The 72,089-nt window shown below is 42.7% G+C and overlaps 2 long non-coding RNA genes across 4 annotated transcripts; one reads left to right on the top strand and one right to left on the bottom strand.

Annotated features, from left to right (window-relative positions):
* Positions 1-55,001: 55,001 nt before the first annotated feature.
* On the bottom strand, positions 55,002-59,354 carry LOC308460060. Its single transcript, XR_013978437.1, has 3 exons — positions 58,799-59,354; positions 56,548-56,681; positions 55,002-56,443 (listed from the first exon to the last, which is right to left on the bottom strand). It is a non-coding gene; the product is annotated as an uncharacterized lncRNA (long non-coding RNA).
* Positions 59,355-59,395: 41 nt separating this feature from the next.
* Positions 59,396-68,739, top strand: LOC308460050. 3 transcript variants are annotated; one of them, XR_013978422.1, is made up of 6 exons: positions 59,396-59,689; positions 61,145-61,342; positions 62,625-62,690; positions 63,193-63,781; positions 66,401-66,481; positions 67,852-68,739. It is a non-coding gene; the product is annotated as an uncharacterized lncRNA (long non-coding RNA). The 3 variants fall into 3 exon arrangements; XR_013978423.1 differs by lacking the exons at positions 66,401-66,481; positions 67,852-68,739 and having other exon boundaries at positions 59,396-59,568; positions 63,193-64,676; XR_013978424.1 differs by lacking the exons at positions 66,401-66,481; positions 67,852-68,739 and having other exon boundaries at positions 63,193-64,676.
* The last annotated feature ends 3,350 nt before the right edge of the window (positions 68,740-72,089 follow it).

Raw genomic sequence — 72,089 nt, 5'->3', positions numbered from 1 at the left:
GGATCCCCTTTCAACTCCTTGGCTCTTCTGAGTGCTCACAAATTCTTGGTGATCAGTCCAAAAAATAGGACAATAGAAGGTGTAGGAGCTGGAGGGGTGGGTAAATGAAGCAAGCTTAGAGTGAAGGCAAAAAAACAGGAAACAGACAAAGGTTCCAGGTCCAATCCTTGGCATCTCCTGGTAGGACTGGGAGTAGGGATGGAGGAGAAATTTGATTCATTGTGCATTTAAAGCAGAACCCATGAAATTGGCACTTTCTGAAACAATATGCAAACACAGCTAACCTTTGAAATGCACACTTATCCAATTTTTGCAACACTGTTCTCCAAACCATCGTTTAAAAAATGTATAGATTAGAGGCAAATGTGCATAAAAATAAATATATTAGTGAAAATAATAGACAGCAATGCATTATATTAAGGAAATTGCTTGGGAAAAAAATATGCACCTTTGTCAAAATTGCATATAAAAAGGCATTTATAGTGGTACCTTGGTTTCAGAACAGCTTAGTTTATGAACAACTTGGATTAAGAACGCTGGAAACCCAGAAGTAGGTGTTTTGGTTTGTGAACTTTGCCTTGGAAGCAGAACATGTTTTGCTTCCTGTTGAGTGTAAATTGAGTCCCCCGCTGCTATGGGAAAGCATGCCTTGGTTTAAGAACGCTTTGTTTAAGAACGGACTTCTGGGACGGATTAAGTTCGTAAACCAAGGTACCACTGTATTAGGAGACATTTGCACTAAAATGCTGGTGAATTTTTATGAGGTTTTTTAAAAAGGAAAAAAAAAAGAAAATAGCAAATGGCTGCAAAATGCGGAGAACTGAATTTAAGGCTGGGGAAATGGGAAACTGAGAAACTAAGAGAAGTTATGTTGGCAGATCCTTCCATCCCTAACTGGCAGAGCCTGAAACCTTGGAGACCTACTGCCAGTATAGACTGCCAAACCATTTGAACCTTTGAACACAGATGGACTGTCTTAGCCTCACACTGCAACAGCCACCAGAGAACAACAATCATTAACTCAGCAAGAACTCAACAACAACAACAACAACAAATTTATTAAATTTGTGAGGTCCATGCCTTTACACAAAATACCATAAAACATTATTAAAAGATAAACAAAAAGATTATAAAAGTAAGCTAAAATTCATGCCATGCTGTCCCAGCAAGGAAACTACCCAATAAACCCCACCATTCAGGGAAGAAGATACAACAACAGGTTAGGAGAGCAATGGGAGGGACCTCACCGTTTCATCCAGGAACCATACCCTAGTTTTCATAGCCTTCACCACAAAGACCGCTACCACGTGAGAAATCCGTGGATCAGCGTCCACCAGTAAAAACTTTACTTGGTCCTCAGAGTTGACTATTGATTTGGGAATAGTTTGTAACATCGCATCCCTGAAGGCCGAATAGATGGGACAATACAACATGTAATGTATGAGATCCTCTTTGGTTCTCATATAACAAGGACATATCCGCTGCTCTACTGGGATTTTTGCATATCTGCCTGACAGATAGGCCGTAGGAATGGTTTGAAAACGGGCCATAGTAAAGGCTCTCCGAAGAGTGGGATTGGTGATATTCGCCAAGTAATTGGCGCAGATTTTGACTGCTTTCAGTCGGGGAAACCAGTGGGAGGACCCTGGGATCTGTATTTTTGTGGTATCTAACAGAGCGTCTCTCTCCAGGATCCATTTCCGGAGTTTGTCCGGGCTCCACCGTTTGAGGATATTAGAGGGTGTATCTAACCAGGATCTCAGATAAGTTTTGGCGCCAAGTGGTGTTCTTTTGAAAAGATACAAAGGCTTGTTTGGCCAATAAGGTGTTTGAAGTGTTTGCAAGGTTGATGTAAAATCGTAGGAATCTTAAGTGGGCCCTGGCAGACACAGAGGGTAAACCAACCTCCACCCTCAAGAAAGCTGCTGGGGTTCCTTGAGGAAGGCCTAGAATCCTCTTGAGATAGTAGTTTCTCAGCAAGAACTCAATTATACTTAGCAACCAATTACACTTAACAAGCACATAGCTAAATTTCAGAACTCAGTGCTCCAAGAGGCATTGGTGGCCACCAGCTTCATACTAGCTGCTGGGGATTTCAGGTGGGAGTACTTCAGTGCTCAGCTCCTACTTATGAACTTTCTGTAGACATCTAGTTGGCTATGGTGAGAACAGGATGTTGGATTAGGTGGTCCTTTGGTTCTTCTTATGTTTTTAATTGACTTCAGTGTGAGAGAGCTCACCCAAAGATCTGTATGAACTTACAAAGTCCAATAACTTAGACTTTGTGTTATACTTTGGAACGCAGTGGCTAATTTAATTTAATTTCATTATCCTCACCACAGTAGAGTTCTTGGTTCTTACCTTTAACAAGAAAACGGAATGGCCAGTATGTAAACTTTAAAAATGCAAATAAAATAAAAAATCAGGAAAACATTGTGGAGCAGGTGGGGGAAGCTGACAAAAAAATGCAGACTGCAATCCTATACACACTCACCTGGGAATAAGGCCTATTGAGCTCTATGGGATTCACTTTCGAGTAGACATATGCATAGCACTGTGCTGTCAAGCCAATGTTTCTTACTGCCTTATGTTTCTTACTAACTCATCCTTGCAGACAGCTTCAGCTTCACAGAGTGTCATTACTTCAGAGCTCTCAGTAAAGGACTGAATTCTCTAGCCCCTGTAAACAAGGGCAAAATGGGCACTTTCATGCGCTCGGTGCCATGAAATTTGCTTTTCTTTTATCTGCTCTGCCACAGGAGCTGACAACTGCTGGGAACTTGAGTACTGCAAGGAGTCAGGCTAATTATAGGGTGGCTATGCAGGTGAATACAATAAAATTTTATACATCTGAAGTCTTCTAAAAGACTGCCAGCTCGTCAAGCACAGTGTGAGAAATTTTGCTAATGGGGCTGTTTAGAGGCATCCCTCCCGTGATTGATGTTGCATTTTCTAGGCTAGCTTTGATGCCTTTTCCGGCATCGGCCTCATGTGTCAGAGAACACCCTGCCTTAGAATGGCACAGGGTTTCCAGATGACCAGGAAAAAACAAAAATTGGCAGATCCAGTTTCCACAATGCAACCATTATTATTATTATTATTATTATTATTATTATTATTTTACTGTGCCCACCTAAAACCACTGGGCTTTGCCCCTCCTGGTACTACCCATTCCCCAGACCTGCTCTAGACTCCCCCCCCCCCCCGGGCTGGACCAGGTACCAGGAGGTTTTGGTGCAACGCTATGGTTGGAATGGTTCCTATTCGCCTCTCCATCCAATACAGTGGTACCTCGGGTTAAGTACTTAATTCGTTCCGGAGGTCCGAACTTAACCTGAAAATGTTCTTAACCTGAAGCACCACTTAAGCTAATGGGGCCTCCTGCTGCTGCTGCTGCTGCGCCACCGGAGCCCGATTTCTGTTCTCATCCTGAAGCAAAGTTCTTAACCTGAAGCACTATTTCTGGGTTAGCGGACTCTGTAACCTGAAGCGTATGTAACCCGAGGTACCACTGTAACTCCAAATGGAAGCAAGGGGAAAGATGCAACGCAGCGAGAATCGTGTTTAGCGGAAAATAGAGGCCCCTGAAAAGTTTTACTGACAGCAAATAAGAATCCCAATAATCAACCCCCTGTATAGCAGTAAAAATTGGCTATAGAAATAATTCCCTCTATTGTCAATGGTGCCTCCTTTATTCCCAATGTAAGTGACTTGACAAGGATTTCCAAGCAGAGCGCCAACCAAATTGAAAGCTTGAAGGGTGAGGATTAGCTGAGCCGAGACATTAATGATGTGGATGCATTGGGATGGGGCAAAGGGACAGCCATGTTGCGTGGACTAGAAATGGGTATTTCAGATTTTGGAAAGCAAGTGGCACCTGCCTGCATGCCATGATTCTGCAGAAGTACAGGCTAGCCACTGGGCACAAAATTCAGCTTCCATTTTAAAAGGAAATAAAGTGCTGTTAACTTTTGAATAATATTGAAAAGGTAGGGCCTGGGAAAAAATAGATATTTGGGGAAATAATACTTTTAGAGGTTAAGACCTACAAAGACTACAGACAGATAAACCTATATATATATTATCTTAATTCAGTTCACTATATCTCAATTTGCATTTTTTTGGGGGGGAGGAACCCTCCTCAAATCAATTTGTCAGCATTTTAGTGTACATTTATCTTAGTACAACTTTCTGCATGCAATTTTGCCTACACATTTTTGCAAGCCATTCCTCCTAATATGATGCTTCTTTCTCCTAAGATATGCACTTTTTGCATACACACTTTTGTACACATTTTTTGTTCGAGAACTACATCACAAACTTCAGAGTAGGGATGGGTGAAGCGGTCAGTTTGGGTTCTCAAAGTTTCTCATTTTTCCACTCTTAAATTCAGTTCTCTACACTTCTGCAGCAATTTGTCAACTTTGATTTTTTTTTAAAAAAAAACCTCATGAAAATCCAGCATTTCAATGTAGATTTCACCTTACACATTTTTGCAAGGAATTTTCCCTAATGTAATGCATGTTTGTATGTAGGCATGTAAATGCATTTTTAGCCTAATATATGCAATATTGCATATACTTCTGGTTCTGCTGACATCCAGCTGCATTTCTTTTTAACATCTGGATACTACGGTATACCAGTGCCCGGATTTGATCTCTCAATAAAGGTAAAGGGACCCCTGACCATTAGGTCTACTCATGACCGACTCTGGGGTTGCGGCGCTCATCTCGCTTTACTGGCCAAGGGAGCCGGCGTACAATTTCTGGGTCATGTGGGCAGCATGACTAAGCCGCTTCTGGCGAACCAGAGCAGCGCACGGAAATGCCGTTTACCTTTCCGCCAGAGTGGTACCTATTTATCTACTTGCACTTTGATGTGCTTTTGAACTGCTAGGTTAGCAGGAGCAGGGGCCGAGCAACGGGAGCTCACCCCGTCGCGGGGATTCAAACCACGGACCTTCTGATCGGCAAGTCCTAGGCTCTGTGGTTTAACCCACAGCGCCACTCAAGTCCCTTGATCTCTCAATAGTTTCATGTAAATAGCATTGGCCAGATGTATTGCAGTGAATGAATCCTAACAAGACAGAGCCCCTATAGATGGATGGTTCTCAGGTCTAGGAATGGGGTTGTGTGCCAGCAGTGAGTGGATTTGCAGGGGGTGGAGCTACCTGCCCCAGTATCCGGAGCGGCGAGGGGGCGGGGCTAGACACCCACATGGCAAATGTCCCTAACTGCCTGCCGCCCACGCAGAGAGTGTCAGGAGGGGTGCTGCTAGCAGCCCACGGCAGCATAGTTCCTAGTGGTCCACCGCCCGCGTGGTGAGTCTGAGGTGGGGTTGGGGAGTGGCACGGCAATGTCACCCACCCTCACAGCTGACATTGCCATGCACCACACCCCCTGCACCTGCCTTCCTCCGTCAGTGTTGATTTGTACTCTCTCTGAAGGAATAGGTACAACATCATTTGGGAACGCCCAGAGATCTGTCACTAGAGAGCCAGGAGACCTCAGTGACTCAGAGCACCTATTAATAATTTTATTTGGTACACCAAATATGACTGTTCCTGAACAGGGACAGCCTTCCCATGGCTGTCTGTACATTGCTAAGCTCATCATTAGAGTATGGCAATATGCTGTATATTGCAGTTGATTCAGAAATTGCACTACCAACCTTACTGTTGTACTACCAACCTGACTGTATGCTTGTGAAACATGGACCACTTATAAACGCCATCTCCAACTCCTCGAAAGATTCCATCAATGGTGTATCCGAAAATTTTTATGCATCACTTGGGAAGACAGGCAAACTAATGCCAGTGTACTAGAAGAAGCAAAGATCACCAGTGTTGAAGCAATGATTCTTCAACATCAACTTCATTGGACTGGTCACAGTGTTCAGATGCCTGATTATCGTCTTCCAAAGTAACTACTCTATTCTGAACTTAAAAATGGAAAGCGTAATGCTGGTGGTCAACAAAAGAGGTTTAAAGACTCTCTCAAGGAAAATCTTTAAAAATGTAGTATAAATACTGACAACTGGGAAACATTGGCCTGCGAGCGCTCCAATTGGAGAACAGTCTTTACCAAAGGTGTCGTGGAATTTGAAGATGCTCAAACTCAGGACGAAAGGGAGAAACGTGCTAAGAAGAAGGCAGGCTTTGCAAACCCTCATCGTGATTAACTCCCTCCCAGAAACCTATGTCCCCACTGTGGAAGGACATGTGGATCCAGAATTGGCTTCCACAGTCACTTACAGGCTCACTGTTAATATCGTGTTTATGAAAGATAATCTTACTCAGCTATGAGTGATCACAGCAGCAGCAGCAGCAGCCGAAGAAGAAGAAAAAGAAGAAGAAGGAGAAGAAGAAGAAGAAGAAGAAGAAGAAGAAGAAGAAGAAGAAGAAGAAGAAGAAGACTGCAGTTGATTCAGAAATTGCAGCTAATAGAATGTGTAGCTGCTAGGCTGCTTAGTGGAACCCCCAGATTTGAAAGTATTACACTCTAGTTGAAAGATCTGCGCGGACTACCTGTTAGCCATGTTCAAGGTTTTGTTGTTGTCATTTAAAGTCCCAAACAACTTGGTGCCAAAATACCTAGCAGACCAGCTCCCCTGTGCAGACCAATCCACCCTTTATGATCTTTCAAGGAGACCCTACTGGTCATTCCAAAACCAGTGTGTTGTCACTTGGTGACAATGTGAAACAGCCCCTTCTTGGTGACAGCACCTATCCTCTGAAATTCCCTTCCTCAGGTAATTTGTGAGGCAGAGACAGTAATGACCTTTAAATATATCTTAAAAACTTTGTTTTGTTTTTGGACCCTGCTCAGTTTTATTTGCGATATTCAGTTGCATTTTGTTTCCATCTCATTTCTATTTAGCTTCTAGGAAATGTTATAGAATATTGTGTAGCTTTATTCTTTTTATGTAAACCGCTTTGACATTTTTATTACATTAAGCAGTATTAAAACTAGCCCTCCCATTAGAGGCTAAACCAATGGTTATAACTTTTCATAAATATGCTCCATATGTTATGTATGTGTGGCACATAAACAAGTTGTCAGGATCTCTGCAGTAAGTCATTTTGTCTGGCCACGTATTCTGAAAACTTTTCTTGTTGGAAATGCCAGAAATTATCACAAGCTATTATTTTTCTTATTACCTGCTAAGCCAACGAAAAGATTATTCTTTTTATAAATGCGCAAGCTCCACTTGACCTGGCGGATGAGTGGAGATTATTCCTGAAATGAACCCCATGCCGGTACTTTATTCTGACCCAGACAGAAAATAAGGTTATCTAACGTCTGTAATGAACAATGGTTAATTGACGTCTGTCGAAAAACTATATTCTCCTGAGAACGATTATACTTTTCATTCATATTCTCAGGTAAAGTAAATGAGGGTTGAGTGGCTATTTTACATCATTTCACAAAATGTCAAACAGTTTTTAGTAAACTGCCATCAGGTCCTCTGGTTTCTGTTTTTCCCTTTCCTGATCAGCTAAATGTTGTTTATTGCTTTCCCAAGAATGAACCTCATTCTAGAGTCGAGATCTTTATTTAACCACTTTGGGGGATAAAAAAAACACCTCACTATGCACCCACCATCTCCCATCGTGGAGGAGTAACATGAATAAGGGCCTCAAATAATAATTGCAAGGTCCAGGTAGGTTCATATAGGGAGATGTGCCCCTTGACATATAGAGGATCTGAGCCATTTAACGTTTTATAGGTCAAAACCAGCGCTTTGAATCGTTCCCAGAAACGAATTGATGGCCAATGCAGTTGGGCCAGGATCGGTGTAATATGCTCAAACCATTTTGCCCCAGTGAGCAATCTGGCTGTGGAATTCTGCACTGGCTGAGGTTTCCAAACCATCTTCAGAAGCAGCTCTATGTACAATGCGTTGGAGTAAACTGACCTAGTGGTTACCACAGCAGAGACAACAGAAGTTTTTTGTTTTTTTAAAAATAATATTTATTACTTTTATAGATTACAAAAATAGAGAAAAAAAGAAAAAAAGGAAAGAAAAAACAAAGGAGAAACAATACAAAACACAACCTAAACTCAAATCTAAACACATTAAACTAAGCTAAACAAACCCCACTCCCTAACCTTAACCCTGAATAAAACAAAACAAAAACAATTTAAAAACATACATTATCTCTTTTCCATACTCTATCTTTCGTTCCCTTGTTTCCTCGACCTCCTCACACCTCCCTTTTTGTATTCCACTTCTATTAATTGTTTCAGCAAATCCTTTCCATCTTTCTCCATTTTCTGTGATATTGTAAATAACGTATTTTTTAACCTTATTTTCCATTAAAACTAAAGTACTTATATGTGCTTAACTCCTTATAACATTTCTGTTAAGCCTATAAAAAATAAAAAACCATTCCACCATTTTTCTATCACTCGTTAGTTTTACCATAAGTCTATATATAAACTTTAAATTTTCAATCTTCTTCCACCATCTCCTCTCCCAGGTTTCGGATTTTGCCAGTCCTTTCCATCAATTCCATAAAGTCCATCAACCTGGTGATCTTATGTCCGAGGCTCTTAACTCTTTTCCAAGTCCCTTCTGCAGGTCTTCTTCATTTTCTTTAATGCTAAAGAGCAAATCTTGGGGAAACTCCAACCTGTCAATCCTTTTCTTCCTTCTGAACAGATCAGCTAAATTTCCATAGTTAAAGCTACAGTCCATAAAGTATTTCTGGGCATATTTCAAAATTCCTCCAATTCCAAAGGCCCCCAAAACTTCAATCTCCTCCAGGCCCGAGTCCATGTCCCAAAAGTCAGTTAATCCCTGCATAGAGGGCTCTTTCCAACTTTCCTTCTTTAATCCAAGCCGGGATCCATTCCTCGGAGTCTGACTTTCCCTAGATTCAATCATAGAAGGCCTCAACTTATAGTCCTCAATTTGCTTCTGTAAAGCCACAGATCTCAGTTGTATTATTTTATGTTCAACAACAGCTGCATTCTCCTTCTCCTCCTTCTCCTCCACCATTTGTCCTGCCAAAATGGGTTCCTGTACCAAGTCCTGAATTATTTCTGTGTTGGTGTTCACTTTTTGACTCAAGTTGGTCACTTTCTGTTCCAAATTATCAACTTTGAGAGTCATGTCATCCATCTTCTTGTGAAGCTGTCCCAGCGAACAGCTTATCTTACATAAAACAGTCACAATGGCCTCTCCTGTCAACATTTTTAAATAGTCCAAGGTCGCTCTCTGGTTCTCAGAATCCTTATCTGCCACTGGAAATCCCCCAGTTATATCCTGTAACAGTTTCAAAAGCTCCCTCTAGAGGGAAACAGTCTCCACTTGTATCAGTTCTTTCAAGCGCAACTCAAACATTAAAGATAAATTTTCAGTTACTTTTCCTCTTTTTTAAACGCAGAAAAGGACGATGGAAACAGTATCTTACTCTTATTTAGCTAGCTGTCAAATCCGTTCTGTCAAAAGCACTCTCTCCAAACGTCATCTGGCAGCCCGTTCCCAGGTTCAGAGTAGTGGTAATTTGATTTCTTTATATATATATATATATATAAGATATTTTAAAGTATTACAATAAAAGTGAAAAAAATAACAAAAATACAAAATAAAAATGGTTAAAAACACCCAGATTTTCCATTACTTATTTTCCTTTAGCTTGTTTCCCGGACCTCCTCGTACCTCCCTTTTTTGTATTCCACTTCAATCTGTTGGTTCAGCAAATCCTTACCCTCTTTAATTATCCTAATCCTTGATCTTAAAAATAATAGCATTAGATTTTTACCTATTTATAACCCTTTTTTCATATTCCCTTAAAGCATTACAGCTGGAAACCACTTAATTTCTATCCAACATCATTCTAACATTCATTAATTTTACAATATTTCTGTAGATAATCTTTAAATTTCTTCCACTCTTCTTCCACCGACTCTTCTCCTTGGTCTTGGATTCTGCCAGTCATTTCTGCCAGTTCCATATAGTCCATCAGCTTCATCTGCCATTCTTCCAGAGTGGGTAGATCTTGTGTCTTCCAATACTTTGCAATGAGTATTCTTGCTGCTGTTGTGGCATACATAAAAAAGGTTCTATCCTTCTTTGGCACCATTTGGCCGACTATGCCCAGGAGAAAGGCCTCTGGTTTCTTCAAGAAGGTACATTTAAATACCTTTTTCAGTTCATTATATATCATTTCCCAGAAAGCCTTAATCCTTGGGCACATCCACCAAAGGTGAAAGAATGTACCTTCAGTTTCTTTACATTTCCAACATTTGTTATCGGGCAAGTGATAAATTTTTGCAAGCTTGACTGAGGTCATGTACCACCTGTATATCATTTTCATAATATTCTCTCTTAAAGCATTAAATGCCGTAAACTTCATACCTGTGGTCCACAACTGTTCCCAGTCAGCAAACATAATGTTATGTCCAAAATCTTGTGCCCATTTAATCATAACAGATTTCACCGTTTCATCCTGAGTATTCCATTTCAACAGCAAGTTATACATCTTTGACAAAATCTTAGTTTTGGGTTCTAACAGTTCTGTTTCTAATTTTGATTTTTCCACCTGGAAGCCAATTTTCTTGTCCAAATTATATGCCTCCATTATCTGATAATAATGAAGCCAGTCTCGCACTTTATTTTTTAGTTTCTCAAAACTCTGCAATTTCAGTCTATCTCCATCTTGTTCCAAAATTTCCCAATATTTCGGCCAATTGGCCTCCATATTGAGCCTTTTCAGAGCTTTCGCTTACATCGGTGACATCCACCTTGGGGTTTTGTTTTCCAATAAATCCTTGTATCTTATCCAAACATTAAACAATGCTTTCCTGACAATATGGTTTTTAAATCTTTATGCGCTTTGACCTTGCCATACCACAGATATGCATGCCATCCAAATACATTGTTAAAACCTTCTAGGTCCAAAATGTCTGTGTTTTCAAGAAGTAGCCATTCTTTCAACCAGCAAAAAGCTGCTGATTCATAGTAAAGTTTAAAGTCTGGCAGGGCAAATCCACCCCTTTCCTTTGCATCAGTTAATATCTTAAATTTTATTCTGGGCTTCTTGCCCTGCCAGACAAATCTAGAAATATCTCTCTGCCACTTCTTGAAACAATCCATCTTGTCCACAATTTGCAATGTTTGAAACAAAAACAGCATTCTAGGCAATACATTCATTTTTATCACAGCAATACGACCCAACAGTGAAAGCTTCAAATTTGACCAAGTTTCTAAATCTTTTTTCACTTCCGTCCAACATTTTTCATAATTATCTTTAAATAAGTTCCCATTTTTGGCTGTCATATTAATCCCCAGGTATTTCACTTTCTTAACCACAGTCAAACCTGTCTCATTCTGAAACCTCTCTCTTTCAATCAGTGTTAAATTTTTCTCTAAAACCTTAGTTTTTAACTTGTTCAGTTTAAATCCTGCCACTTGACCAAATTCTTGAATGAGTTCTAAAACCCTTTTAGTACTAGATTCTGGCTCCTGTAACGTCAGTACTAAGTCATCTGCAAATGCTCTCAGTTTGTACTGTTTAGCTCCGACCTGTATGCCTTTAACCAACCGGTCCCTTCTAATCATATTCAGCAGAACCTCCAGGACCGATATAAAAAGCAGTGGGGAGATTGGGCACCCCTGTCGTGTCCCTTTTTCTATCTTAAATTCTTCCGTCACCACATTATTTACAATTAATTTAGCCTTTTGTTCAGAGTATATTGCACCTATACCATTTTCAAAACCTTGGCCTACCCCCATACCCTGTAGGTTCTTCTTCATAAAACTCCAAGAGATGTTGTCAAAGGCTTTCTCCACGTCCACAAATATCAGAACTGCTTTAGTATTTATATTCACTTCTAATTTTTCCAAAATATCAATTATATTCCTCAAATTATCAGACAAGTGTCTTCCCAGGAGAAAGCCCACTTGGTCTTTATGAATCTCTTCCATCAATACTTTTTTCAATCTCTTGGCCAAAATGTCTGCAAAAATTTTGTAATCCACATTAAGTAACGATATAGGGCGGTAGTTCTTAAGCTGAGTCTTTTCAGTCTCTGTTTTCAGTATAAGTGTAATGTACGCCTCTTTCCACGACTCTGGTGCCCTTTTCCCTTCCAATATTTCATTGCAGACTTCTTTCAAAGGTTGTACTAACCACTCTTTCAAAGATTTATAGTATCTAGAAGTCAGCCCATCCGGTCCTGGAGATTTGCCCAATTGCATGTTTTGAATGGCACCTTCTACTTCCTGTTCAGATATTTTGTAGTTCAACATTAATTTGCTTTCTTGAGAGATTTTTTGTAATCCATTTGTCTTCAAAAATCGGTCTATATCCATTTCTTTCTGTGGCCCTTGTGTGTATACTTGTTTAAAGTACCTCTGGAAGCACTTTCTAATCTCAGTTGGGTTGTGTATATTCTTTCCTTCCACTTCTAGGTTTGTAATAGTATTTAATTTTTGTCTTTTTTTCATTTGCCAGGCCAGCAATTTCCCACATTTGTTAGCTGATTCAAATGTTTTTTGTCTCATTTGTTTAATTTTCCATTCTATTTCCTGATTCATCATTTCCATATATTGTACTTGATATAATTTTATCTCTCTCAAAATCTCCTGCAATTTTGGTTTTGCTCTCAATTTCTTCTCACTTTCTTTTATTTTCTCCAAAATTTTATCTTTCTTCTCATTTTGACTTCTCTTCTTTATTGCATTCTGTTGTATCAGAAACCCTCTCATAACAGCTTTGCTTACGTCTCAGATTACTCTTTTTTCTACAGTAGTGTTCATATTTATTGCAAAATGAGCTCTCAAAGTTTTTTTGGCCTTTTTGTAGACTTCTTCATCTGTAAATAAGGTGTCATTCATCCTCCATCTGAAGGAGCCAGTTGATATTTGTTTCATCTCCATCCTTACAGCGTTATGGTCGGAGCAAGTTTTTGGGCAGATTTCCACTTTCTTTATCTTTGGTACCATTCCTCTAGTTACCCATATTTGGTCAATTCTAGTCCATGTCATCTTGGCTTCAGAAAAGAAGGTCCCCTCTCTTCCCAGGGGGTTCTTTACTCTCCAAATGTCCACTAAGTCCATATTGTCTGTCATCTCAAAAAATGTTTTCGGTAGTCTACCATCCTTAGTAACTACCTGTCTTTGTGCCTTGTCCATATTTATAGATACTACTCCATTCATATACCCCATCAGAATCAAATTGTAATCCAGATAGTCCAATAAAGTCTCATGCAACTTTTTAAAGAATTCGGATTTCCCCTCATTCGGTGCATATATTCCTACAATCAAAAATTTCTCTCCTTGAACTTGAATTTCAATTGCCAAAAATCTGCCTTGTTCGTCTTTAAAAATTAATTTCGGTAATAATCTCTCCTTTGTGTATATCACAACTCCTCTTTTTTTAACTTTATCAGATGAGATAAACTCCTGTCCCAATCTTTTATTAATCAGTAGTTTCCTGTGTAGCCTTGTTATATGTGTTTCTTGTAAACAAATCAAGTCCAATTGTTCCTTTTTTAATAGATGAAAAACACTTTTTCTCTTTCGAGGAGAGTTCAAACCATTACAATTCCAACTTAACAGTTGCAGAGCCATGATGGGGTTACTTCGCTTTGCCTCCCACTGCGCCAAGTGTCTGTTCTTGTTCTGTCGATGGTGTCTTTTTCTCTGGGCCGTGCAATCCAAAGGATAAGTTTGATATGTCTAGTATTCCTTTTTCCAGTGCTTTTGGCTCTTCTCTGGATTCCGCTTCTTTCTGTAGATCTTCTTCGTGATCTTTCAAAAACCTATCTTTATCGTTGACTGATCTTATTTTTATCTTTCTTCCTTTGTATTTGAAGGATAGGCCTTGAGGAAATTCCCACCTAAAGAGAATTCTATTTCTTCTCAACAGGGCAACTAGGTCTCCGTAGTTAAACCTTAAGTCCAAAAGATGTTTTGGAATGTCCTTAAATATCTCCACACTTGAGTCGTCAATTTCCAAAGTCTTTCGATAGTGCAGATTCAAAATTTTGTCTCTCTCCTCTTTTGTTCGAAGAGTAATCAAGCAGTCCCTCACCTTGTTCCTCCTTTGTCCTCTTCCAAGTCTAAATGCACTCACTATCTTAAATTCTTCCTTCCCCAAGTCCTGCTGCCAAAAATCTGTGAATTCCTGTGTAAGAAATTCAGCCAAATTGTCTTTCTCACGTTCTGGTACAGCCCTGATTCTTAAATTTCTTTGTTTCTCTTTCAATTCAGTCATAGACAGTGTCAAACCGTGGTCTTCCAATTGCTTGTATACCGGTGGTAACTTCTCTTGAGTAGCAGTTGCTATATCTTTTGCTTCTTCAGCTATCTTTCGGGTCGAAGCAGATTCCTGTAATAATTTTTCAATAGATTCTGTATTGGTATTCACCTTCTGTCCCAAATTATTTATGCTTGTTGTATTCAGGTCAATTTTAACTGATGCTTCAGCTACTTGTTTATTTGTCTCAGCTACCTGCTTAGCTAAATTTTCCAAAGATTCATTAATTTTTCCAAGTGCATGTGCCAGAACGTCTTCGGACGACATAACTTTTGGCTTGACCTGTGAAGGAGCAGCCCCTGATGTTCCAGATGCTCCAGATGTTGAAGCCCTTCGCTGCTGCTCAATGTCTGTCCGATAGTGTCTGCCAGACCTAGTAGTTTTTTCCTGCGCCAGCTCTAACTTTCCTCTCCCATCTGCCATAACACTCTCATGAGAATTCAAGGCCAATCCCACGGTTGAAAGTTTGTTTTGGAATGGAATTTTCCTCTTGTTATTGTAGCAATGTCAAACCTCCTCTAGGGGGACACAGTAACAGCCAGAACTTGCAACTTTTAAAAACAAAAATGGTCCTTATAAGTCCCCCAATTCACCTAAAAACAACAGTTTCAATTGCGCTTAAACAGTTACTTTAGAGCTTTAGAACCAGGAGAGGTCCAGAAACACTGTATCTCTTTTGCAGTGTTAGCTGTCAATGTCTACTGCTTACCGATAGGCTTTCCACTGAACGGCATTCCTTGTCTAGGGGCAGTCCGTTCCCAGGTTTTAGGCAGCGGATTTTAGCTTCCCTCCCCCCCCCCCCTTTTTTTTTTGCAGATGAATACAGTTCAAAACTTCCCCCCTCCTCTTCTGCAACCCGGAGGGGAGACCGCTTTCCAGATGTTAAGATTTAAGTCTTTTTCCAAACGTCTTTCCAAGTTACCACTTTACAGTCTCTTTGCTTTCTTCTATTTACAAAAAAGGAAGGCAGACTTCCTGGTTATACCTTCCCGCTTCGGTGTCGAATTAACTTAAATTTTCTCCTTTTAAATCCAATTTAATCCTACTCACGGGTAGTTGCTTTCAAAGTCCAATTGTCCCAGGAAAAAGTCAGCGCTCTCCAATAACGGCTGTGCGGCTTCACTCCGCGGAAGAAGCAGTCGACTCTCAGCACCACGCCGTTCACCCCGTCCCGCTCCGTTGCCCTTAAAAGGGTCCCTTCGCAGCTTGGGGAGGCGCAAATGGTGCCCGCCGAGTCCCCACGTTCACAGGCTTCCCCCGCCTGTGATTTCTAAAGGGCCCCGCTTTGCCGCAGCGGTAAGACCCGATCCCGCGGAGCTGGTCCCTCCGAGACTCAGAGGGAATCCGCCATTAACGATGGCGCTGACCCGGAAGTGGGTAATTTGATTTCTTCACTCTCTCCTGCAGGCTCACTAGATCCAAAATTTCCCCCTCTTCTCCTGCTTCCAAGGGGGGTTTTGTATTTTAAACCGGTAGAAATTTGATCCTTTGCCAAAAGCTTTCAAAGGCTTTAACTTGTAACGTCTTTGCTTCAGTCTATTTACAAGAACGGGAGGCGGACTTCCTGTTTATAACCTTCCCGTTTCAGTGCCGAATTAAAGTATTTAAGAATCCAATTTTCCGTTTTACTCACGAGTAGTTGTTTAAAGTCCAATTGTCCACAGGAAAAAGTCAGCGCTCTCCGGCAACAGCAATGCGGCTTCACTCCGTGAAATAAGCAGTCGATTCAAAGCACCGCGCCACTCACCCCACTTCGCTCTGGATCCCCAAAACAGGGTTTCCCCGCGAGTAGGGGAGGCGCAAAGGTGCCAGCCGAATCCCACGTCCACAGGCTTCTCCCGCCTGTGGTTTTTAATGGGTCTCCGCCTCGCCGTGGCGGTTCAGACCCTGTTTTCCACGGAGCGGATTCCTCCCGATTGGAGGAAATCCGCCATTGCCAGAGGCGCCAACCCGGAAGTCTGAGACAACAGAAGTTAGGCTATCCCTGAACATAGAAGGGCACAGCTGAGCCACCAGCTGAAGCTGATAGAAGACACTCCATGCTACCAAGGCCACCTGAGCCTCAAACAACAGTGACGGATCCAGACGTACCCCTTCAGAAGAAGTCTTCTTCTTTGGAGATCACTCGTAGCCAAGAAATATTGTCTTCCATGAACACGATCTTAACAGTGAGTCCATAAGTGATTGTGGAGGCCAATTCTGGATTCACACGTCCTTCCACAGTGGGGACATAGGTTTCCGGGTGGGAGTTGATCACGGTGAGGGTTTGCCAAGCGTGCCTTCCTCTTAGCACGTTTCCCCATTTCGTCCTGAGTTCAAGTGTTTTCAATGTCCACAACGCCTTTGGTAAAGGCTGTTCTCCAATGGGAGCACTTGCAGGCCAGTGATTCCCAATTGCCGGTGTTCCATTGCTCGGTCCCAGCTCCTGCCAACCTAGCAGCTCAAAAGCACATCATAGTGCAAGTAGACAAATATGTACCACTCCGGCGGGAAGGTAAACGGCGTTTCTGTGCGCTGCTCTGGTTTTGCCAGAATTGGCTTAGTCAATGTGGCCACATGACCTGGAAAAACTGTCTGCAGACAAACATCAGCTCCCTCGGCCAGCAAAGCAAGATGAGCGCCGCAACCCCAGAGTTGTTCGCGACTGGACTTAACTGTCAGGGGTCCTTTACCTTTATACTACATTTAAAAAAAGATTTTCCTTGAGAGAGTCTTTAAACCTCTTTTGTTGACCACCAGCATTACACTTTCCATTTTTAAGTTCAGAATAGAGTAGTTTCTTTGGAAGACGATAATCAGGCATCTAAACAATGTAACCAGTCCAATGAAGTTGATGTTGAAGAATCATTGCTTCAACACTGGTGATCTTTGCTTCTTCCAGTACACTGGCATTAGTTTGCCTGTCTTCCCAAGTGATATGTAAAAATTTTCAGAGACACCGCTGATGGAATTTTTCAAGGAGTTGGAGATGGCGTTTATAAGTGGTCCATGTTTCACCAGCATACAATAAGGTTCCCTTCAGAAGGAGCAGGCAACCTCCCACCCATCCGGTCTAGGGAACCACCCACCAACAGTGCCTCAGTCTAATGTGGATTGATTTTTAGTTTGTTGGCTCTCATCCAGACCATTACTGAGGCCAGACACTGGTCCAGCACTTCCACTGCCTCACTTGCAGATGTAAAGGAGAAGTAGAGCTGTGTGTCATCAGCATATCGCTGACAACGTACTCCCAAACTCCAGACGACCCCACTCAGTGGTTTCATGTAGATGTTGAACAGCGTGAGGGATAAAACCGAACCCTGAGGAACCTCACATTGAAGGCTTCATGAGACTGAAGAATGCTCCCCGAGTATCACCCTCTGGAAATGTCCATCCAATTATATTAAATGTAAGGTAATAATTATAAGTACATTCAAAATCACAAATGTCAACTATATCGGGAAATGATGGGAAGTCTATATTTATTTTACTTCACTTTGTTGTTGTTGTTTTGTTTTCTTTTTTGTACCATTAAATGATTTTAGCTTAGCTGATATCTAAGTGGAATTAGAAGGTCAAATTAACATTCTAAGTTAAACTAATTTAAGAATATATATATATATATATATATATATATATATATATATATATATGTTGTTGTTTAGTCGTTTAGTCGTGTCCGAATCTTCGTGACCCCATGGACCAGAGCATGCCAGGCACTCCTGTCTTCCACTGCCTCCTGCAGTTTGGTCAAACTCATGCTGGTAGCTTCGAGAACACTGTCCAACCATCTCGTCCTCTGTCACCCCCTTCTCCTTGTGCCCTCAATCTTTCCCAACATCAGGGTCTTTTCCAGGGAGTCTTCTCTTCTCATGAGGTGGCCAAAGTACTGGAGCCTCAGTTTCATGATCTGTCCTTCCAGTGAGCACTCAGGGCTGATTTCCTTCAGAATGGATAGGTTTGATCTTCTTGCAGTCCATGGGACTCTCAAGAGTCTCCTCCAGCACCATAATTCAAAAGTATTAATTATTCAGCGATCAGCCTTCTTTATGGTCCAGCTTTGGTATTGAAAGCTGCCAAGAGACAGAGGTCTCATTTCACCCTGACTGTATGCTGACTGAGGTAGCCATTTCCACATTTATGAGGGAAGGGCAAAAGGGTATCTGGCATTAAGCATCAAAGTAATTAATTGAATTCATATAAATATTCTAAACTTTCATTATTGAGACTGTGTTAGAATTGCTCTCCTTTCCTATGATCCTTTCAGAATCAAATGCCCACTTGAATGGGGACTTTTCAAGGCACAGTGTCTCTTGTGAGTCCAATTCTGAAAGTAACTGGTAAGAAAGTAAAAGGCATCTGTTCCAAATATAGGCAGCCACATAATCCAGTTCTAACAAAAGACAAAATATGTGTTCTTTTCAAAGCAAAGGCAATTGGGTCACAAATTTTCCGTACCACACACTTGCCATTCTCAATCTGTGGAGGGGAGAAGGGTTGGCACAAATCTCTTTCCGTCAAAAGGTCCACAACCCTGCCTAGAATGGTTTAAATCTCATGAATGGATACTTATTGGTTTATGTTATTGTCCATTCTTCTTCAAAGCTAGGTCTGGACTCCCTTATTGGAATAGTAGCAAGCCACGCTATTTCTCTTCCTTTTTAAATGAGGAAAACAAAATTTACAACGACAAGGAAAGTGATAAAAAATTCTCACAGGCAATTCAGCACTAAATATCATTATCGTGATGCCGCTTCTCATGAATACCTACTGAGGCCTGATTTAAAAGGGGCGCCGGGAATATAACAAATATGCACATGGCAGTGCTCATGTGCAGCCTCTCTTCTGAAACAGTTTGTCTCTGCAGCTCATGGGGCGGAGATCTGTGCATGCTAACATTGCACACTGTTTGTTTTTATTTACCCTCCTCCTTAGCCAAAAAAACAACAACCAAAAGCTAACAGAGCATCTCACAAATGTCAGGCATACCCTGCCCTCAGACTTACAATCTAAAAGGCACAGCACAAAAGGAAAGGGTGTTAGGAGGGAAGAGGAAAAAGCAAGCGGTCACTAGGCTTTAATTACAGAGTTCTTGTAATCACCTGAATTGGAGCAAGTTCAAGGGGAGCGGGAAACCAAAGTTACTGGTTGATGGAAAGAGCCATCTCTCTCTCCCTTTTCAGTTTAGCAGGAAGGATTTAGCTGCTAACATGACGACAATGCAGTTGGGGTCTGGTTTAAAAGTGAAGCTGGTGCACTGGTAAGTTTTTCTTAGAGACATGGCATCAAGTTTAAATCAGGTCCCAAAGAGAAGAGAAGGCTGTTCAGTTCCTGTACTATTACAAAGCAGTGCTATTTTGTAGCACAAAAGATCCACTTACACACACATCAAACCCTCCTGCTACAGTTAGTAATTAACACAATTTTCTGACTATACCAGACAGCGTAATTGCCTGCCAGGGAAATTACTCTGATGACAAACAAACCTTTTGTTTCCCAGGGGAACAACCAGGATAGCACAAATCAAAATAAGGATTGGCTTGTCCACGAAGCCATGCAAGCAGACTGATTCGGCTGTTATGTTAGATGCAAGATAAATAAAATGCATCCTGAGCTCAGATGTCACGTTGCAAACTGTTCTCAGGGCTGTCTGCATCCCTTGATTCCAATGCGCAAGCATGCAATTTAGCATTGACAAGGAAGGCAGCATCCTGAGGAGCCTATCTTTTCAAAAAGCCAGATTCTAGCTTTGAAGGCAGTGAAGACAGGCCTAAATCTGAGTGATGCCTAGTGAAAGCCAAAGGGAGGCGAAGCCCATTTTTAAAACTTTTTTTTTTAAAAAAGAGCATTTTCTGACATAGCCAACAAGATCTAACATTATAATTTGAATATGATTCCCTGGTTTTCTTTTCAGGACATATGAGCACAGCAACTTTAAAAATGAATTAAATTAAATTTGTGCTAATAGAAAAGTTGGGCCTGAATGAAAGCTTTTTGACAGTTCTATTCCTAAGCCGTTTTTCCTTATATTTTTCATTGTGTATTAGATTATTAACAAGAGATAAATCTGAGAAACTTTTAAATTACTTTTCAATAGACTCCGGTGATACAAACAGTTTTTTTAGTGGTGCTCAATATTCTGAGATGGCTTAATAGATGATGATCTAAAAGACGTCACCTAATAATATAGATAGTAAAGGTAAAGGGACCCCTGACCATTAGGTCCAGTCGTGACCGACTCTGGGGTTGCGGCGCTCATCTCGCTTTATTGGCCGAGGGAGCCGGCGTACAGCTTCCGGGTCATGTGGCCAGCATGACTAAGCCACTTCTGGCGAACCAGAGCAGCACATGGAAACGCCGTTTACCTTCCCTATTTATCTACTTGCACTTTGATGTGCTTTTGAACTGCTAGGTTGGCAGGAACAGGGACCAAGCAACGGGAGCTCAACCCATGCGGGGATTCGAACCGCCGACCTTCTGATTGGCAAGTCCTAGGCTCTGTGGTTTAACCCACAGCGCCACCCGTGTCCCTAATAATATAGATAGCCCACTGTTATTTGTATGTGCCCATTTAAGTTTTCCAAGAAATTATAGTTTAAAATCTAATAATAAATAATAATAATAATAGCTGTTGTGTCCCTTAAAAAGCCTCATAACCAGCTCCTGTCTCTTCATAGCCTCCCTTAGCAGGGTCATACAGCAGTAGATCTTGCCAGAAGCTACTGCCACTTCCAACACTTCTCCACAGAGGCATTGGGGCGCCACCTCTTGCTGTTTTGCCACCTAAGGCGGCAGCCTCAGCCTGACTCATGGCCAGACCAGCCCTGGGGGGCAGGACTCAGGTGCAAGGACTCAGTTACACTGGCAAAGAAAAAGCACTGTATATGCATTCTTGTCAGGAACTGGGCAGAGGAGGAATGGTGGAGACCACCTCCCCATCCTGCCCCTTCCAGGGAGGAGGAAGAGGAAGACAGTATAGATTTACAACAGGGGTTTGAAGGAGGTCACAGCTCAGAGGCAGATGAGGGGGAAAGCTGGGAAATCATGGGAGAGCCAGAGCAACACCCTGCCGACACGTTGTCATTCGAAAGCATTCCAGACCCTCCATCTCCCAGAACCCAGCGAGCCTTGAAAGTAGGAGAGCAAAGAGCTCAAAGACAGAGGGCACGTAGCTGTTAGAATTCCTGCTCCATGATTGCAGTCATGGGATTGTTGTCTTCCACATGACGGTGTATGTTTTTTTTTTATGATATTTATTGAGAATTTAAAATTACAGAAAGAGAAAGGAAAAAAACAAGAAAAAAGAAAAGGAAAAAAGGTATACAAAAAGAGAGATTAAACAATATAAGTAAAAAAAAACAAAAGTCCAAAAAAAATACATCAGAATCAAAAAACCAAAAATAAACAAAAAAATTTAAAAGCAAATCCAATATTCCCAAATCTTTATCTTTCATTAACTTGTTTCATCGACCTCCTCACACCTCCCTTTTTTGTATTCTAGTTATTAATTATCTCAGCAAATCCTTTCCATCTTTCACAATATTCTGTCATTAAATTACCTTAATCTATTTTAACCTTATCTTACCATAAAAAACCCTAAAGCTTAAAACTTAAATCTTATTTATACCTAATTCTTTTTAACAAAAGATATTTATACATAATTCTTTTTAACATTTCTACTAAAGCCAAATAGTTTCATTCCAACATTTTTCTAATACTCATTAATTTTACAATGATTTTCTAAATGAATTTTTAAAACTTTCTTCCAATCTTCATCCGCCGTCTCTTCTTCCTGGTCTCGGGTTTTGTCAGTCCTTTCTGTTCCATCCATCTAGTCCATCAACCTGGTGACCTTCTATCCGAGGCTCTTAAGTCTTTTCCATGTCCCTTCTGCAGGTCTTCTTCATGTTTATACCTGCACTTTACTTTATATTCTGCTGATCTTATTCTTAATTTCCTTCCTTTCTCTCGGGGAGACTCCAACTTGACAATATCTTTATCCCTTCTTGACAAGTCAGCCCATTCTCCATAGTCGACACTGAAATCCAAAAGATATTTAAATGCATGTTTCAAAGTCCCTCCAAGATTAAGGGCCCCCACAACTCCGAACTCCCCCTGGCCCAAAGCCAGATCCGAAAAGTCGAAACATCCCTGCATAGGGGGATCTATTCAACTTCCCATCTCCAGACCAAACAGTACTCCATCTCTCCAAATCTGACTTTCTCCATACATGACGGTGTATGTTTTGACTCCACAGAGTGGGAAGTGACGGAGACAGGATGTTTGTGTTACTGTGTTTCGTGAAGTGGGACTATTGTCCTTTGTTCTTTCTCTTTGCTGTCTGATGCTAGAAAGAGAGGGAGCCATGTTGCAGTGCTCCATGTGTGTTTATATGTAAATAAAGTAGATTAGCCAAAATGCTGAGTTGATGAGGTCTGTCACGTGAACTGCACAGACTCCGCGGATCCCTAAGTGTGCCAGTGTTGGTGGCATAGGTCACTGTGATGTTCAGGCTGAAGAAAGCTTTTGAAGCTCCCGAATGATTGACCAGGAGGGAGGGAACATGCCAGTCGGGCATGCCAGGGTCCTACTCAAGAGTAGGACGAGATCCTGACAATAGCAGCACCTGTAGAGGAGACGAATGAGGAAGTGAGAGAGAAGGGTGTGAAGATTCACTCAGGACAATGCCATTATCCAAGAGTTTAAACTCATACAGGAAAATCCAGTAGGGAAAGACGGGACTCCACAGTGCCATCTGGTGTCACAGTGTTATATCGCATATACCAAGCATATAAATGTTTTTTATTTACCAATCGAGCTGAGTCCATAGCCAAGTGAATTCATTATAGCAAGATCCAAAGATATACATATGCTCATGCAAGCCCAGTGAAACTATTCATCTCTCCCCTTCTCCCTGACCCAATTTACTTCCATAATTTCAAAAGGAAAACAAGCCTTGTGGCTCATGGCCTTTGCATGCTTAATCTCCAACCCATGCCCTCCAGGTCTCTGGATCAGTCATCCCAAGATACCTTGTGAGGATAACATGAGAAGAGGTGAAGCCTGCGCAGCATCCAGATTTCCTGACCTTCAATCAATTGAATACCTCCAGAATTAATTACAAGAAGCCAAATCTTTCCCATAATATTTTTGCAGGGGAAAGATAATGAAAAGTGTTCATTAATGAGCATTACTGGCCCAAAATAAAACATACATTAGGACACTTCACTGTCTCTGTCTCGTAGCAACCAAGGCTTCCCTTCAGCAGTGACTTGTCATCTCTAATTATCATCTCAAGAGGACTCTTTAAATCTTCAATAATTTATCTATAAAAGTTAAAGTGAAATTGTGAAACAGTTCTTCCCGACTTCTTATCGAGAGGGTTTTGTTCAGGCACACTCTCTAGATTCACTGTTGATGACACCCGTTGGCAACTTCAAATGTCTCTTCAAGATAGTTTAATGAAGGAGAAGTTTCTCTTTCAAAACAGAAAAAAGAAAGGAAGGTGGTGGTCCAAATTCTGGTGAGAAATTCTCCTAAAAGACCTAAAATATTTTCATAGTGTCAAATGTGAATGTAGAATCATGCATAGAATCTTAGAGTTGGAAGAGACACCAAGGGTCATCTAGTCCAACCCCCTGCAATGCAGGAATCTCAGCTAAAGCACCCATGACAGATGGCCATCCAACCTCTGCTTAAAAGCCTCCAAGGAAGGAGAGTCCACCACCTCTCGTTCCACTGTCAAACAGCTCTTACTGCCAGAAAGTTTTTCTGAAGGCTTAGTCGGAATCTCTTTTCTTGCAACTTGAAGCCATTGGTTCGAGTCCTACCCTCCAGAGCAGGGGAAAACAAGCATGCTCCCTCCTCCATGTGGCTGTGCTGGGCCCGGGGATAACCCGAGCAACGCGGTCCAGGTCCGGTCCTGAATCCAAGGGTTCCGCGAGGAGTCAGTCCGACAGGGCCAAGGCAGAACACGAGGCAGGAAACCAGGCAAGGTCAGGCACAGGGCCCCCACAACCTGGGGCGGGGTCCAACAGCCTTTTATCTTTGTCAGGGTAACGGCTGGTCCTGATCCCCCGGGGACTTACCTCCCTGCCTCACCCAAAAGCGAGCACTCCTTCTGCGAGTACTCAGGTCTCTCCTTCTCTCAGACCTTAGTCTCTGCAGCTAGGGAGACGTCGGTGGGTTACTAGACCCAGGGGCCGCCTCAGCCTCCCCTGACCCAACCAGTAGTGGAGCAGCTGTAAGTGATGGCCCAGCTGAAGGCAACGAGGTAATCCCCGCATCTGGAGCTAGGGCAGGCTCAGGCCCCTGACTTGGCCCAGCTGGTGCTTGTTGCAGGGGAACCTGTGCAGACTGAGGCTCTTCAGAATCAGGCCCCAGACTAGGTTCAGATGCCACCTGAGGCAAAGGATCCAGTGCGGACTGAGACTCCTCTGGTTCCGAGCCCTAGCCCGAGTCCCAAGCCATCACAGTGGCAGCCTTTGAGATATTTGAAGATGGCTATCATGTCTCCTCTCAGTCTGCTCTTTTCCAGGCCAAACATAACCAGCTCCTTCAAGTACTCCTCATAAGGCTTAGTTTCCAGACCCTTGGTCATCTTGGTTGCCCTCCTCTGTACACGTTCCATCTTGTCAACATCCTTCTTAAATTTTGGTGCCCAGAATTGGGCACAGTATTCCAGGTGTGGTCTGACTAAGGCAGAATAGAATGATACTAGTACTTCCCTTGATCTGGACACTAGACTTCTGTTGATGCAGCCTAGAATAGCATTAGCTTCTTCTTCTTTTTTTAAATGATATTTATTAAGGTTTCCCAAAAAAAGGTTACATATATAAAAAAAAGAAAAATAGAGAAAAGAGAAAATACAAAATACAGAAAAAATAAAAGAGACTTAAAAAACAAATCAATCTTTCCATACCTTACATTTCATTTACTTGTTTCCCTGACCTCCTCTCGCCTCCCTTTTTTGTATTCCAGTTCAGTTGATTAATTCAGCAATTCCTTTCCCTCTTTATTTTTATCTTAATCCTTTAACTTAATATATTATAGCTTTAGATTCTCACCTGTTAACAATCCATTTTTACATACACCTTTATAACATTGCTACTAAAACCACTTAACTTCATTCTGACATCATTCTAACATTCATTAATTTTGCAGTATTTCTGTAAATAGTCTTTAAATTTCTTCCAATCTTCTTCCACCGACTCTTCTCCCTGGTCTCGGATTCTGCTAGTCATTTCCGCCAGTTCCATGTAGTCCATGACCTTCATCTGCCATTCTTCCAGAGTGGGTAGATCTTGTGTCTTCCAATACTTTGCAATAAGTATTCTTGCTGCTGTTGTGGCATACATAAAGAAAGTTCTGTCCTTCTTTGGCACCATTTGGCCAACCATGCCCAGGAGAAAGGCCTCTGGTTTCTTCAAAAAGGTATATTTAAATACCCTTTTCATTTCATTATAAATCATCTCCCAGAAAGCCTTAATCCTTGGGCACGTCCACCAAAGGTGAAAGAATGTACCTTCAGTTTCTTTACATTTCCAGCATTTATTATCGGGCAAATGATAGATTTTTGCAAGCTTGACTGGTGTCATGTACCACCTGTAAATCATTTTCATAATATTCTCTCTTAAGGCATTACATGCCGTAAACTTCATACCTGTGGTCCATAACTGTTTCCAGAGGTATTTTAAACAACTATATTCACAAGGGCCACAGAAAGAAATTGATGTAGACCGATTTTTGAAAATAAATGGATTACAAAAAATCTCTCAAGAAAATAAATTAATGCTGAACTATAAAATAACTGAACAGGAGGTAGAAGGTGCCATCCAGAATATGCAATTAGGTAAATCTCCAGGACCGGATGGACTGACTTCTAGATACTACAGATCTCTAAGAGAATGGTTAGTACAACCTTTAAAGGAAGTCTGCAACGAAATAATGGATGGGGAAAGGGCACCAGAGTCGTGGAAAGAAGCGTATATTACACTTATACCGAAGACAGAGACTGAAAAGACGCAGCTTAAGAACTACCGCCCCATATCAATGCTTAATGTGGATTATAAAATCTTTGCAGACATTTTGGCTAAAAGACTAAAAAAAGTGTTAGTCGAAGAGATTCATAAAGATCAAGCAGGCTTTCTCCCGGGTAGGCACTTGTCTGACAATATGAGAAACATAATCAATATTTTAGAAAAATTACAAGTGAATATTAACACCAAGGCAGTTTTGATATTTGTGGACGCGGAGAAAGCTTTTGACAACATTTCTTGGAGTTTCATGAAGAAGAATCTACAGGGGATGGGGGTAGGCCAAGGCTTTGGAAACGGTATAAGTGCAATTTATTCAGAACAAAAGGCTAAATTAATTGTTAATAACGTGGTGATGGAGGAATTTAAGATAGAAAAAGGGACACGACAAGGTTGCCCAATCTCCCCATTGCTTTTTATATCAGTCCTGGAGGTCCTGCTGAACATGATTAGAAGGGACCAATTGGTTAAAGGTATACAAGTCGGAGCTAAACAGTACAAACTGAGAGCATTTGCAGATGACTTAGTACTGACATTACAGGAGCCAGAATCTAGTACCAAAAGAGTTTTGGAACTGATTCAAGAATTTGGTCAGGTTGCAGGATTTAAACTGAATAAGTCAAAAACAAAGGTTTTAGAGAAAAATTTAACAGCGATTGAGAGAGAGAGGTTTCAGAATGAGACAGGTTTAACAGTGGTTAAGAAAGTGAAATACCTGGGGATTAACATGGCAGCTAAAAATGGGAATCTATTTAAAGACAACTATGAAAAATGCTGGACTGAAGTGAAAAAAGATTTAGAAATCTGGTCAAATTTGAAGCTTTCATTGCTAGGCCGTATTGCTGCAATAAAAATGAATGTATTGCCTAGAATGTTGTTTCTGTTCCAAACATTGCAAATCTTGGATAAAATGGACTGCTTCAAGAAGTGGCAGAGAGATATTTCTAGATTTGTCTGGCAGGGCAAGAAGCCAAGAATAAAATTTAAAATACTAACGGATGCAAAGGAAAGAGGTGGATTTGCCCTGCCAGACTTTAAACTTTATTATGAATCAGCAGCTTTTTGCTGGCTGAAAGAATGGGTGCTTCTTGAAAACACAGACATTTTGGATTTAGAAGGCTTTAATAATGTATTTGGATGGCATGCATATTTGTGGTATGATAAGGTCAAAGCACATAAAGCATTTAAAAATCATATTGTCAGGAAAGCATTGTTTAATGTCTGGATAAGATACAAGGACCTACTTGAAAATAAAACCCCAAGGTGGTTGTCACCGATGTAAGCGAAAGCTTTGAAAAGGCTCAATATGGAGGCCAAATGGCCGAAATATTGGGAAATTTTGGAACAAGAGGGAGACAGATTGAAATTGCAGAGTTTTGAAAAACTAAAAAATAAAGTGCGAGATTGGCTTCATTATTATCAGATAATGGAGGCATATAATTTGGACAAGAAAATTGGCTTCCAGGTGGAAAAATCAAAATTGGAAACAGAATTGTTAGAACCCAAAACTAAGATTTTGTCAAAGATGTATAACTTGCTGTTGAAATGGAATACTCAGGATGAAACGGTGAAATTGGCTATGATTAAATGGGCACAAGATGTTGGACATAATATAATGATGGCTGACGGGGAATAGCATTAGCTTCTTTTGCTGCTGCATCACACTGTTGACTCATGTTAAGCTTGTGGTTCGCCAAGACCCGTAGATCCTTTTCACATGTTCTGCTAGTAAGCCAGAGTATGTGTTTGCAACCACACGTATTGTACAGCTGGGATGGCGCACCTGTGACCCTCCAGATATTGTTGGATGCAAACTCCCATCAGCCCATCCAGCATGGCCAACTCCATCTTGGAAGACCACAGGGTCTAAACCACTGAGCCTCTTGGGTTTGCTAATCGGAAGGTCAGTGGTTTGAATCCTCAAGACGGAGTGAGCTCCCATTGCTCTGTCCCAGCTCCTGCCAACCTAGCAGTTCGAAAGCACGCCGGTGCAAGTAGATAAATAGGTACCACTGTGGTGGAAAGGTAAATGGCGTTTCCGTGCACTCCGGTACTCGTCACTGTCCTCCGTGCATCAGTGATCATATGACCCAGAAAACTGTCTGTGGACAAATGCTGGCTCCCTTGGCCTGAAAGCGAAATGAGCGCCGCAACCCCATAGTCGCCTTGGACTGGACTTAACCGTCCAGGGGTCCTTTACCTTTACCTTTGCACTGCATTCATCAGAGAAAAACTAGCATTAACAAAGTGTCATATTGACAGGATGTATGACATGCCCCCAAAGTGGAAAGGAATAATAGTTTGGGCTTGGTCCACACATATACAAATGTGTCACTGACCCGATTCTTATCCAACCCCCCAAGCTTTTGCCTTCTTACTTATTTCCAACGCTTTGGAAGGTAGTGGACTCTCCTTCCTTGGAGGTTTTTAAGCAGAGGTTGGTTGACCATCTGCTCATGGATTCCTGCATTGCAGGAGGTTGGACCAGATGACCCTCAGGATTCCTTCCAGCTCTACAGTGCTATGATTCTATGAGCAGGGGCGGAGGAAGGGGGTACGGTGGGGGTGGGTTGCCCCGGGTGTCACCACTGAGGGGGGTGACAAAATGCTGGGCGGCACTCACCGTGGGGCCTGCAGCACACCCAAGCCACACATCTCTCCTGGGAGTGATATGGTGGCTTGGGGGCCCGCAGGCTCCCACTGACCCAAGCGGTCCATTAGCTGCCTCCCCCTCAGCTGTAGGGTGGCTGAATGCGGGGAGGCAGGCAGACTCCTCGGAGGCCCCGCAGAGCGTCCTGCCCTGACTTGCCCTGCCCCACGGCAGCTGGCCCTGCCCCCACGGGTGACTGGCCCTGCCCCTGGGAGCAGGGCACGCACGCCGCCCCAGGAGCCCGCTCAGCTTGCTCTGCCGCTGTCTAGGAGTATAGTAAACAGGGATTCTGAATCACTCGGTAGCTGCATTTCTCTGAGGAACGACGACGGCTTTTACTGCATGCGAGAGTTCCCCTATATACTATAGGTTTGGCACCTCCAACGCCAGCAGTGGCCAAAAATCTTACCATTTAGAATGAAGCAAATTAGAAGAAGCACCCAAGGTGCCGAGAAATCACTTTGCTAATGTCCATTTGTTTCTCAGCTCAGTTTATTTGGCAAATGCAACCTTTTAAAGGCAAGCGGACAGCACGGCTATCTACCAGTTACAGTGGAGGGTGAAGGCAGGAGAGCACAGCTCCGTGACTTTTTTTTTTCGGTAAAGAACGCAAGCAATGGCATCATCTGCATCCTTCGCATTCTAACAGGTGAATGAAGTGGTGATGAAGCTTTCAAATTTGTGACAGGTTTGACCAGAGGAAGGCAGAAAATGAGGAAAACCATCAAGCTGCCCATATCTTTTCTTTGATACGGTCCTACTTCAAGCTAGCAATCTAAATGGTAGCACATCTTTGCAAGATGGTTTGCATTTCGAATGAAAAGCTAGCAATTGAATTTCAGCTAGCAGGTGATCTTTTGTCAAAGGCCAATGTGCTTTATTACTGAACCTATGCAGCCAGCACCATGATGCTTGGCAGAGCTTATTCCCGCGATGCAAAGATTTTGGTCGTCGTAGAAAGGGCAACAAATGGCTAGTTATCTAAGGAGAAGTGCTTGCGGGGTTTTATGGTGCTAAAGTAACTTGATTGGCCTTGACTCAGGGGGTGAGGCACCTTTTGATACTCTGCCTCAAGCAGAAAAATGCCTTGGCCCACCTTTGAGGACTTAGACCTCCCGTTGCTTCAGCAGAGCCACATTTCAACCCACAAGGAACCAGACACACAGCACCAAGTCTGAAAACTGAGGGTGAAGCTAGAGAGCTGCAGGCTGTAAGCGTCATTGGTCGCCTGCCCAACGAAGCTGTGTCATTCTTACAAGGCTTCTCTGAGCACAGAGTCTTGAGGGCTCCATACGGAGACTGTTGTAATTACTGTCTAAAATGGGTGTATCTGGAGCCAAGAGACAAAATATTATTAGCACATTCCATACCTCGGTTGTTTCCACTTCTGAGACTCTCTGATCTCTCTGTTGTTGCGGTTCCTTCGGTGAACTTTCCTCGTAATCTCTCTACATGGATTTTTTAAAGCTCCTCTAATTAGATCAGAAGCCTTTTTAACCCCTGCTTGGGTTTCCATGTTCTCGCAGTAATCGGGAGGAGAAAAACACAGAGGCATGGATGCAACGCCCAGTGTCTTTCTTATTATTATTAGAGGAAAGGGAAAGAAAAAAGCCTTAATGGAGTCTTGTACCAATATCCCTGTTCCGTTCATGCTTTACAGTGCAGCACAAAGTGCAGGCACTCAGCTTCCCTGTGACAGGTTGGAAATGAGAAATTTTAAGGGCTGTTAAGCATTCTAAAAATGTTCCCAGCGGACCCATATAAACTTAGTGCCTGAATTTCCGTAATTGTGGCACACTTGGAACACGAGAGAGCTGGGGGGTGTTATTCAATCGACTAATATTTCTGACTTCACCAGAAGGAGTATGTTAAACCTGTAGTGCACGAAATGTCACCGGGAAATGGAAGCTGAAATTTTCAATCTAAGGCTCGTTGGTGGACAAACTGGAGCCAGTAGTCGGAAATGACAAGCGGTGCTGGAGGGGCAGCAACGAAATGTTGCAGGGGATCCCCAGCTCCTCAACAGGGATCTGGCAGCACTCTCTGGGGCCCCGGCACCTCCCCTCCTCTTCCTCCAGTGCTGTTGTTGTTTAGTCGTGTAGCCATGTCCGACTCTTTGTGACCCCATGGACCAGAGCACTCCAGGCACTCTTGTCTTCAACTGCCTCCCACACTTTGGTCAAACTCATGTTGGTAGCTTCGAGAACACTGTCCAACCACCTCGTCCTCTGTCGTCCCCTTCTCCTTGTACCCTCAGTCCAGTGCTATGTAATGCTTAAAGGTTCCAGATTAAAATCTGAATTTGATTGTTTTATTGGGTGGGTGTGTAGCATGAGAAGGAGATGTTTACTCTGCCACTGACTATAATGTTTAGCTTCAGGATTCTGTGAGGTGTTGGGGCTCAAGCAAGTGGATTCCCTTTCTCCCCCTCCATTTTCTTTTCCTCCCACTTGGACTGTGTTTCATGGGTCAGCTGCCCTCAATCAGAGGCTTAATTGCTAGATCCAATGGCATGGTCCAAAGATATGTGAAGCAGCCCCCTTGCTGAAGCTAAGCAAGTTTGCTGGTTAATATGTTGATGGAAGACCACCTGGGAAACCTACACATGCTGCCTTGAGTTCCATTAAATGATCTAGAAAAGGGCTGATGGACCTGTAGCCCTCGCAGTGCCGTCGAACTACAACTCCAGTCATCACCGATCAATTTGTCAGAACCTGGAGGGCAAAGGTTCCCCATCCCTGATCTAGGGTTGAGCAGTTAAAAGTTAGGAACGAGCAGTGCGGGAGCCCAATTTGCTGATGATATTTTAAAAACTCACATATGCGTTAATGGGATCTGAACCATCCAGGAGCAAGAAACTTTGGCTTGTAGCTCATCAAAGATGTCAACCTCATGATGTTAATGATGGCAGTGAATTGGGGATCTGCATTTTCCCAGCAAGGGGAAAATATAATTCAGTCTTCCCTCCCCTGCTCCCCAACAGCAAGGCAGAAACACACAGCCACTAGCCAAGAGGCTTTAAAATAAAAATTCAAGAGTACCATTTGCTTAACAGTCAACCCTTTTACTGCTGATGCCTCAGTGAATCAACTCCTTCCTTAGCCTAGCGAGCAGAGACTGCTGCAATGATTGCTCTATTCATGGTGGATTAGGCTATTAGAGGCTCTATGCCTACCTCCAGTGTCGGAGGCAGTAAGCCTCTAAATGCCAGTTGTATGGAATCACAAATAGAGAGAGTGTTTTTGCACTCCTTTCCTGTGTGTGGGCTTCGCAGAGGTCATCCATGGTGAGAACAAGAGGCTGGACCCTGAAATTACTTGTGTTTCTGAGCTATACTTTAGAATTTTTGTTACATTTTGGTCTCCTTAGATTTTATTTCTCGGGAATATATATCTGCAAACTTTAGCATTCCCATGAGCATTATTGTTTGTCGGTGGCTTCATTTTGGCTACAAACTTGTCAGTGTTCACCACCTGAATTCATTACTAAGAGTAATGCTTAGTCATGTCTTCATCAATCGTTAGTGAGGCTCATGAAGCACCAGAGGTTTAAAGGCTTATTCCACATGCAGATGGGCACTGCAATAGCAGGCGCAGTTGCTTTGATTGACTGATTGTAATATCCTGCTACATGCTTTGAAAAGCCTTAGAGGGCCCGACAACAATTAAAAGTTTAATCAATGCAGTGCAATAAAGGGAGGGGGGAAATGATGTAAATCGTTCTTGCACATTCACCTTTTCTCAAAGGCTCGCTGGAACAATATCCTAAATGACTTCCTAAAAGACAAAGCTTTTACAAAGGATGTCCTGCCTCTTTTGCAGAAATGGCTTGTGAGGTGGGGTGGAACCAACTCTCTATGGAAGGAGACAATCATTCAAGGATAGAATTCTAGTAGCAGCACAGTGGACAGAGGACAGTGGAACTACGATAAGGTGTAATTTGGAGTAGTAAAACAATCCTGCCATATACCATATTTTTCGCTCTATAACACACACCAGGCCATAACACGCACGTCGTTTTTAGAGGAGGAAAACAAGAAAAAAAATATTCTAAACGAAATAGTGGATATATGATTTTGTGGTTCATGCTGTGGCCACAGACATGTGATCTGACAGTGAGTTTGGAGTAGCCCAATGCAAAAATCCTGAGGATCCATGTGGATCCATGCTTTGTAACCATGGAGGAGGGAAGGAAGGGGAACCATGGATCCTCTGCTCACGACTGCAGCAGATCTCCCCCGCCACCCGCAGGCATTCTCTCCATAACACACACAGACATTTCCCCTTACTTTCTAGGAGGAAAAAAGTGAGTGTTATGGTGCAAAAAATACGGTCTTTGTACAAGTAGCCCTAGCTGCCCTACACCTCCAGCAGCAATCGAACATCGTTGCTAATTTCCAGATAGTCTTTAAAGGCAGTGTTATAGTAGCTCAAACTAGAAGGTACCAAGGCAGGTGGGATAATGGATGGTTCATCCAACATCAGAAGCAGCTGCAGCTAGCATATAAGGTTCTCCTGGCCACAGATGTCACCTGGGTCTTCAAGAGCCAGGACACCTCTGGTGAGAAGAGGTAAGCAGTATTTATGCTGCTTGGCTGGGTGGGGGTGGGGCTGTATGGCAGCAAGTTCAAGACTGTATGGGTACACTGCAATGGCAGTAGTGCAACCGTATGGCCCTGATTTCACCACTGTCCCACCTTGCCCCAGGCCCACCCAGGGAAGCAGCAGTGATGCCAGTGTTTGGAGGGTAACCTTTGTCTTGTCTGGATAGCGCTTCCGTTTAACCATTCTCATCCATTCACCTGAGATGCCTAACCAGGTTCAAATGAAAAGGAGAAACAGCTTGTTTACCGTCAACATACTGAAGACAGCTTGTCCTAACTGTCTATAGATAGCTTCTCCCAAGGTTTTCCATGTTAAAGTTCATAGGAGGCAAGATGGAACCTTGTGGAAAACCAACAGGACAAATACCATGTGGTGGAGCAGTGGTTCCCCAACGCCATCTTCTGGGTCCTGGCTGAGAGCATCACAAATCAGTGCCTCCAGGCAGCACAGAAGGGTACCATGGCCGATGACATCAGAAGCAGCTTAGAATCACAGAATTGTAGAGTTGGAAGGGAACACAATGATAATCTAGTCCAGTTTACAGCCCAAGCTTACAGCCCCAGAGAATCAACAGGGTTATAATCCTTTCTCCATCTCCTGGCAAATATAATTCACCAAGATAAACAAAGCAGTTTTCAAAACACCTTGAAACCAGATTGGCAAGGATCTAGAAAATCCTTTCAAGAAGTTCCTGAAGCTGCAGAACCATTTTGATTACCTTGCCCATGAATAGTAAATTTCAGACTAGTGGCCAGTAATTATTCCAACTAAATCCAGGCAAGCCATGTGCTAATTTAAGAAACAACCGGTGTAAACAAAATCTCACAGAGGCTTAGCTACAGATCAGTAATTTCAGAAAGCTGTGGCCTTAGTTTATTCCATTTGCTTCACCTCATCTCATAGCTTTATTCCTGGTTGCAGGACCAAACTCTGGTTATACCAGCCACATTCTGTTTTTGCAGTTATTGATGTTCTTCCAGTATTAACAAGTTGGTATGTTTAAAAACATGGGTGGCGAACTGTCAGGGAACTGACATCAGAGCTAGAGGCGGAGGGAAGGCTCTCAAATGATGCTGGAGAAGGGCCCAGCAGGGAGAGAGGCAGCTCCGCAGATGGGGAAGCAAATCAGCGCTACACCAGGGATAAGGAGGGGCTGATGGGGGAATCGGCAAGAGGGCTCCAGGACTCTTCACCGGACACCAGCGGGGAGAGCACTGGTCCCCCGCTACCCACGCCCACCCTGCGCAGAAGACTTCCGCGCAGAGAGAGTAGGAGGAGACTGGGTGTCAAACAACTTTTATGTTGGAAAAGATTTAAGAAACGCCCACTGACGGATTCTGCTAGCGACTGAGGCAGCCACGAAGTGAAGGGCTGCCCAGACTGAAAGGTTTACCAAGGCAACAAAGCCTGGAGAGGCAGCAACTTACGCACGAGCAACCCATACTCATTATACGAACACCAGTTGTTTGGGAGAATAGACTCCTGGCACATTCATTAACATTGACTCATTTAAATTTACAGTTCTTAAGGAGCGTTGCCCGCTTTACATTGAAAATAAATAATTCTTCCTTTAAAAAAAAAGTTACAAGTATTGAAATACGTAAATTAAACCAATTACTTAACATATGAACAGCAAGCATCTACAGTGATTTGGTGGACCTCTATTGTTATAGGTCCCTATTCCTATCGTATGTGAGTGTGCATGCATGTTGCACACATATGTAAAAAGGAATGCTTGAGTCTGAATCATATACAAGCAGAAAGCAGGCTACTGAATCATGGGACATGTGAGCAAAATATTTTGGGAGCTATGGATGCTCGATGTGGGCTAGAGGCGGCAGCTTGGAAAGTGCTCCCTCAGAAAGGTATGTCACTGGCAAATGAGAATTAAACTCTAATTATCACACTGGCATGTTTCAAAATTAAAAAATAAATAACAACATTCTCTACGACCGTCAGTGTCAAAACAATTATTTGCATGCTTGAGCAGATGTCAGATACTGTAGAGGCGTGTGCGCGCATGCAAATTTAAACAGAACATTTTTCTAAAATTGGAGGTATAATCTGTTACCTTAATTATAACACGTACACAAAACACAGTGGGAGGATTAGATAGGGCTTCTTTCTTTCTGTTTTTCTTTAGGTGGTGGCTTCTGCATATGCTCATGAGCACAGGTAAGCGTCAAGGGAATTGAAGGGGGGAAAGCAGGAGCATATGCCTGAGCAGATTTGCCTGGTTCCTTTCCCAACCCACCACCATTGCTCAAGTAGGCTGTGCTAAACCCTTCCGGTCTGTAACCAGAACATAGCTGTCAACCGTCCCTTATTTGGCGGGAAAGTACCTTATCCCAGTGCCGTGTCCCGCTGCTGTCCCTTATGGATGATGTCCCTTAAATTTCCGGGGTTTCAAAGGAAGCAGCTCCTCTCTCTCCCTCCCTGTCAGCCAGGGAGAAGGGAGGCTCCAACTGTGTTGCATGGCTGCATTGCTCACCCAATAAGGAGTCTAAGAACGACTGGGGGGGTGGAACTTGCATGCCTTGTGCCGATCAAATCGGCCGCGTTGCCTGGGGACTCGCCTTTGCTCAGTGCTTCCCAGCGGAGAGGTGACGGTGGTTTTCCTTGCTGCATCCCCTTTGCCGGGTTGCTGCGCTGTGGGAACCACCACTTGAGGCTTCATTTGGCTGCTGGCTGGGCTTTCTGCCTTTGGCTTGAAAGGGCTCAGAAGTCGAACATACCTGTGCTCTGAAAATCCCTTATTTTGGCTGCTGATCCCTTATTTCCGAGGCTGCTGGTCCCTTATTTTCAAATCTGTAAGTTGACAGCTATGAACCGGAACTCTCTAGCGACAAGTTGTGGCTCTCGTTCTGTTGCCCCTCTTGTATTACTCAATGCAGAAGATGCAACAGACTCCATCACAGCAGGCTTCCTATCCTGATCTTGCATGACTGTTTTTTGTTTGTTTTTTAAGTCGGCATTCTCGCGAGGTATGTCCATCCCTGAAGATTCCTATAATTGTAGTGTAAGAACTATAATGCAACGTGTTTTCCAAGGGGTGGTTCATATTCACATGCACCTTCCTCGATTCCTCTGTATTACATTGAGTGTGCTGGGAAGCAGTAGTTAGAACCCTGGTCTTCTCTCTGCTGCAGTTTTTTCTGGGTGACCTTAAGCCCATCTAAGCAACCTCCAGTGCCAAGTTTACGTATAAGCTAAAGAAGCTATAGCTTAGGGCCCCACACTCTTGGAGGCCTCCAAAAAATTTAAAGGAAAAAAATCTGGATGTACATTCCAAAATATAAGATAAGTTCAACAATTACTTTGATGAAATACTTATTTTGTTATGTGCAAATGGCTTTAGATACCTATTCGGTCCATAAATTACCATATAGCATATATTCAAGACAAAGAAAACAGCGACAATTTGTTGTTGACAAAGGACAGCTGGACAAATAAAGGGCCCCATTACCTTCAGTAGCTTAGGGCCTCATCAAACCTAAATCCAGCCCTCACAACCTCACAGGGCTTTTGTGAGGATAAAATGTGGGGAGGGAATCATGTACATTGCCCTGAGAACCTTGGAGGAAGGGCAGGTTTAAAATGTAATAAATATTGTACGTGTGATGACTGCTCACAAGGTCAGAAGTCTAGATTCAGGTAAGTATCACCTTATAGACCAACTAAGTTTGATCTGGTACAGTGGTACCTCGGGTTACATACGCTTCAGGTTACATACGCTTCAGGTTACAGTCTCCACTAACCCAGAAATAGTACCTCGGGTTAAGAACTTTGCTTCAGGATGAGAACAGAAATTGTGCTCCGGCGGCACGATGGCAGCAGGAGGCCCCATTAGCTAAAGTGGTGCTTCAGGTTAAGAACAGTTTCAGGTTAAGAACAGACCTCCAGAACGAATTAAGTACTTAACCAGAGGTACCACTGTACCAGAGGTACCAGAATAAACTTAGTTGGTCTATAAGGTGATACTGGACAATTTGGAATTTTTTTAATTTTTAATTCAGAAGTATTCACCTGTTTGTTCTAAATATTTATACCCTGACTTTCTACCTGAATAATCCAAGGTGGCCTACAATAACAATACGTGCAAATCAGGGATAGCCAACATTGTGTCCTCCATGTCTTGATTGACTATCATCTCCACACAGCATGGTAAGGGTGATCTGGAAAAATCCATCCTGAGCTAGGAGGGAATTTTGGGCATGGCTGGGCAGGTTGAACAGGTAGGTTTAACATAAGAGCTGGAGATGCAAAGAGGTGGAGAGAACATTCTTTCATATGTGTTAGTCTTGTAAAAGGGTAAAAGAGTATTTGGGAAATGATCTATAATGAATTGGGAAAAAATGTTTAAAAGTACTTTACCAAAAAACCCAGATTCCTTTCTTTTGGGGATAATTCAGACTGAAATTCCCAGGTGTCAAAAAAGGTTGTTTATGTATGCCACTACAGCGGCCCGTGTTTAGTTAGCCCAAAAATGGAAAATGAGAGAGGTCCCAACCAAAGTAGAATGGCAACTTAACTTGACGGAATATGTGCAGTTTGCAGATTTAACATATAAGAGAACAAGATGAACATACATTTGGAGAAGACTGGAAAACGTTTATTGAATATATGGGAAATAATTGTGTACGGCTGAAAACGCTGGCAGCATTAAGATAAATACAACAGTGTAAATAAGTTTTGATGCATACAATAAGAAGAAGAAGAAGAAGAGTTTGGATTTGATATCCCGCCTTTCACTCCCCTTCAGGAGTCTCAAAGCGGCTAACATTCTCCTTTCCCTTCCTCCCCCACAACAAACACTCTGTGAGGTGAGTGGGGCTGAGAGACTTCAGAGAAGTGTGACTGGCCCAAGGTCACCCAGCAGCTGCATGTGGAGGAGCGGAGACACGAACCCGGTTCCCCAGATTACGAGACTACCGCTCTTAACCACTACACCACACTGGCTCCACAATGGAATACTGAATGGTATAGGTAAAGGTAAAGGGACCCCTGACCATTAGGTCCAGTCGTGGCTGACTCTGGGGTTGCGGCGCTCATCTCGCTTTATTGGCCAAGGGAGCCGGCGTACAGCTTCCGGGTCATGTGGCCAGCATGACCAAGCCGCTTCTGGTGAACCAGAGCAGCACATGGAAATGCCATTTACCTTCCCGGCGGAGTGGTACCTATTTATCTACTTGCACTTTAACGTGCTTTTGAACTGCTAGGTTGGCAGAAGCAGGGACCGAGCAACAGGAGCTCACCCCGTCGAGGGGATTCGAACCGCCGACCTTCTGATCGGCAAGTCCTAGGCTCTGTGGTTTAACCCACAGCGCCACCCGCATCCCTAAACTGAATGGTATAGTTTTTGTAATATATGCAGGGATTTGTGATATGTAAAATGAACCATGGAAAGAGAAGAAGGGAAGTCATAGATATCTTAAGGGTGTAAAAACAAGTACTTTAAATTGTAAAACAGAAAATTCAATAAAAATTATATACAAAAAACAACAAGTAGGTTTATAGCTCCAAAGCAGTGATGGAGAACCTGTGGTCTTCTACATGTTGCTAGACTACAACTCCCATCACCCCTCAAAATGGGATGATGAGAGGTGGACTCCAACAATACCAGGAAGACCACAGGTTCCCTGCCCCTAGAGTTAAAGTTGGTTTTTAAAAATACATTTTTCAGCCAAACACCCTCCTTGAGTACAGGGTCTCTTGATGTTGAGTCCAAGGGAAGAACTTGAACTCAATGCAGTATTACCCAGTCTCGCTCTGCCAATGCAAGCCATCTCTTGCAAAAAGAAAAGGGGGTGGGAGGTTACTACTCTTCCGAGAAAATACTCTTTTGCATGCAGACACTGCAAATATAATACACATGTAAACATGGGGCAACACGGAAAGAGTTTTGAGGTTGCTTATTTAAGAAACAGGAGGGGAGTGAAGATGCTGGAAGGGTCCCCCAAAGCGGTGGGATGACAGGGGGGAAAGGCAAGAAGAGCTCAAGGATTCTAGTAAGCATAGAAAGGCACACTTACACTCATGCAAATATATGCAGACGAGGCTCTTGCTGTAATCTCTCCACCATACACCGCAGGAAGAATGCACTGTTCTGATTGGCTTGTGAACACCCACGGTTAGAACACATGGCTTTGATTGGCTTAGGGTGGGCTGATTGACAGGGAGAGCTACCACTGAGCAGCTCCATTTTGCTGCTTCCCAGCTACACCCAAATGCCAAAGGTCACAGTTCAGACCTTATGCCAATTGTGTCTGAATTGCCACCATGAATAAATCCGCATGCAGAATTGCTCATTAAGAGTCTGCTAGAGAAGAAGTATTTTTCTTTCCTTCCTTTAATAATCCAGTAGGGGGAACAGAACAAAAAAGGTTTAACCCGCACAATGGATGCTTAATTATGCACTGCTAACAAGACTTATTTGCACTTGATATCACATTCAGTTTGCGCAATATAGCGAGGGACGATACCAACATCTCGGGGGAATTTATTGGGAGGCAATTATTTATTTATGATTGAGTGAGAATGAGAACACTTTTCTTTGCCTTCTCCCCTCAGTTCCATGACTGGCTTTCATTCAGAAGATGTGGAAGTAAACTAAATTGGGACCCGGGGAATGCGCGAGCGAAACGAACGGCAAAGTCATGCTTTCTCGATGTCAGGATGCGTCTTTGCAGCCTTTGGAACTAATCAAACGAAAGCAGAGGATTTATGTACCGAAATACTTTAAGAAGGAAGCTTAGATGAGTCCTAAAGCAATTTCGTTTGACATTCAGAGCTGGCGCAGAACATTTGCATTTGTCATGCGCCAATCCGACTCGTACAATGTTTCGAGGTTGCCATAGAACATAACATAGGATTCACCTTCTGCCTATCCATCCAGCTTGTTCTGTAGGGCTGACTGATTGTGAGCTAGCTGAGCAAAGCAGACCTTAAAAAATACAGCTTTCTTTTCTTTTTTTAAAAGAGGTTTAAGATGTTTTTTTTCCGCTGTAAGAGCTAGAAAATTATGTAAACAATGGTCAGAAGCAAAGTGGGTTTGAGCAAGCTTTCCATTGGACACTGCATATCTCTGCCTTTTTCTATGGTGAGCAAAACAAAAAAAAGCAGAATAAATCATGCAAAATATGCTTATATAATAATGTGCTTCATTTACATAATGCACACAAGGTTGCAGAATTCAGCTTTTCTTGATGTAAGACTTGATTGACACCTATTCTGATTCTGTTACTGCAGCGTATACACAGGCTGCCTTTGCATATGGAAACTTTAATAAAATTGGCACATACACAATCACTCTGAAATTACTTGACCACATTTACCAGTGAGTGGTATTAATCTCTTTCTACATCTCCATCATCAGTTTTCAGGCATAACTGATAATGTATGCATCTATAGACCGTGATTTATAGTATGATTGGCAGAGGCAATGGTAAATAGTTTGGCTTGTTTAGAACGGCTGATAGGAGTCTGCAATCTTCTTCCTTGCAGGATGGTAAATGAATTGGACTATCAGTCAAAAAAATATTTTAAAAATGAAACCTAATAATGAGAAAGGGGGAATTTATGACAAGGGATAAGGCAAACTATTGGGACAGCAGTACCTATGTGTATTCAGGTGCCACGTGCATAAAATGTTTATTTTGGTTGGATATTTTGCTTTATTAAAACAAGACTGTAAACAGGAAACTGGCATAATTTTCTTTTCTTTTTTCTTTTTTAAAAATAATTTTTATTAACCGACCAATCAAATCAAATCACATCACATAAATTCTGAATTACAAAGCCGAATTTTAGATTTTTGTTGGGGGGACCCATATTTCAAGTTCCGAAGGGGGATTCCGATCATCTTCTTGCTGCTGCGTTAATATCCACAAATCTGTCCAAATGATGTTCATAATTCTATCCAATCTTATCTTGCTGTTTCCACATCTCGTCTTAGTCATATATTTTTCTTTTTTTCATTATGATCTCTTCTGATAATCTCCTTAAGCAGGTAAACACCAATTATAATCCTGTGTGAATTTTCCGTTCGTCCAATCATCATATCAAGATGGTTTCCATATATCATCACTTTCATAAATAACAGCACTCTTTCCATCATTAATCTCGCAAATCTGTCGCTCTTTAGTCCCTCCGAGGAGGCTCACCCACAATATAAAAACAGTTCTGTTCCTCCTCCCAGACGTAAGTCTTCCGACAGAACTTGCCAAAATGGCGACGGTATTTTTTGCTGCGTCATTCCAAAGCTCTTATGCTTTCCACGATCTTCTTGAAACATGCTTTGGTTAGAAAATTATCTCCACACAGTCTTAAATCCACAGCTTAAGTCATTTAAATGGCATTTCTGACTTGTGACTTGGGGGGGGGGGATTCTTGGTTATTCACATAGAGAAAAGAAAGGAAAGTTTTCCCCCCTCCCCCATCCAGTCCCGTTGCCGAACATACCGAGCCTGGGTGCGTCTTCTCATGATTTATTCTTGTTCCTCCGACCCGTCTTGTTTATCAGAGATCTCTTCAGTTAGCAGTCTTTACTCCCCCTTCTTCCTTGAAATATGTGCATTAGCTTCCTCCTAATTGTTTCTTTTGAAGTTGCTGCAGCTAGAGGCACGAATCAGAGACAGCGTCCAGGAGCGCCGAGATCAGCACAAGGGCTTTCTGCCTGGGGCCCCCACCCCCACAAATTCGGGGGTGGTATAGGGCACAGCAGGCAAGGGCAGTCCCCCCCCCCCACACGCTTGGGGGGGCAGGGAGGCTGTTTACTCCCATCACAGCCTCTTAATTACCTCATGTGGGTCGGAGAGATGTTATTGTCAGCCATCTTCCAATGCGCCCCTAGTGGCCCCCCGGAAACTGGCATAATTTTCAACCTATTCTTCTGTGTAGGTGACAATTTCTCTGCCCAAATAGGTAACTGACCAAAACAGGAATAAAACATCCACAAATTTCTGAAGTACATAAAACACTTACCAAACATAATGTACAATGCAAAAAAAAAGAAAAGAAATAAAATTGCACTCATTCACTAAGATGCTGTGAGAGTGCATAAAACAAGGGTACTAACCCACCTTGGCCAATGTGCGGTTTTTAAATCAATTTTTTCATGCGTTTAATACTGCCAGTCCTTTCTTAGGATCAGTGTGTAACATTCTCCTTTTATTCTTTGTAACTGTAACGCAAAGGGACTCAGCAGGGCTGAATACCTTCTCGAGATTCAAGTTGCCCTTCAAACAGGCTGTATGTCCTCAAGTCCTGTCCCACCTACTGTTTCCCATAAATCACTTAGCAGCGCCACATTGTTCCAGCTCTATATGTTTTCTAGCACCCACCAAGAATGCCATTTGGGAAGGCAGAGGGACAGTCCCCTCCTGGGTCGCAGCTGACACTCGCTCGATTCTACATGCACCAACCATGCAAGCCAAGAAACAAACTCCTTTGTATACATCTTTTATACAATCACTGTTATACAATCACTGTTTGACCTCGGTTGATAGCACTGCTGCTATTCTTACAAAATATAATAATTAAGTTTGTTGCAAAAGCTCCCAAAATGCACGGGTGGGTTTTTGTTTGCTGATGCAACGGGGATGGATTGTTTTGCAATTTAGTCTCAAAGCACTGACTTCTGAACTTTTGCTGTTTATCTGTTCACACAGAGAGAAGACACATACTACCGTAATCGAAAACGGCATCCTGCCCCAAAGCTAATTGAAGCAGTCTTGAAATACATAGACAGCATGTGGTCCACAAGCAAGTTGACCTACACCTCCATTTCCAGGGCAACTCATCCATTCAGGAGCTCAGCGAGAGCCATGGGCTGTTCATCCCTCTAATAAATAAGGCCCATGTGTTTTATGGGACAATCTCCTTTCTAAGTATGGTGAACTTCAGAAGTCCTAAATCTATCTCTAAAGATTTGATCTGTTTGAAGAGTTGAACCATCTTCATGTGATCTATTAAAATAACACATTAATAACAACAACAACAATAACAACAACAACAATAATAATAATAATAATTTATTATTTATACCCCGCCCATCTGGCTGGGCTTCCCCAGCCACTCTGGGCGGCTTCCAACAGAATATTAAAATACAATAATCTATTAAACATTAAAAGCTTCCCTAAACAGGGCTGCCTTCAGATGTCTTCTAAAAGTCTGGTAGTTGGTTTTCTCTTTGACATCTGGTGGGAGGGCGTTCCACAGGGCGGGCACCACTACCGAGAAGGCCCTCTGCCTGGTTCCCTGTAACTTGGCTTCTCGCAGTGAGGGAACCGCCAGAAGGCCCTCGGAGCTGGACCTCAGTGTCCGGGCAGAACGCTGGAGATGGAGACGCTCCTTCAGGTATACTGGACCGAGGCCATTTAGGGCTTTAAAGGTCAGCACCAACTATTTGAATTGTGCTCGGAAACGTACTGGGAGCCAGTGTAGGTCTTTCAAGACCGGTGTTATATGGTCTTGGCGGCCGCTCCCAGTCACCAGTCTAGCTGCCGCATTCTGGATTAGTTGTAGTTTCCAAGTCACCTTCAAAGGTAGCATTGCAGTAGTCCAAGAGAGAGATAACTAGAGCATGCACCACTCTGGCGAGACAGTCTGCGGGCAGGTAGGGTCTCAGCCTGTGTACCAGACGGAGCTGATAAACAGCTGCCCTGGACACAGAATTGACCTGCGCCTCCATGGACAGCTGTGAGTCCAGAATGACTCCCAGGCTGCGCACCTGGTACTTCAGGGGCACAGTTACCCCATTCAGGACCAGGGAGTCCTCCACACCTGCCTGCCTCCTGTCCCCCAAAAACAGTACTTCTGTCTTGTCAGGATTCAACCTCAATCTGTTAGCCACCATCCATCCTCCAACCGCATCCAGACACTCACACAGGGTCAGTGGAGGCTGGTCCATTTTGGTGATGGAGCACTGTATTATCAGCTAAGGACAGCTGGCCTTCAGCCAGCACCCACCTGCCTGCCTTCTTACAACCAATCAGGGGATGGTTCGGCCCGCCATTGGCTCTAACTCCACTTAATGCTGGCCAATAGGCGTCAAGCAACAATGGAATGGGTGCCTACATGCAGACTTCAATCATGTCTGCTCCAGCTTCCAAACTTCCATCATTGAGAAGGAAGAGTTGAAGGGAGCTTCTAACCACATTCAGCTGAACACATATAGAAGTCTCATCATGACTGGGAATCCTGAAAACTTAGGACAGGGAAACTGAGGGAAAGTGCAATTCATAGGGACTCCTTCCTCCGGCACACCTTGTGTCTACATGGGTTCACAGAACACATTAAAAGCGAAGGGGAGAAGGTGCATCTCCCAAGTCTTCCTGTCCATGTTCAGGCTGCATAGACACCATACACCCCCCCCCAAAAAAAGCCAAACATGGGAACTGTAATTCCCCCCTCATGCTATAATTTCCAGTACCCTTAATTACAGTTCTTGGGGTTCTTTTTTTGGATCACCTTCTTACCCAGTTGATAATAAGGTGATCAGGGTGGCAATGTGCAACCACTCTGCAAAATTTAGTTCAGCCACTCACATCTATCCACAACCTTTCAGACTTTTTGCTGGGTTGCCAGTAAGTGTGTATGACTTGGGGCCAATTTCCATCATGTCGAAAGGACTTTATTTCACATATATCCATGTGGCAAACATCCTCCCTGCAGTTCAAGGGCTTGCGGAGGGGTGGCACTGTAGCCAAGCAGAATTTGTAAGTCCTAAGCACAATGGTTCTCTGTATCCTAGGGAATCTTTGGATATTTAGAATCATGGAATCATACAGTTGTATGGAAAGGGTCCCTAGGGTCATCTAGTCCAAACCCCTGCAACATAGGAATTTCAAATAAAGCATTCCAGGCAGATGGCCACCCAACCTCTGCTGAAAAACCTCCAAGGAAGGAGAGTCTCCCAAGGGAGACCGTTCCACTGTTCAGAAGCTCTTGCTGTCAGAAAGTTTTTCCTGTTGTTTAGCTGGAATCTCCTTTCTTGTAACTTGAAGCCATTGGTTCGGGTACTACCCTCCAGAGCAGGAGAAAACAAGCTTGCTTCTTCTTCCATGTGACCCCTTAGATATTTGAAGATGACCATCATAGCTCCTCTCAGTGCCCTCTTTCCCACCCAACTTCTCCTTATTCCGTGGGCTATGCTCTTTCCTTCCATAAAATCTTCCATTACAAAATGAAATGTTGAGGAGGTTGCTAAGCAATAAACTTGGCAAGCTCTCAGCATCTATCAGAGAAATGATTCATCCCACGGCTTGGTGCGTGCCCCATCTTAGAACTGAGAACGTCACTCAAAGAACATCACTAAAGACTGGTCCCTAATGGAGGAAACCAAGGCCTTGACAGATAAAGAAGGAAAAGGCAACTATTTTAAAATAAGTAACTAAAGGAGGAGAAAAAGAGCTGGAGAAAGATTACAAAACTTGGGTTTTCTGGCTTCTCAGTACATTTGAATTTAGTGTGGAGTTTTAGCCTTGATGGTTTAACACCTCACTCCAGGTATGCAGCAGTTTAGAGTTCTCTTTCAAGCAGGAAGAAAAACATTTTAAAGCTATTAAACCAAATGAGGGGAAAATACTAGTATAACCTTTTACTACCACTCACGAATGCCTAGTGGGTTGATCTAATATGCAATTAAATATGTTCCATTTAGCAGATGAAAGCCATCATCTTGCAAGAGGCTATAATTATATTGGCTGTATTTACCAATAAGTATTTTTTGTTGGGTAATCTTTTCTGTCTATCCATCTCTAAATGGAGCTGAGCTGATAACAGTAAATACTTTGATGAATGTCACCTTCTTACTCTTTTGGTGAGTTTTTTGGGCAGACCATTTGATTCTTTCAGTTTATCAGCAAAGCAAAATTAGGTTTCTTGTAGCAATTAACTCAAATTTTGAGCTCACCTACGTGTGGTAACTTCAGAAAGAGTTCATTTAGTCTGTGAGTTACATGTGGAATGTGGTGAAATGGGTGGATTATAGGAGTGGAGGAGAAACCCGTTTGGATAATGTGAACCTAACTTGTCCTCATTTCCCAAACCAATATGCAAATAGGAAAACAAGTAGCTTTGGAAATTTGCACTTCTCAAAATTTTGTGGTGCAGTTCTCTAACCAAAGCTGTGCACAAAAAAGCACACAATTAAAAAAGAGTGCGCACAAAAATATGTATGCGAGTGAAAATAATATACCACCTTGGCGCCCAGCAGTGCCAAGGCTTTGGCCATCTTTCAGCTTCCACTGACCCTTGTGCAACTCTTCCTCCTCTCTGGTTGAGGCAGGAAGTTCAAGTTGGTATGCATCGCCATCCCCCTATTTTATCTTCAAAACAACTCTGGTAAATGGTAAATCTGTAGATGCTGGGTTCTCTCGGGATCTCATTTTCCCACTCTTAAGTTCAAATTGCCCCATTTCTGCATTGGTTTGTGAATACTTATAAAAAGTCCAAGAGGAAATTCATATGTGTGTACAAGCAACTTTCTGCTAATATACACATTTATGTATGAGATTTTGCCTAAAATATGTACATTTTATATTTACATTGTTTTTGTATATTATTTTCACTCACATAGAGCCTGTGTGGCGTAGTGGTTAAGAGCGATACACTCGTAATCTGGGGAACCAGGTTCGATTCCCTGCTCCTCCACGTGCAGCTGCTGGGTGACCTTGGGTCAGTCACACTTGTCTGAAGTCTCTCAGCCCCACTCACCTCACAGCTTGTTGTGGGGGAGGAAGGGAAAGGAGAATGTTAGCCGCTTTGAGACTCCTTCAGGTAGTGATAAAGCGGGATATCAAATCCATAACTCCAAAACTCATACACATTTTTGTGCGCACTCTTTTTCAAATGTGTGCTTTTTGTGCCACTCCAGGTTTTTTTGCAGGCATTATTTTCTGCACACCCACATTTTTTGCAGGGCACAGAGTAGAGGCCTATCCACAAGTGAAGCCAAGTATAGGGATATCTCAACTGCTTCCAAATCTTGTGCAGCACCGTGGATTTCAGGTTTAGATTGCTCCGTAAGCTTTTAAATTCCTCCCCGCCTTGCAGTATTTAATAATAGAATAAAACCCAGCCATCCTTTATCATCTTTAGTTTTTCATTTATATTGTTTTGGAACCATTTCTTCTCTGAATGCTGAGCACACATCTTTAAAGTGAATTAAGCCAGAATCTGCTGTATAACTGTCTTCCCCACAGCATTTCCCAAACATAAAATGTAGAGTTGGCGGCAAAATTTCTATTGACCTGAAAGGGACTGGATGATACCTGTCTTGTTATGGCTTAAAACATATATAATTGTCGTCAGCAAACTCCTTTCTGCTAAGGGATAGAACTGCTGCGATGGCGAAGAATAATCATTAACATTTGGACTGTTTGTAAGCATGGTCAATCATATAATAATGACAATTGCTGTAGATTCTGTAGTGAAAGATGAGACTTGATATGATGGATCTGAAGAAGTGTGCTTCTGAAGAAGTGTGCTTGCACACGAAAGCTCATACCAAGAACTAACTTAGTTGGTCTTAAAGGTGCTACTGGAAGGATTTTTTTTATTTTGATATGATGGAGTGAGGATTGCAAAGAGCCTAGGATGGGGTAGCCAAAGTAGCCTCCAGATGTTCAGGGAAGACTTTGGTTTTTCGAATTTGGCCCTGTGCAAGGCCAAAATTCAGCACCTCCCCCTCCCTTCTGCCTCTTGCCTTGTGTTCTGCTCAAGGTAAAGGTAAAAAGGCAAAGGTAAAGGAGGTTAAGTCAACTATGTGGTTGTGGCGCTCATCTCACTTTCACGCTGAGGGAGCCAGCATTTGTCCACAGACATCTTTCCAGGTCATGTGGCCAACAGGACTAAACTGCTTCTAGTGCAACAGGATACCATGACAGAAGCCAGAGTGCACAGAAATGCCGTTTACCTTCCCGCCAGAGCGGTACCTATTTATCTACTTGCACTTTGATGTGTTTTTGAACTGCTAAGTGGTCAGGAGCTGGGACAGAACAATTACAGCTCACCCCGTCACGGGGATTCGAACCGCTGACCTTCTGATCAGCAAGCCCAAGAGGCTCAGTGGTTTAGACCACAGCGCCACCCGCTCCAACTGCTCAAGGTACTACATGAGAGAAACAGCAGGAAGTGGCAGAGCACCTCACTTTGCATGTAGAACAGAGGTCCCCAAATTTATTTGGCCTACTGCTCTCTTTTCAGAGAGAAAGAAAATTACTCAGCACCCCCCTGGCTCAGTTCGATCTGCCCCAGGGGTTGGGGCCAGTACCACAGCCCACCTGCCATTGGCCAAATAGGCAGGCAAGCTGTGATCCACTTCCCAGGCCTTGGTGAAGCTGAAAGGGGTTTGCCCATGCCCAGGTATCTCCCTCTTTACTAAATACTGATGTAGAAGCTCCTAGGTCCAATTCCAGCCACCTCCAGATGGATCTCTGGATAGCTGTTGCCCATCAGTGTAGTCAGTACTGTGCTATGGACTTACTTATTATAAGGCAGCTTCCTATGTTCATAAAGGAGAAATGGTCTTAGCAAAGTCACTTAAATAACACAGTTGGGTCCAGGGAGAAAAGTCCTGATAACACTTTACTGACGAAACTGAACAAAACCATGTATAATTTAAGGAGGAATGGTTTTATCTCTCTTAGTTCAAGCCTTGTACACAACAGGGAGACCTTCAGTGAAATGTGCCAGAGAAAAGCTCCTTCAGGACTACTCAGCCAATCGCAGAATGTGTTCTCTCAGTGAGGATTGTGACCCTCTGCTTGGTTGCTAAGCAATACTTCCGCTACCACCCTCTTGCTCAGTTGACATACTAATAGCGGACTTAAACCTTAAGTCACACGTTCAATGGCATCTGCTGTTGTACTTCCAAAAGAGAGAGGGTAGAGAGAAATTGCACACAAAGACTAGGAACAAGAGAGCATGTGGCATTGAGGTTTGAGGGGAGGAGAAAGGCAGGGAAATTAAGACAGATAACTGGGGTTGTGGGCCACAGAAACAAAGGCATGGAGGGGGTCAAAGAATTGACAGGATGGTGTGGGGCTAGATTTCATGTACTAATTTTAGACATCCAGCTGTTTGGGCAATTTGAGACTTCAGAGCTCCCTCCCTCCTTATCTGAATGTGTGAGTATATGCATGCACACATACACACACACACACACACACACACACACACGTACATGAGTGCATTCCTCTCACACTTTCAGCTGATAATGACATGCAGTTCCAAATGAACTGAGAAAATGGAAATTACTTTCAAAAGGGAAGAAAAGCACATTTGACATTCCTCTTGTTCTAGCATTTGCAAGACTCTGATATAATTACCAGAGCGCGCAAGCAGGCAGATGGCAAACTCAGCGGCACCTCGCATGCAGGCAACAGGACAGAGCTGAAATCTTGACATTTTGCTCAAGATGTTTCAACACACAAGTCTGAGATCGGGTGGTGATTGGGACAGACCTACTCTGATTATTTGCTGGCTTTAAATAATGAGCACATTATAACTCCACTGGTCTACCGGTAACTTGCAAATCATCACTACTTTTCTCACGCAGCAAGAGAAACAGAGTGTAGGGATGTCACAAGGCCCATCCATTTCCTACCGTCCAGTCTCTGTTATACATGTAAAATGGCCATTGCTTCTTTATTTTGGAGATTCATTACCTGCCTTTTGCCCAATGGTAACAACACATCGACCAAAATGTAGCTATCCCTTGAAATGTGAGTTTCTCTGAATTTTGTGATGTAAAAATTGTGTACAGAAAAAAGTGCACAAAAATGCATTGATTGGTGAAAATAACATACAAAGATAGATTGTATTAGGGGAAGTTGCTTGCAAAAATGTTACATTAGACAAAGTCACATCTTGGGAGATATGTAAACTAGAATGCTGAAGAATTTCCACAAGGACTTCTTTAATAATAAATAAATTTCAAACTGATGCAGAGATGTGGCAAAGTGAAAATTGGGGAAAATTAGAAACTGAGAGAAACCAAAATTGACAGTTCATCTATCCCACCCTGCTATAAGGTATGGAGAAATGGCATCAGCTATAGCTTATGAGAAAGAATTAGGGGGAGATGTGGCAAATGTAAACATTTTGACAAAATGTGTAAAGATGAACTAAATCTTAAATCAAAGGCAAGTTGATAGTGGCAGAAACAGACGGAAATTCACATGCTTTCCTTATTCTTCACTCAATTCTTCAGCTCTTGATGATGAGTGGTGTATGGTTCTTCTCACAAACAATAAATATGAAAATTGACACATAGGAGCACAAGCTAATGCAATGTCTTTAAAAAGAAAGGAAAAACCTTGCAAAGCATTGCAAATGGAGCCACTTCAAAAATCAAAAACACTGCAATACTATCATACTCTGAGAAAATACAGCAAGTGTTTGGTAAAGGTAATCAGAATTGCAAGTGTGAAAATGAGGCAGCTCTGGCAGAAATTCAAGGTGGCAGAGTTTGATACACAAGTTACACTGGGTCTAAGGGCCATGACTAATCTCATTAAAACTTATAAGGAATAAATTTAATAAAAGCAGGTCCAGAAGATAGATGTTAGTGTCATATTCTCTGGCCTCAATCCCCAACCCATTTCAGAGGGAGAAGGCACCATCCAGAGAGCCAATGTTCCTCACTCTATAATCTTCCAGACCAGAAGATGTGGCTTTACCCAACTCTTCAGATTTGGAGAGCTCCCCGCAATATGATCCTCACTGCCCCCACACCAGAGGAGTCAGAAGCTGCCAAACTTTAAGTAATACAGTGGTACCTCTGCTTACATATTTAATTCGTTCCGGAGGTCCGTTCTTAACCTGAAACTGTTCTTAACCTGAAACACCACTTTAGCTAATGGGGCCTCCTGCTGCCACCGCACCGCCAGAGCACCATTTCTGTTCTCATCCGGAAGCAAAGTTCTTAACCCGAGGTACTATTTCTGGGTTAGTGGAGTCTGTAACCTGAAGCATATGTAACCCGAGGTACCACTGTATAGACAGCTTCTCAGGTGGTCCAGAACAACCAGCCTACAGAAGACATCTACTGAAACAACAGCTCTCCTTGAGTGAATTCTAGTCAGTGATCTGTCCAGGGTCCTGATAGAGCATACCTACTTGCTGGGATTCCGCCTAGCCTTTCTTGACTCTGCCATATCAGATGTGAATCCGTTCTACTAGACATGACCCAGCTCTCCCAGGAATTGCTGCTGCTTCAAGGCAGCTTCTGCAGGAGCCTCAAGCAGATCTAGGACAGAACAGACATGCTGAGACAGACTACAAACAGACTAGGATCCTTAGCAGAGAATAATCCATACAAATGAATCCAAGGGTGCAACCTGCAATTCATGTGGCTTTGAGGGCTCCAATGCCAAGAAAAGATAAAGGTCAAGAGGAACTTAATTGTATGAAGGGGGGAAAGTGGTAGTTAAAACAGAAGAAAGTACAGAGTGGGTCAATCCAATAATAATTACGGAGAAGCTGCCGGACCCAGGAGATCTGAACAAAGCAAATCTAAGGGAATGTTTAATTTGCTTGCTGGAGAAGAAATTGACCAGTACAAGCAATATGTTTGCTGCAGAAGAAATTAGCAGTGACCCAGGTATTGACAGCTGCTATTTTTACTCCCGGAATGCCCAAGCACAAGATACCCCATAATGATCCCATGTTGGAGAATTCTGGTTGTATAAATGACAGTTGTCAGTGCCACTGGAGACAAGTAAGTCCACCCCCATAAGTGTATAGGATGATTCAACAGAGGCCTTGATAGCGTCACATACTGTAGAATCAAAGAATTGTATAATTGGAAGGGACTCCAAGGATCATCTAGTCCAACAACTTACAATGAAGGAATCTTGCCCACAGCCATCCCTGGGTGGGCTTGACAGATGAACTGACCCATTGCACTACCTCAGGGAGATCTTACAAAGCTGATAAGCTGGAGTAACCTATAACCTATAAAAGGACATGCTAAAGATCTGCCTCCTGGGTTTGTTGTGGGATAGGCAAAAAAATTAAAGCATTTTATTGCTATGCAGACAAATTTCAAAAGTACCAATGCCCTCCCTTTTTACAGGCACGGAGACAAAATTGGCTTTTAGCTATAGCCATGCTAATCCAGAATAACGGCTCTCTACAGATGCCATCTCGGCTTCTGCAACAAGAGAACAGAAGGCAATTCACCATTTGTGTGGTGGAAAGATAAAAATAAAATTTGATCTAAAAGCTCTAAAATAGAGGCCTCCAGCAGTTAGCAGTTCTGCTCTTTATAGATTCAACCAGGTGTTTTCTTTTGCTTTTTGCAAAGATAGGTTTTGAACATGATGGTCTCAGTTTTCCCTAGCTCCCAATTCCCAGAAACATATTGGTTATGATTATGAATAACTAGTGTTATTCATAGAACACTAGTTAAAATGCTTTACAACCTTCCTATTTTTTCTTCACAACAGTCCTGTGAAGTAGGTTCTAGCTATTCTCATTGCATAGATGTGGGAGAGAGGAATGAAGCTAAGAGTTAACAGTTCATTCAAAACCACCCAAAGAGTCTGTAAGTCCAGACCTCTTTCATCCAAAACCAAGACATTCACAGCATAATCCTATGCACACAGCGGGACTTACTTGTGAGTAAGCCTAGCATCGCACTGTTAGCTGCTGAGCAATGCTGCTCTATACAAGTCAGAAAATGCAGCCATTTTATCTTCATTAACAATCAGCACTATTCTGTCTGAGATGAAGTGGGAGCAGTATTGACAGAGTAATGTAACAATGCAAAAGCACTTCATAGGCACTTGAAGGCTCAATACATTTCCGAGCTCCTAATTTGGAGGGATGGGGTTAAAGTTAAGTGCACCAGTAGGTTTCCATTCAGATATACATCAATTTTGAAGCCTGCTTATGACAGTTATTCAGGATAGGGCATCTGCTCTTAATCTTCTCTCAGTTTGGTTTCTATTTATGTACACAACAGGAGCTGAGGACGAAAGAAACTGCAGGAGAGTCAACATTGCTGCATAGATACACTGGCGCAACCCATGTAGATTTATAGACTAGAGGAAGGCTAAACCAACATTTCTCGGCAGAAACAAAAGCTCATTACTCTGTAAGGGATATACAGTAGGTGCCTTAGCCAGAGGTCATAAGAATTGCACAGGAGAAATAATTGTAAGGGGAGGAAAGTTTCTGTATTTTAATAAGCTTTGCATAATACTGTGACAAGAACGACAGTGAACAAAATACGCTGCACATAGATCAAGCAACCCACAGGCGCGCATGCAGCATACTGAACAGAACAAGGGTGTTCAGAGAGCACAAAAGCTCCTGATCAAAGCCGAACATCTTCCCATCACAAACGATACCGTTCCTCTGCTAAAAGCCCTTTAACACAACATAACAGGAAGCCAGCACTTTGAACCACTTCCTCCCTGAAAAAGGAACCCTCTGACTTTGAACAAGACAGGAGGAAAAAAGGGCTTCACATATTGGCACAATTAGCATTGTGAATCAAATTTCCTTTCCTGTTCACACTGCTTTTTTCCCCGCTTGCTTTTTTTTACGCCACCATCAGTAAAGCCCAGGGAGGATCCATGAACAACTGAAGGAAGGTCACAGGAAATCACTTACAAACAGATCTGAAGCCCAGAATAAACTTTAACAAACAGGCAGTGGTAAATCGTGTGTGCGCAAATATCACATTTGGAGCGTGATCCCGACTGTGACGAACTTACACCGATGGAACAGCAGTCAACTGAGTTTCTTCTGGTTTTCTTTCTTCCACACTTAACAAGTGACACTGTGCAACTGCAGTTGGTGGAACCAAGAAACAGTGGCTCATGAGGGTTGATGGTTTGGGAGGCTATTATTTGTTGCTGTTGGCATTGCAGAGGCTTTATAATCACCACCACCACATTTCTCCTGATTGTTCCCGATGGTTTTTTGGTAGAGGAAAATCCATTTCAGATATATCGTCAATGTCATCACCTTTTCCGCCTGCCCACAGCAGAGATTGTTTCCAAGTTGTTTGAGGGAGGGGTGAGCACAAAGCCAGAAACATTATTGCTACCATCTCCTCATAAATCCCTAATTTTGACATAGGGTAGTAGAAGCAGAAAAGAAAGAAACATGCAAATTCAAGACCTTTTAAAATCCCTCAATAATTGTACTTTATCTTAGGGAGGCAAACATCCTTTTGACAGTACAGTGGTCCCTCTGGTTATGTACTTAATTCATTCTGGAGATCTATTCTTAACCTGAAACTGTTCTTAACCTGAAGCACCACTTTAGCTAATGGGGCCTCCTGCTGCTGCCACGCCGCTGCTGCCACGCCGCTGCTGCACAATTTCTGTTCTCATCCTGAAGCAAAGTTCTTAACCCGAGGTACTATTTCTGGGTTAGCGGAGTCTGTAACCTGAAGTGTATGTAACCTGAAGCGTCTGTAACCCGAGGTACCACTGTATTTAAAAAAAAAAAACAGGGTCCGGTTTGCATTAAAGTTAGTTTGTCTTTGTCCCATTTCTTTGGATCTCAGAAAACATACTGAATTCAATATTAAAGCAATAAATAAATATATCCCCAAACTTATCCATCTGTTCATTGATATTAAATGCTACTTGAGACCTCCATTTCTGAGTGAACAGAATTCGTGCAGCAACCAAGATGACAAAGGGTCTGGAAACCAAGCCTTATGAGGAGCACTTGAAGGAGCTGGTTATGTTTTGGCTGGAAAAGAGGAAACTGAGAGGAGATATGACAGGCATCTTCAAATATCTAAAGGGCTGTCACATGGAAGATGGAGCAAGCTTGTTTTCTCCTGCTCCGGAGGGTAGGACCCAAATCGATGGATTCAAGTTACAAGAAAGGAGATTCTGACTAAACCTCAGGAAGCACTTTCTGTCTGACAGTGGAACGGTTTCCCTTTGGAGGTGGTGGACTCCTTCCTTGGAGGTTTGTAAGCCGAGGCTGGATGATCCTCTGTCATGGATGCTTCAGTTGAGATTCCTGCATTGCAGGCAGATGAACTTGGTGATGCTTGGGCTCCCTTCCAACTCTACAATGTTATTATTCCATGAACTATCATTTATTAAACTAAGAGTGCAGTCTAAACCCAGGAGGGTTTAACCAAGATCCCCACTGCCTTGCCCCCTCACCCCCCTGGCAGCAATGCTGTTGCCAAGAGCCCAGGCTAGCAGGGGTGACCTTTCTGGCTGCCCTGTGACCTCCAGGATCAAAGGCAGCTTGCTTCTGAATGCCACCATCCCATCTCCTGCTACTGGTTTTCCATCGTTTGTGTAAACAGGATAATGGATTAAATAGGCCTTTGGTCTAATACTGCAGGTCTCTCCCTCCATTCTTAGCTGTCAATGCACTGTACATCTTCAGGCTGTAGGAGCAGGGATTTCATTTATGAATATCGACTCCCTATACAAGCCCTATACACTTGTACAAAATTACAATGTTAAGGAAAATAATAGGCTAGACCTCTTTCCCCTGGCATGATCATTTTTATGTACAGTGGGGTGTACATAGGAAGGAGGATATTGAAATGCTTAACTTCATACCAACAGTCCATTGTTGCTCTTCCCACAACAGCTTCAGATATTGTTTCATTTCTCAGAAACAACTGACTTCTGAACAAAGACAGGACCTCTTTGTAGCAGCCAAGCCTTGAGGTCACTACCAAGCAGCACATTATCTCCTGAGGATTCATGAACTTCTATGCCCTTCCTCAAAAGAACTGATATTTTAGCCCCCAAACTCCCCTCTGAGGTAGGTTTGGCTGGAAGACATTGATTTCCCCATTGCTGTCCAGTGAGTTTCAGAACGAAGCCGGACAACGTTTGTGTAAAACATATTCATTCTTCTTTTGCGAACTCAAATGGTTTGCCTGACTGTGCCACAGAGTATCCTAAGGCAAAAACATATTAGCAGATAGCATTAAATTTACAATTATTACCAAGGTAGAAAGAGGGCAAAACACTGCATTTTTATAATGGATTTTCACATCCTTACCTCAGTAGGATTTTTCTGTGAGGTAAGCAGTTTTGAAATATTCAGACAGACTAAGCTTGTTTACTCATGTTCTGGGTCAGCTCTTCAGATGGTGTAAACTGGTTGAGCTCCATTAAAAGCAATTGTTATTGAACCTGTATGAAGAGGAATTTTTGCTCAGTGTCTACTTTTGCTGTACTGTTTGTACATTCTCTCAGTTTTGTTCCTATTGAGTATTCAGTCTATGATGGACAACCAGCCACCCAAATTAGCATATTTCCCATTGCCAAACGAGGTTGAAGATCATCGAGGCACCTGAATTGCAGATTCCAGTCAGCAATTTTGTTTCCAACAAAGGAGCCCTTCTTGCTATTATGCAAATATCATCTTTCACCAGAAGGCAAATTCTTGCCTCTTAATATTTAAATTCCATCTCCACATCACTGATCTCTAAACAACATCCTTTCTGTGAAATTTTCTTAAGAACTTTGTAGGACTTACAACAACAATAATAATAATAATAATCTTGGTTTTCCTCTCTCCGGCAGAGTGAAACTATTGGCTGTTGTAAAGCAGAGCGTTCCGCTTTCAGGACACAGAAGGGAGGAAAACTCAACTTAAAACTGTTAGAGGAATTACAATGTCAACTGAATCAAACTCCTGTCCTTGGGGAAAGAGCTAAAGCAGGAAGGGAAGAAAGAAACAGACCTGCTATTATCAGAGCTTTGATTCTCTTTCCATCAGAGAAAGAGAAAGAGGCCATGTTGGCAGGATGCAATTAAATGCCTCTACTTTCTGGCAGCGTGCAAATCAGGTGGGAAAAGCTCTTTTTATGTGCCCCACCCATGTGGTTGTTAACACACACTCCCCACTATGGAAAATGGCACTATGGAATGGCACTGTCGGAAAACAACTCCCATATCTCAGCCAGTGTGAGCAATGGGGGCATAGGTAACATTTAATGTTGTCCTGATAATGGCTCAGGACCGCAATACCTCAAGGACCACCTCTTTCCATATGAACCCATCTGGACCCTGAGATCATCTTCTGAGGCCCTTCTTCATGTGCCTCCTCCTTGAGAGGTCCAGAGGGTGGCAACACAAGAACGGGCCTTCTCTGCAGTGGCTCCCCATCTGTAGAATGCTCTCCCCACTGTTCTTATTTTGATTTTATATATTGTGATATTTTCTGTGAACTGCCCTGAGACCTCCGGGTATAGGGCAATATATAAATTCAGTGAATGAATGGATGGATGGATGAAATGCAGATTCACTGTTATCTGTTCTTGTCCAATTGAAATATTAAGGACTTGTTTACACTTCCCTTTGTCCTGTGGCTAGAAAGCATGGGGCTGTGTGGTTTCGCTTTGGCCCACCTCTTTATCCCAGAAAACCCACTCTTTAGTGCTAAATTGGAGCAAACATCGATCCTGAGAAAACCCAGTTGACATTTGCACTGCTTCTTCCTGGGGGAAAGCAGCGGGGGAAAGCAGATAAGCCCTAACTGCGGCTGCAATCCCAACACATTTACATGGGAGCAAGTCCCGTTGAATTTCAGTGGGGCTTACTTCTGAGTAAATATGTATAGGCTGGCCTCGTTAAAGCAAGCATAGAGAAATATATTGTTGTAATAGGTGAAGAGGTGTTCTCTGGCTTGCACCAAGAACAGTCACCGCTTCTTATGAAAGAACTTTAAACTGTTTATTTTGGTACAAAGATGCAGCTGAGGCCCAGAGTCTCAGTCAGTCAGACATCTTCAAATTTATTCATGTATGTGACTACAGCGGCAAGAATGTTATTTGCCCCAAAATGGAAAGAAATCCCGACAAAAGAAGAATGGATAAAAAAAAAAAGGAATATGCAGAAATGGTGAAACTTACCAGATGAATAAGAAATCAAGATAACAAACCTTTTATAAAAGAATGGAAATGGTTTGTTGAATATTTACAAACAAACTGTAAACAGATAAGGACATTGGCAGGATTATTGTAATAACCTGCAGTTTCATAAAAGCATATATTTAAAGTAAGTGAATAAAAGATTAAGTTAAGTTAGAATATGCAGGAACTGTAAAAAATAAATTTAAGGAACTGCAGAGAGAGGAGGGAGGAAGTCGAGTTTTGAAATGTTAGAATGATTGTAAAACTATTGAAATGTAAATAACTAGAAATCATTTTTTTTTTTTTAAGTCAGTCATCTTACAAATAAAGAGGGTCCTTCTTGCCACATATTTGAAGGAGGCCTTCAGACTAACTTTTTACTCTCCAACGTACCATTTCCATGCAGCTGGGCACAGAGATGTGATCTTTCATGTTGATTGGTTAATGTAGAAGATTGTGCAAAGTGTTTTTCAAAGGGAAAAACTAATAGTTGGTAAGAAAGGGAAACTCCTGCTCAGGTCTTCTCTGCACTGCAACTGGTTCCAAGTCTCTTTCTCCCTCTCTCATTTGAGGGGGGTGTGGCATTCGTTCGGAGCCCCCGGTCGTCTCACGGACTATTGACCTGTAAACCACTAATCTGCTGCCACCAACCAGGTCCTCCCCGGTAAATCACTTAGTCTCAGCCAGGTTCTTAAGTTAACAATGGAGATTGTAGTTTATTGCAAACACAAATAAACTTTAAATGCATTCGAAACGCTGTTACTCTTTACCCTCTTAGTCTTATTTTATTCTGTCTCTAACTTTTCTACCTCCCCTCGCACAAGAACCAACTGCACTAACTGTCTCTCTGTTTCCAACTGTCTGCCAACTGTTTTCCCAGCTGCCTTCTCCCAACCAACCAACCAACTAACTAACTAACTAACCAACCCTAGAGCTAAGCCCTTTTATAAACAGGTAGGCTCCGCCTCTGGCTTTTCTATTGGTCTACCTATTAACTGTTTCTCTCCCCCTGTACAGACATTTTCAAAAGAACGGGCAAACGCCACATCGGGGGTGGGGGGAGAAAGCTGCGTGCATGGAACAAAAGCTCCAGGCATGATCAAGGCTTGATGAAACTTCCTCAGTCTTTTCCCAAAAGATGATACTGATTTTATCCTTGCCGGGTGGGTTCTGCTTTTTTTAAGATGGGTTTTTTCGCCCACAGAATTCTGTCTCTACTACCTAACTGTCCCACTTCAACTTCCAGAACCATTATGCTCCATAGGTCCCCCGCGAACTGCCAAGGTTTGTTATAATTGTGATCTACCACATGACAAAGCGTGTTCTCCTTCATGGTTTTTTGGTCCCAGTTGCTGCACCTGGCGTGGCAGTCACTGTCCAGCCGCCACTGATGGAGCCAGAAAGCGTGTTAATAAGGTGGCAATGAAAGCAGTCATTGCTCATGGTGGTTCTGTGATTGCGCACCCCGATATCACCTTCAAGGCGGCCGTCCTTTTCAGGGACGATGGTGTGCATCTTTCCCTGTTGGGAAATGACACATGGTTAAATTCTGTTGTGTGGGTTTGAAGGTGTGGCTGCAGTTGTGAGTGGTTGGCGGCGAGCTTTAGTGCTCGGTGGCGGTTAGGCATTGGTTTATGGTTTGGTTGGTTGAGGGGAAGTGGTTGAGTGCCTGCCCTTGGTAGGTTGAGTGCCTGCCCCTCTAATGCTGCTGCGGCAAGGGATTCCGTTAAAGGAATTGGGGGCTAACTATTGCTTGTCCACTCTGTCAAGGGGGCTCGGGCCATAGCAATGAGCTCCTGGTTGCATTTGGGGTGAGGGCAGGTTCCCTGCTCCGCGTAACCCCCAATTCTGACCCCCCCCCCAAGTGTATTCCCCTATTCTGACTTTTGCATTGTGCGGAATGTCAGTCTGTCCCCCATGGTGGGGGCAGATAGTCGCAACCAATGCCTAAGCAACCACTCACAAATTTGTATTTCAATAAAGTTGTGGCCAAAATTATGCCAAAAATCTTAAACAAAAATTCTGTGTGATGTGTGAGTTATTGGGGTGGCCCTGGGGACCTCGACACGCAACAAGTGATTTCCCAGCTTTAAAATAAAACCAAAACTGAAATAATACTTCACAGCTATAAAGGACAAGTTTTGCTCTAATTTGCCCTAATCTTTATTGAAAAGAAAGTATCTCCCACACTCAAAAGTCATTTTGCTTGCAAATGTCACAGGCAATGTGTACACATTTTTTAAATGAAGAGATAAACTTTATCCTTGCAGAATCCAAGCTGGACTTGTAGTTGAAGTAGCTCTTCAGATGTTATCTCTGGGCCAGATATTCTGTCAGTCAATAAGTAAATGGGAATGTTCACCAATTAGGATATATTGTCTGAAACACTTGTCGGCGAATAGTTTTCTGCAGATGCTTGGGTGCTAGAACGTAGTGCCAAAAGCAGTGACGTCTAAGATTCAAGATATTTTTTTCCTGCCTTTTCTTTTTAAAAATTCAGCACAAGTGTATCTGCTGAGTATATGGTCCTGAACATCTGCTATCAGTGGATAATGTCAATGGTTTAATGTTTCTTTGGGGATAATTGAAGTTTATCAAGTGCAATGCAGTTCTGTCAAGTTGGAAGTAACTTTGCCTTTTCTTTCTTAGGGAGGGCAGTTTCGAGGTTGCAAAAAAAAATGAAATAAAACACTAGTGCTTTTCTTATATTATTTCATCATCTTCATTTATTATTTCCAGAGCATTTAACATGTACAAAGCACTGTGCAATGGACAAAAACTCACTGTGATCCCTACCTAAAGGCCTGAAATGTAATAAAGATGAAGAGAAGAGAAATGGGGAAGGAATACTAAAAGATTGTGCGGGTGCTAGGTGAAGATGAATAAAAACCAGGCCGAAACCATCAGTAACTATAGAAGAGCACTGCTACTGGAAAGGTAAGAAGCAAATGGTATTTTAAAATGGGAGAGAGGGGAGACAGATGGATGGATGGACAGGTTGGTGTTAAATGAAATAAAATTCCCTTGGTGCAGCAAGACAGAATGGATGAAAGGGGGGGGAGTATAGGCAGCATTTCATTCATTATTTCCAGACCCTCCAAGTGTCCCTATTTTCCAGGGAGAGTCCCGGGTTTACAGAAGCCATCCTGGTTTCTTATTTGATCCCGGAATGTCCCGATTTTCCTTAGGATGTCCCTATTTTTATCTGAGAAATGTTGGCGGGTATGGAGTTATGCGATGCACGCACACACCCCAAGCCAAGGAGATAAGTAACTATGCAACCTTTAGAAGACATTTGAAGGCAGCCCTGTATAAGGAAATTTTTTAATTTCTAATGTTTTATTATGTTTTATATATGTTGGAAGCCGCCCAGAGTGGCTGAGGAAACCCAGTCAGATGGATGGGGTATAAATAATAAAAATATTATTATTAATGTTTTGGAATAGGACGTCCCTATTTTAATCAGAGAAATGTTGGGGTGTATGTACCGTATTGGCCCAAATATAAGCCGCACCTTTAAAATTCGGGGGGGGGGAGAGAGACAATACCCGAAAATAAGCCGCTCCCCTAAAAGTCCGCAGGCACTCACACCCGTTCCATTTTACCATTTCAGCTGTTTCAGCTGTTTCACCATTTCAGCAGCGATATTACAAAAGCCAATTTTTGTAAGGTCACGGATTTAGGCCACACTTTACCTTTTCACGGTCGGAATTTTTTTGGGGGGGAGGGAGGTTTATATTCAGGCCAATACGGTATTCCTGTTGCCTAGAAATCATCAATACTCATTTGCGAAAGCACATGGAATTGTCCATCACAATAAAATAAATGATGCCATTGTTTCATATAGACATGAAAATTATCTAGGACCAAAAAGGGATATCAAGCTATTAAGAATAAATGAAGAAAACCCTCCAACATTTCTCTGATGAGAATAGGGGTGTCCTATTCCGTCGTCATCATCACAATTTTACTATTGACTATTTCCACCTATTTAGAAAAAGTATGTTAATATTTTAATATGTGTGGGATGAACAGAAGTAACCAAAGAGGGCATCATTGGAGGGGCGTGAGAAATCCACATGTAAGTACTAAAAGCAGAAGAAAGATGGCCAATGCTCAAGCTTAGACAGATCAAAGAAACAGAATTTAATCTGATAAAGAGAACAATTTGTTTGTCGTTCCTGATACAACATGTTTTTTTAAAAAAACCATGTAACAGATCCATTCAAATAAGAGCTACGAATTCCAAGATGAGTTCGGCAGTGTGGACAGCAAAGGATATCAGGTGAACAACATCATATGGATTTGATTCCCTCTCCCCCCCCCCCCTTTTTCTCTAATATTAAAATCTGTATGTTGGCCAAATGGATTTTTGCTAATCATTGTGATGACCTTCTGTTTGGTAATCTACATACTATTTCTATTTGCTTAGATGGCTCGGGTAAGAGAATGCCAGTCACTTAGGACATCTCTATTTGTCTACTCTAATGTTTAACCAGCTGCCAAACTACTTCTGTAGGTGGCATCAGGCATCCCAACTGCGATGCAGCTGGCATGGCAAGGAGAGAGAGCAGCTGGTTGAGAAAGCACAGCAGAGCAACATGAAAGACATGAAAGCACAGGGAATGGGGTGGACTGAATTCCTTGAGATATATATTTTTAATAGCTCCTTAAGCTTTACATGTTATTATAGGAAACCTTTCCTTTATTTTCTAACCATTTGATTGATGACTTGTTCTGCCTTCTCCAGATACAGTCAAATATTTTATCTCTCTTTATTCTTGTAGGAAAGAAAATCTGGGAATTGGGGAATAAGCAAGAAAAAGATGCCCATTTAAGAGATGCCAAATTACTCCATCTGTGAGGATGGCAAAGTGCTCTGAGTTTCCACCTCTCAGCCTTACCCTTTTAGTGGAAATCTGTGATTGGCATGACATCGGGGGAAGAAAGTTTCTTGGCACTGACCTTGAGGGCTCTCAACCCCTTTAAAGTGTCCGACTCTGAAATGTTGCATCACTCCTTGTCTATTGGATGCAGTCCTATTTATAGTCACTGTTCATCAATCACCTAAATATTTATTATCAGGTGCAAACTGAAAAAATAAATCGGCACAAAGGATATGCTGACTCACCATATACCAGGGGCAGGGAACTTCTCATCATCAACTCCTGGTCATGTTGGCAACGGCTGAATAGAAGGGAAATCCAGCATTATCTGGAGGACCTATTGACAGAACCTATTTGGTGTTTCGCAACTTGCTGACTAGTTGCAGGACCTTAGCCAGACCTAGCAGAGTACACGCAGAATCCACGGAAGCAGTTGGCAAATTGGCTGCAGACAGGATAGACGAAGCAGGAACCAGGAACTTGTAGTTAGGTGTTTATTATATACAGTGGACTATTTACAGGAACAGAACACGGATCTTTAGCTTGCTCTTTCTTACACAACTCACAACTCCTACACTGACTGACACACAGAACTCTGAACCTCTGAACCTCGAACTAACACATTCCAGTTAGTAGGCCATTAATTATCACTCCCTTGAGAGAGCTTGACCAATCAGGGAGCGGTCTCCATGCCTCTGTTATCACCAGACAGACTTACTCCTTCAGATTGCCTTCTGGCTGTCTGCCAAACCTTAATTGACTCTGTGTGAGTAGCTGCATGTACACAGTCTCCCAACAGGGCCAAAGATTAGCCACATCTGCTTTAAATCATATCTTCTGGAACCTCCACTCCCAAGTCTTGCTGAAATTGCCAACAGCATGGAGAAGGTCTACCCCACACTTAGACTCGCCAACAAAACGGCTACTGATGGCCAGACAGATAATATAACACCAGTCCTGAAAGACCTGCATTGGTCCCAGTACATTTCTGAGCACAATTCAAGGTGTTGGTGCTGACCTTTAAAGACCTAAACGGCCTCGGCCCAGTATACCTGAAGGACCGTCTCCATACCCATCGTCTAGGCCGGACACTTGAGGTCCAGCTCCGAGGGCCTTCTGGCGGTTCCCTCGCTGAGAGAAGTGAGGTTACAGGGAACCAGGCAGAGGGCCTTCTTGGTGGTGGCATCCACCCATCCAACCCTTCAGATGCCAAGGAAATCAAAAACTATCTGACTTTTAGAAGACACCTGAAGGCAACCCTGTTTAGGGAAGTTTTTAATGTTTGATGTTTTATCATGTTTTTAATATTCTGTTGGGAGTCACCCAGAATGTCTGGGGGAACCCAGCCAGAGGAGCAGGGTATAAATAAATTATTATTATTATTATTATTATTATTATTATTAACCACAACATAGCTTGACTAACAACCTGCATTAATCTTTTATCTGGGACCTAGGTATACATGCACGGAAACTCCTTAAGAAACATTTACTGAAACTATTTCAGCTTCTCTCAGTAATGTTGCAGAGCAAGCAGGACGGACCAGTTTTGCTTTATGATGTTGCTTCGGGCAAAGTCCAGTGGAACCTCCATTCAGGAGTTGAACAATTAATCTGATCATTCAAGTGCCTTCAGTGTTCACCATCTGACTGCATTTCATGGGCAATGCTACCAGGAACATTATCACAACTCATTTTTGGCTTGTTAATGACAGGAGATTTACTCGCCCCATTGCAGTACACACAAATTAAGCTCCAGATCATGTTTCATTGCTAAATAATTCACAACAGTTTAAATATATTTGGTCTTGGGTGCCCTTCAGGACTGAGGACTAAAGTATAACGTGTGTGTGTGTGTGTTTAAAAATGCATTATTTCTATAATTAATGCCAGTATTTTGCAGATGAGAAAACCTATTTTAATCTTAACTGTTGCTGTTCTCACATCAGTCTATGTTGTTGGTAGCAATTTTCATAGGTGTTTTCCCCCCCATTATATCACATTTCTATATCTCTTTCTATCCTCCCGCCTGGTACATTGTGTGTTCTTCTCTTTTCAATGCCTCACCGTCAGAAAACAGCTTCATTTATTTATCAGAGAAAATCATTTGAATGCATCTTTTACTATTTCACTCTCCAGGTGCTCCATCTCTCTGTCTTATTACTGCGCTCTCCTAGATATCGGTTGGGTTTGTCAACAGAGGTGTGTTTTGCCATAGAGATAAAAGCAATTACTTTTAATTGTGATTCACTGCGTGAAAAGGTTAGGGGAGCCTATGGTTCTGTTATCCTTGCATTCATACCAGTACCTGTGGCTTGCATCATGGGCCCACACTTGCTGAGGAGAAATGAAAATCCTGTCTCCCTCCACTGACAGCACATTGTGTGGTTTGTTAGACATGGCAGAGTGAAGATAATATATTGCTTTTAGAAGACTCCGAGGCCTGCCGTGGCCGTTTGCACCTCATAATTAGCATTTAAATGGCCCGTTTCAAATATTTCAAAGCACATCACATACATTATCTCAGTCATCCTCGCAGCAGTCTTCTAAGGTATGACAGTATTCTTTCCGTCCTCATTTTGCAGAGGTGAGCTTGAAACTGAGAAATAGTGGCTCACCTAAAGCCACCTAATGAGTGTCTCGTCAAGGCATTAAGTCCATTGTCAAGTTTACAACTCACAAGTTGCAGTCCAGTGCTCATTTATCTGGAGTTGGATATATATATATATATATATATATATATATATATATATATCCTTCAGGAATCATTTAACACAGTAGCCAGTGTCCAGAGTCAGCAATCTTGAGGCCAGCACTCCTGTTGACCCTCAGAGCATCAAGGCTAGAATCATCTAGATGTGTGGTGTGGTGGTTACTCTGAATCAGAGCATCGATCCATCTAACTCAGTATTGTCTACACAGACTGGCACGGGCTCTCCAGGGTCTCAAATCCAGCCTTGCCTGTCAATTATTGCAAATGAACCTGGGATTTTCTGAATGCAAGCTATGTGCTACCACTGAACTAGGAACTGTCCCCAAATGACAGCGATGATGTGGAATAAGGGGTACTTTATATTTTAATAACTTTTGTTGTTGCTGCTTTTTTTCAGCCAGAACTCACCAGAACTCAGTTCCAGCACCTCTCAGGTGGGCACCATTGTCATTCTAAGAGAACAAGGAAGGTCTTCATGGTGAGTTCCAGCACCTTTTCCCCCTAGAGAGCCAGTGTGGTGTAGTGTTTAAGAGCGGTAGACTTGTAATCTGGTGAACCGGGTTCGCTTCCCTCCTCCTCCACATGCAGCTGCTGGGTAACCTTGGGCCAGTCACACTTCTCTGAAGTCTCTCAGCCTCACTCACCTCACAGAGTGTTTGTTGTGGGGGAGGAAGGGAAAGGAGAATGTTAGCCGCTTTGAGACTCCTTAGGGTAGTGATAAAGCAGGATATCAAATCCAAACTCCTCCTCCTCCTCCTCCTCCTCCTCCTCCTCCTCCTCTTCTTCTTCTTCTTCTAGATTCATCTAGTCTAAACCCCTGCAATGCAGGAATCTTTCACCTAAAATGGGGCTCAGACCCACGACTCAAGATTAAGACTCTTGTTCTCTACCAAAGAGCATTTCATGTAAAATGCAAAAATCCACCCGGATGGGCATGCTGGCTCCAAAAAAGAGGACATGTCCAGGAAAACCCAGACATATGGCAACTCTAGCAAGAGAACAGTTACTCAACCAGCAAAGAACATAAAATTCAGTAGGAAGAACCCTACACACTCTCAGTAGACTTTACTACTACTACTACTACTACTACTACTACTATTAGCATTCATATCTGCCCTTCACCTGAAGGTCTCAGGGTGGAAATATACAAAATCCAAGCTGAAAATTAAGCAATAAGTTTAAAACAATGTAAAACAAAATATAGAGTTCAGTTATGAATGAAATGAAGTAGGAAGCTTCCCAGGATTAGGTTACACTGAGCATATTTAAACTGCTTTTATTGGGATTTGAATTGCATGTTTTAACGTGTGTTTTTAAATGAAGTTGTACATTTGGTTATTACCGTAAGCCACCACTGGGAGTCTATAGTCCTGGAAGGTGACCTTAGAAATGTCTTACATAAATAAACCTACCCTGCAGTATCCCACAGAGACCAGGCAGTTTGAACAACATGATCCTTCAGAGAGAAGATTTTTTTAAAGAGTCAGCTTCGCGAAGTGAGGCAGAAGGGAAGGGTTGGTTTTCAAAGCACATGGTGGGTTTGGACAGAAGGTGGGATCAGTTTCCCTCCACAGAGCAGAGAGGGTAGACTAAAGGAGAATGCAAAGCTGAATAGGGAACCTAAACTCAGAGGAATCATGTACTTGAGTGCCTAGTGCAAAAGTACTGGTAAAGAAAGTGTTGTCTGCAAAATCAAGGTGCAGAATCCTATCATTAAGAAGCACAGGTGGTTTTTAATTAGTTTACTGGCAGGGACAGAGTGTCAGGGTGCTGTCAGCGGCTGTCGGCTGGTTGCCCAGGAAGCAAGGAAAAGTTTATCACAGTCCTTTTTTATTTCAATCTTTACAGAGAGAGGCTATAGAACCCAGCCTCTTGGATAATGGCGTTGTCCCGAGGGAATCTCCACCCACCGTCTCTCCTACTTCCTCGTTCATCACTTCTACGGGTGCTGCTACGTGCCCTCTGTCTCTGAGCAATTTTCTCTCCTACTTTCAAGGCTCACCGGGTTCTGGGAGATGGAGGGTCTGGAATGCTTTCGAACGACAATGTGTCAGCTAGCTGCCATCCTGGTTCTGCCTCCTCCACTTCCATTATTTCCCAACTTTCCCCCTCATCTGCCTCTGAGCTGCCACCCCCCTGTTGCAAATCTATACTGTCTTCCTCTTCCTCCTCCCTGGAAGGGTCCGGGTGGTCTCCACCATTCCTCCTCTGCCCAGTCCCTGACACAGTCAAAAAGGGCTTTGCTCTCACAAGGGTTAATGGAAGGCCAAATGGATGATTGAAACCTTTCTCATAGTTGTTTTATTAGTTCGCTTGCTTGCTTTAGAATTCATTCATTACATTGAGTTTATACACCTTGGGATACTTAAAAAAAAACAACCAACCCTCAAAGCAGGTTCACAAAACATAAAACAGTGAATGCAACCCTTCCAGCTACAGTTGTGTACCACGGGGTCAGTAAAGACTGCCTACCGCCAGCTGGTGGGGAGAGGAAGCTGTGGTCCAGTGGCAGCTCAAAGTAGCCTCCCGACTGCCAGGGGTTGACTCCGAGTACTGGGGCTCACCCCTGGTTGCAGCCAATCATGGGCAAGCCAGGAGGCACCATTTGTGAGTGGACCAGAGGGGAAGCTTCTTCCCTCTTGTCCACTCTCTGGATATAGCCACCCTGAGCCCAGTCTTGGCTGGAGAGGGCGGGGTATAAAATTATTATTATTATTATTATTATTATTATTATTATTATTAGAGCCAGCCACATCAAGGCCTCAACCTCAGTTGTCACCAGATTCCCCCTCCCACCCAACCCTACTCTTTATGCTGGTGGGCTGCCTGAGGGTAAGCCCTGTGGAGGACCTCGCTCCTTTGGTTGCCATATTTGGGGCCAGGGAGGCATTCGCCAGTGTGGTGTAGTGGTTAAGAGCGGTAGTCTCGTAATCTGGGGAACCGGGTTCACGTCTCCGCTCCTCCACATGCAGCTGCTGGGTGACCTTGGGCCAGTCACGCTTCTTTGAAGTCTCTCAGCCCCACTCACCTCACAGAGTGTTTGTTGTGGGGGAGGAAGGGAAAAGGAGATTGTTAGCCGCTTTGAGACTCCTGAAGGGGAGTGAAAGGTGGGATATCAAATCCAAACTCTTCTTCTTCTTCTTCTTCGCCTTCAGACTGACTGGGCCGGTCGGAGGGTTTTGCCTACCTCATAGCAACTTAATGGCAGTAAGGCACTGGGTTGAATTCTCAGTCTAATCGGATGGGGGTGAGCCTCCCCTCCTCTCTGAGGGATCAGGTTAGCTCCTTAAATGGATCCGGGGGGGTCGGGTGCTTCTGTCCAGACAGGGGCTGATGGGCCATAATACTCGCAAAAATTGTGGTCGTGGGGGGCAGGGGTGTCCCAATTATTATGTCTGTCATAGGGTGATCCTTAACTTTGGTTAACCCTGCCAAATAACAACAACAACAACAAAAATTTATTGAGTTGGTTGAGTCACAATACACACTCAATGCCTGCACCAAAACCTCCTGACATCTGTAATCAATAAAGTTGTATCCTGTTTAAATCCCAATTGGATGCACTGCATTTATTGCAACTATTACAGTGGTACCTCGGATTACAAATGCTTTAGGTTACAAATGCTTCATGTTACAGACTCCACTAACCCAGAAATAGTACCTCAGGTTAAGAACTTTGCTTCAGGATGAGAACAGAAATTGCAGCACAGCGGCAGCGGGAGGCCCCATTAGCTAAAGTGGTACCTCAGGTTAAGAACAGTTTCAGGTTAAGAACGGACCTCCAGAACAAATTAAGTTCTTAACCAGAGATACCACTGTACTGCAGTTCCAACAAAAGCCTGCAAAACAGCTTACAGTGAAATAATTAACGTATAATAAACATAACTGTGGATAGATAAGTTCAGGGGCTGTTCTTTTTCCCCTTTCTCCTGGCCCTTTCATGTTGCCCTTTCCCTGTAAAAGATGCCCAGCGAAATGCCACCTGCTTTGCATCCCAGCCTCTGCCTCAGCCACCCCTCCATCCTCATTTGAAGCTAGAACACATTTAATGTAGCAATATTTAACAAATTGCCCAGACACCCACCCTTCTGCTATTTCCCCCCTGGCACCTGAAAGAAAAGGAGCTGATTCTGTACTTGATTTTGCTGTGCATGTATATGCATTTAGCGCAATTAAATTTCACCTCAGCAAATCTCCATTTGTTGTATGTACTCATCAAGAAGATGGATGTTTCGGTTATGAGGCCAGATTGATTCCATCGCTTTGTATTTAAGTGCAGCAAATGAAAAGTGTTTTTTAAAGCCTATTTATGTTTCCATCGTTCCTATCACTCTTTATGAGGCACAATAACAAAGGGTATCGTGGCACCTCGCAGAATAACGCATTTACCTCCCATGAGCTTTTGTATGTAAAAACCTACTTTGTCAGACGCATGAAGCAGACAGAGAATGTTAGACACACACACAAACAAACAAACAAACAAAAAAACCCAAGCTGCAACTAAGTATTGCAGTGTATCTGAAGGGGGAAGGAATGGGTTTCTGTGCAGTCAGTTTGAAACTGACCCAAAATCCCATTTTTCCTCCTCTAAGGGAGCATTTCTAAAATGCTCTAACTTGAGCTCTTGAGCCAAAACCCAGCTGTATAAACAAGTGCTCAAAGCCCTCTCCCTTATCAGTCCGTGACGGCAATGAGTGGCCTTGTCAGTTCCAGTAGAGCAGGGATGATGCGTCTGGGTCTTATCTTATATCCTGACCACAAAGACCACAAAGACGCACAGACCTTGTCAAGTCTGACAAGAGACCTGGGAACGGCGCCAGGAGTTGGTGACCTCCTGCCCCAAGATAAGAGTATACGAACAGGAACAACCTTTTATGGTCAAGAGTACAGGAAGAGGAAAACCCTTTTATGGTTAAGAGTTCCGGAGCAGGAACATATGTGATGTCAACCTGCGTGTATAGGCTGACGTGGCTGGATTCCTGGGGAAGGGGGGAGAGGGTGCCTGGAGGATATATATACTGCATGAAATTTCTCATTTCTCTGGACTTGCTGTGAACTGACCACGCAAGTGCCTTCCGCTATCCGGAGAGCAGAATAAACTCTTTCTCGGAATCAACCTCGGTGTCATTTGACTTCCTTTCTCCCTCCCGGGAGCAACGCAGACCCCACCAGTCAGTAAAGTCTAATAAGGCTACATATCCACCTTCCTAAAAGGACTTTTCCTGTTCAGTTTTCATGCTATCCGTTCTGTTGAGGCAGAGGATGGCAAATATGGCAGGATGATCCACATTATATTCTGGGAATTATTCACGTTCTTACGTAGCTGCATTGTTTAATACTTTCCGGGCATATTATAAAGTAGTTGTGTTCTGTGTTATGAATCAAGCACTGCTACGAGTTGCTTCTTTTGGTTTTCCAAAGTATTTATTATCGATAATAATAAAAAATGGTGCGATGCAAGCAAATGTTTATTCTGAAAGTGTGGCCCAGAGGAAAAAGAAGTTTGAGAAACACTGCCTTTAAAAAAATCACTCCTATCCCCACACCCCAGACATGTACCTTCTGTTTTTCTTTCCCAAATTCCACTCTGTATTCCAATGCTACTAAGCATGCTCAGTCCTTAGTGGAATATGTTGGGAGGGTGGAATTGACCCAGTAACTGTTCTTAAAACTTTTTTTCCCACTTCTGCAAACCATGGTATTCCCCTGAGCATAATAAATAGGGGGAAATTTAAAAGATAACTTCAGAATATTTGTTTTGGAATTGAAAAAGACGGCTAACCTTAATTATGATAAACTTTTTCATTACTTTAATTCTAGAAGAAGAAGAAAAGCTGCATCAGTCCTAAAGTATGATTTTTTAAGCTGTTGTGCATATCTTCCTCTCTTAAAAGTTGTTTTGTAAACTTACCATTCAGAAAGCTTATTTGCATGTTTATCTAGAATTTTTTTATAAATTTCCAAAAAAAGGGGGGGGAAGTCTGTTATGCGGTAAATATTTTACGAAGTTAAGGACTCAATCTCATTGACTTCAGCAAAAGAGTTATGCGTATTGTTCTCAGCACCAATTTTCCCATAAGACTTGA

This window comes from Podarcis pityusensis, assembly GCF_964106645.2.
Source record: "Podarcis pityusensis genome assembly, chromosome: 12".
NCBI lineage: Eukaryota > Metazoa > Chordata > Lepidosauria > Squamata > Lacertidae > Podarcis > Podarcis pityusensis.
This window is presented reverse-complemented; position numbering and strand designations above follow the sequence as displayed.